General features: G+C 58.8%; 3 protein-coding genes across 4 annotated transcripts; 2 read left to right on the plus strand and 1 right to left on the minus strand.

Moving 5' to 3' along the window:
* Window positions 1–25,861: 25,861 nt before the first annotated feature.
* Tacc3 (transforming acidic coiled-coil containing protein 3) lies at window positions 25,862–37,042 on the minus strand. Its single transcript, XM_090343932.1, has 16 exons — window positions 36,938–37,042; window positions 35,159–35,321; window positions 34,919–35,058; window positions 32,720–33,709; window positions 31,909–31,984; window positions 31,524–31,662; window positions 31,054–31,106; window positions 30,585–30,688; window positions 29,441–29,528; window positions 29,256–29,354; window positions 28,390–28,466; window positions 28,276–28,319; window positions 27,622–27,782; window positions 26,482–26,588; window positions 26,254–26,374; window positions 25,862–26,154 (listed from the first exon to the last, which is right to left on the minus strand). The coding sequence occupies exons 2-16, from the start codon at window positions 35,318–35,320 to the stop codon at window positions 26,089–26,091; spliced, it is 2,427 nt and encodes an 808-aa protein (XP_090200058.1). The 5' UTR covers window position 35,321; window positions 36,938–37,042; the 3' UTR covers window positions 25,862–26,088.
* Window positions 37,043–37,349: 307 nt separating this feature from the next.
* Window positions 37,350–44,493, plus strand: Tmem129 (transmembrane protein 129, E3 ubiquitin ligase). Its single transcript, XM_090343931.1, has 4 exons — window positions 37,350–37,971; window positions 43,009–43,483; window positions 43,895–44,054; window positions 44,125–44,493. The coding sequence occupies exons 1-4, from the start codon at window positions 37,767–37,769 to the stop codon at window positions 44,371–44,373; spliced, it is 1,089 nt and encodes a 362-aa protein (XP_090200057.1). The 5' UTR covers window positions 37,350–37,766; the 3' UTR covers window positions 44,374–44,493.
* Window positions 44,494–46,007: 1,514 nt separating this feature from the next.
* Slbp (stem-loop histone mRNA binding protein) lies at window positions 46,008–57,939 on the plus strand. Of its 2 annotated transcripts, none has more exons than XM_090343933.1 (8): window positions 46,008–46,131; window positions 46,272–46,388; window positions 48,614–48,718; window positions 50,034–50,093; window positions 50,233–50,370; window positions 51,942–52,091; window positions 54,145–54,226; window positions 57,048–57,939. In XM_090343933.1, exons 1-8 carry the CDS (start codon window positions 46,073–46,075, stop codon window positions 57,162–57,164), a joined length of 828 nt encoding a protein of 275 aa, XP_090200059.1. In that variant the 5' UTR covers window positions 46,008–46,072; the 3' UTR covers window positions 57,165–57,939. The 2 variants fall into 2 exon arrangements, with proteins under 2 accessions (XP_090200059.1, XP_090200060.1); XM_090343934.1 differs by having other exon boundaries at window positions 46,058–46,101.
* Window positions 57,940–67,298: the final 9,359 nt, after the last annotated feature.

Raw genomic sequence — 67,298 nt, forward strand, 5'->3', positions numbered from 1 at the left:
CCTGACCTGCCCTAGATCGCTGCCATCTGAGCTGGAAGGCCCCTCGCTGGCGGACGGCAGGCGTGGGCCCGCCCTCAGACCGAGCCCTCTGCAGGTGGCTCCAGGCCCCTGCCCGGATCTGGGGCCAATCGGCTTGGGGAGGGCTGGGACCAGGCTCGGGCTAATCTCTGCCTCTGGGGACGGCTCTCCGGGTTTGCAGTGAGCCGGTTGGGTTTCCAGTTGGCCCCTTCCCAGGCGCCGACACCTGCTTTGGGAGAGACACATCCTTTCTACTGCTGTCAGAGATAACACCTCCAGCGCTCACCGGCTGTCCAGGGAACAAGGGCTGGCCTGGCTCCCGCCGGACAGGTAGGCAGCAGGCACAGAGGGCTGGGCCCTGGGGAGCAAAGCGGGGCTGGAAGTGAGAAGCCCAGCTCCCTTCCTGTCTCCCATAAGCTTCTCAGCATCCCAGACTGCTCCTGTCTCTGGAGGGTCCCGCACCCCTCCCCTGTGCTCCACGTCCAGGGGGAGAGAAGGCAGCTGAATGAGGTGCCTGTCTTGGGGCCTAGAGGAGAGCTGCCTGTCCTCTCCAGGGCACAGCACACCCTGCGCCAGCAGCTTTCCTTCTTAGTCACACACAGTGGTCGGAGAAGAGACGACAGAGCGTGGCAGAGGCCTGCACCAAGCCCTTAATCCCTCTTGTCTCCCAGCCGTGGTTCTGGGCCGGGGAGGAGGGGACCCGGGCATCTGTGGTGACCGTGACATCTTCTGTGCTCCTGGTTCCCTGGCCTCTGAGGGCAGTGGTGGAGAGGCAGCGGGTTCCCTGTGCCCCCAGGGTCTTGGGCATGCAGGTCCAGCATTGGCTCTGGCTCTGGTCTGGAGCTGGCTTTGGCCAACTTTGCCTCTGCGTCTCTGCTCTGAGACTCTTAAATATCCAGGTCACCCTGAGGCCTCCAGTGCGCAGACTCGGCCTCCTCACCACACGCCACAAATATCTACAGAGCGGGAGGGCGGCTGCTTGCTCAGGGGCTGTGTTCGTGCCGGGCCCTTGGGCCCCCACTCGCGGTGTGTGTGTGAGCCCAGCCCTCCCCTCCACACTCCGCAGATTCCTCTAGGTGGGCACAAGGGCAAGGCCCAGGCAGGGGCAGTGGCCTGGTCAGACCCAAGCCCCAAGTGTGCCCTGAGCTGGCCTGGGCCTCTCAGCCTTCCTCCTGCCTGCCCTGTGGCTCCTCTTGGGGCCTCTGCCAAGGCTGTCCAGAGCTGCAGTTCATAACGAGGGTTGGGGAGATGACTCCACAATACAAATGGCACAGGCAGGCCCAGGGAGGAGGGGGGCAAGGACTCCTGGCCACAGTGCTCCCCCACCCCCACCCCTGCCGCTGGCCGGGAGCCCAGAGCAGGTCTAGTGTCAGGACACGCCAGGCTAGGAGCCGAGTGGAAGCCTCCTGTGGCTGTGCCCAGGCCTCACGTGCCTTCCCCCGGCAGCCCAGCTGGCCAGGGCCGGGCCCCAAGCTCCGTGAGCCCTGAGTGCTGTGAGGGGGCCCCTCCCGAGGACTCGCCCAGCCTGCCCCTGCACCCCGGCCCCGTCTCAGTAACCCAGAGGCTTGGCTTCTTTGGTGAAAGTCTCCAGAGCCTGCAGAGTTCCCAGGGGCCTTTCAGACTCAGGCTGGGCACCTAGGTGGGCTGAAGACCTGGCAGGGTCCCCAGGTCCTGCCCCCGCCCCTGTGGACACGCAGCATAGAGCCGTGGCCCTCCAGTCTAGCCTTCTACCTCTGGGGGAAGCGGCATCTCTGGGTGAGATCCAGGGCAGCCTGGATCTCCCCTCTCTCCCATTCCCAGGCCACTGGACAGGTCCTGCTGGCTCGATGAGAGGCTGCAGCCATGAGCAGTGACCTTGCCCTGGCTCCCAGCACCGCGCCAGGCCAGGCCCCGCCACAGGTCCTGAGAAGTCCAAGGCTCCTGGGACTCCGGAGCTTGTGGGAGATGGAACTGGTGCGGGGGGGGGGGGGGCAACGGGGAGCCTGGGCTGGCAGGTGGGTAAAGTGGGGGGGTCCCTTGGGCCTCTCTCCCGGGGAACGGACCCAAGTCACCCTTCCTGGCCCACTCCACCCCCCCCCCCGCGCCCCCTCTGGCGCCAAGCCCAGCAACCCACAGAGCTCATTAGCACCACGGCAGCCCTGCAGAGCTCGCTTTAATTGGGGCCGGCGGGACGTGAGAACCTGGGGACCCCGTGCCCGCTGCAGGGGGAGGGAGCGCCCGCCGGAGCTGCCCGTGGCAGCGGGCCCCAGATTAGCAAGAGGCTCAATGGGCCCAGCGAGTGGTAATTAAAACTGCCCGCCCGGCTGAGGCGGCTGACGGGGGCTCTGGCACCGGCCCAGTCCCACCCCAGACCCACTTGGCCCAACCGCCATTGTGTGTCTCCTGTGCCCACAGGCCCTGGGAAGCCCCAGCAGGCCCCCCCCCCCGGGCGGCCTCCCCCTCGCCAGGGCGCTGAGCTATGGCTGTTGCTGACGCTTCCCCCACCGTCTCTTCCCAAAGTCCACTCCCGTGGTCCGGGCACAGGGCAGGCGGGGCGTGTGAGCGTGAGGGCAGGTGCCCGAGGCCACACTCCTTCTGGGGTTGTTCTGAAGGGCAGGTTCTGGATGGGTAGTGGACTGGCCAGGCCGGGGGGCGGGGGCTGAGGGGGAGCTGGGAGGACCTGATGCTCCAGCTCTGGGGTACCAGCCCTCGTGGGCAGGCCTCTCCACCATGCCCCACGCCAGCCTCCACTGGATTTCTTTCTTTTCTTTTTTCTTTTTTCTTTTTCTTTTTTTTTTTTTTTGCCAGTCCTGGGCTTGAGCTCAGGGCCTGAGCACTGTCCTTGGACTTTCTCAAGGCTAGAGCTCTACCACTTGAGCCTCAGCACCACTTCCGGCTTTTTTCTATGTATGTGGTACCGAGGAATCGAACCTGGGTCTTCATGCATGCTAGGCAAGCACTTTAACCACTAGGCCAAACTCCCGGCCTCTTTTTTCTTTTTTTTTTTGCCAGTCCTGGGGCCTTGAACTCAGGGCCTGGGCACTGTCCCTGAGCTTCTTGTGCTCAAGGCCTGCACTCGGCCACTTGAGCCACAGCCCCACGTCGGGCTGCTTCTGTGTCTGTGGCCCTGAGGAATCAAACCCAGGACTTCGTGCACGCGAGGCAAACACGATCACAAGGCCGCGTTGGCTGCCCTTGATCAGATTTCTTCAGGCGGACCCCAGGCTCCCTGTAGTTTCTCAAGTCCTAGGCTCCGGCCAGGCCTGTCCTCACCCTGGGCAGAAGCCAGGCCCAGGACCACCCAGCTCCAGCCTCCCCGAGGCAGAGGGGTCAGAGCTGCTCAGAGCCCCCTTCAGTCTCCGATCCAGGGTCACGCAGTGGGACTCAGGTCCCACGGGGGCTTGGCTGCGGGGACCGGTGACTCGTGCTGGTGGCACGGGCGGGGGCCCTTAGTCCCACACCTGCTTTGGCCTGGCCCTGGACAGTCTGACCCTGTACAGATTGAGGTACACGGGGAGGTGGGGCCGCCCACGTCACCCTTCTGCTCTAGAACCTGCAGAAGGCCACTGCGTGCGGGCCGGAGTGTTGGGCCAGGGCAGAGGTGTTTCACCACCACCACCCTTGAGAGGCCAGCGTGACTCTGGGGTGGTGGCACGAGGGGGCCTCCGGGGGCTGCCAGTCCCTGGGTCAGGTTTGGCCACATTTTTTCCCTCAGAGCCTCCGGCTTCCTCTGGGGAAGATGTTTACTCTTCTGGGGTGGGGACTTGCACGGTGAGTGTGCGTGCAGGGGCTTGCGTGTGCATGCGTGCACGTGTTCATGACCACAGGTAGCTGCAGGCAGGTCCTGGGGGGCAGGCGGGGGTGTGGCTTGAGGCGGCCCCCAACTCCCCTCGCTGGCACAGAGCAGGGGCAGGATGGAGGCTCAGGGAGGGGCTGCCCAGGCCAACTGGGGTCTGAGGGGCACAGGACCAACCGCGAATGCACCCGGAATCCCAACTCCCAGTCTCTGGGGACCGGTGGGGAGCGTTCCGGAGGCCGGGGGGCTGGGGGAGGTTCAGGCCCACTGCAGACCAGCCCTGCAAGGGGCATCCCAGGGTCTCCGCCCTTTGTGCCGCGGGTTTCTTTTCTGTACAAGAGGAGTGATAACATCACCCCTTTTCTGTAACTTGGTCTGAGGAGGAGTCTGGGTTGGGGTCCTGCAAAGTGACCCTTCCTCTGGGCCCGTGGGTGCCACCAGCCCCAGAATCCAGACAGTCCTGGAGAGGAAAGAGGGAGGCCAGTGTCAGGGGCGGGGGGCACCCATGTTCCCATGGAGCACGGGACACCCAGGACGGAGGAGGGCTCTGGGAGGGAGGGAGGGCGGCAAGGGCTGCCCGGCGTCCGGCTGGCTGCCGCCCAGGAGGGCTGCAGGGTGGAGGCGGCCTGGGTGGTTTTCAGGGCCCCACTGGGACTGTGTTCAGGGAAGCTTGGTGGGCAGCGGCCACCTCTACCACCCCACCTGTGGGGGCCAGAGCCGCGCTGTGGAGTGGCCGGGCCACTGGGGGCGGCGTCTGGAACCGGCCGAGCTGGCGGGGCGGGCGTGGCCGGGCAGGGGCGCCCGGGCGCGGCTCAAAGGCCGCTAATGTTCGCTAATCCCGGCCTTTCAGGCGGCCGCGGCCCGGGCTGTTGGGCCAACAACAGGCGGCTGAAAGGGGAGCTCAGGGCGTGGGGGGCCGGGGCCCCGAAGGCCACCCTGCCCGCGGCCTCTCCATGCCCGGGGCTCGGGGCTCGGGGACGGGGCAGGGCGGCCGTCCGCGAGCACCCAGGGGCCGGGGCTCTGGGAGGCCGGGCGTCCAGGCCCATCCGCGTGGCTCCGGCCGGGCGGACGCAGACGGCGCCCCCACCGCGGCCCCTGCGCGCCTGACCCCGGCTTTCAGCGCCGCCCCTGGCCGGGCCCCAGCGCCTCGTTAGGGATTTAATTGAGGAGCGGCAGGGATTTGCATAATCTCCCCGGGGCTGGGAAACCCTGGTGGGGTGGGCGCCGAGGAGCGGCGGCCGGGCGGGAGCAGGGGGGAGGCTGCACACCCTGGGAGCCAGGGTTCCAGGCGCGGGTCCCTCCCTCTGCTGCAGAGGCAGACCCAGTGGGCCGGAGCACCCGAGAGGGGTGGGGCTCCCGCTCCCGCTCACACACGCTCACACGTACACTCACACACACACTCACACATACACACACACACACACTCACACACACACCTGCGGCACCCCCCACTCCCGCAAACACGCGGGCCCCTGTCCAGCCTGGTCTGCAGGTCTCTGAGAACCCTTCCCTGCAAAGGGGCCAGGCCCTCAGGTGACCCAGCCAGGGCTGAACCAGAAGCAGAGGACTCCATACACAGTACTCCTGTGGGGGGGGGGGGGAGGACCAGGCAGGCGAGGGACTCTGCTTCTGTGTCCACCCCTGGCAGGGACCCAGGCTCCAGGGGAGGTTGTGGGGCGTCTGGGCCTGCTCCCCTCCCCCCCGGGGCTCTACTGTGGTGGTGACTGTTCCAGGCTTTTCACCCACCTTGGAGCTGGGGAAGAGGGGGTGCCAGGTCAAAGAGGGGGTACTCGCTCCTCCCCCCTGCTGGCACCTCACTCAGCCCCAGCGGCTCCCCTCCCACAGCCTTCAAAGGGCACTGTGAGGCCCCAGGGGGCAGGGACCTTTTCATCTCCTGGGTGGCGGCCTGGTGATCCTCGGGGGCACAGCCACCTCCTAGGCCCTGCCCTCTCGCACACACACACCCACGCACGAGCACACGCGCCTGTATAGACACACGCACACACCCATCCACCTGCCCAGGGGCCAGGGGGGACCGAGGGCAGAAACTTGCCTTGCTCCAGCCCAGGGTTGAGGTACAGAAGCCTGGAGTCTTCCGGTGTCTGGCCTTAAGCCACTCCTCTGGGGCACCCTGGTGGCTCCCTCTGTGACCGGGGAGGCCTTCTCATCCCACCCATGCTTCTGGGGGCTCTGTGGCCCTGGGTCAGAACCCACTCCCTGTGGCACACATGGCACACCACCTGAGGGCCCCTGCCCGCCTCCTCCCTGGGGCTGGAATGGCCCCAGTGTGGCAGGCCCAGCTCTATGCTACCCTCAGGTCTCATACTGTCCTCTCAAACCCCTGCCTGGACCCTCGCACCCTCTACACCCTCCATCGGACGCCTCTGTCCTCTGGTTGTTGTAGCTTACACTCTGGGGTCCGTTCTTGACAGGGGCCTGGCCTGGCTCTGCAGCCCAGGACCGAGACCTCCACTCCAGCACCAGGGCAGAAGTGGCTCAAGCTGGCCTGGCCTGGGAACTGGAGCTCAGGCCCTCTCTAGGGCGCCATGCTTACCCTGAGTCTCGGCACTTACAGGGGTGCGAGCCGCGGGCAGGCCGAGGGCCTCGTGCTGTCCGGCTAGCTCCTGGACAGTCTGGGGAGAGTGGGAACCTAGTGGGGCCACATCTGGTCCCTGTGGGGTTCACTGGCAGACAGGCCCACTCTACCATCGCGAGGGAGGGAAAGGGACTAGCCCGAGGGGAACTGGGGCAGCAAGGGCTGTGGTGCCCCGCAGCCTGGCCAAGTGAGGAGCTCTTCTCTGCCTGGGCTTGAGGGGAGTGGAGCTGGCTAGAGCCACTGGAAGGGTGGAGGGGAGAAGGGGGCATGGAGGGGAGTAGGGCAGATGGGGGGTGGATGGAGGGGAGAAGGTCAGATGGGGGGTGGATGGAGGGGAGAAGGGCAGATGGGGGGTGGATGGAGGGGAGAAGGGCAGATGGGGGGGTGGATGGAGGAGGAAGCAGGCTGGTGAGGAAGCAGTGCAGTCCAGGTCAGTCGGGAGGCTGGGCTCTGGACTCCAGGCTGACGGTGGGGCCTTACTGGCACAGAGACCCCCGGAAGAGAAGCTGCCTGGGCGCTGGTCACTGGCTCTGGGCAGACCTTCCTTCCACCAGGCCCAGGTCCAGCCTGGGAGCCTCCACGTACTCAAGAGCCAAGCCACAGCTGGATGGGGTGCAGGAGGCCAGGTGCCACCAAGCACACGCTGCAGTCTGTGGGGCCACAGGCAGCCTGGCAGAGGGACTTCCGAGAGAGAAGGGCTCAGCCAGGGAAGCCAGGTCCTGGGCCAGGCGCTGGCTGGCGGTGGAGGAGCACGGAGGGCTGAGCTACCCCTTATCAGAGAAGCAGGAAGACCTCTGCCCCCACACAAGTGCCACCTCCCTGTGTGGCCGGCACCCACGCGCCAGTACACAGGGTGGGTGAGCACTGACCCCGGGGGTGCAGACTCATTCCCATTCATTTCCAGTTAAATTCTCCACATGGTCCCTCCCCCCCCCCCCCGCCTCCTGCCGCCCCTGCTCCCCACTGTGTGTGTGTGTGTGTGTGTGTGTGTGTGTGTGTGTGTGTGTGTGTGTGTGTGAGTTCCAGGCAGGGCCACACCCAGGCTTGAGGACCCCACAGCCCAACGCTGCTCCACTGGACAGGACCAAGCCCACCAGGCTAACGCTTGGTCGGGGGGGCCTCGGCCCTCTGGGCTGAATGGGAGCCTGGGCTCTCATGGTGAGGTGGTCCTGCCAGGACCCCACCCCCAGGCTGGCTCAGACACCCGAGGGCCCACATGAAGGCCCATTGTGGGGAGAGGGGGAGTCTGTGGGTTTGGGGCCCTGGGTGGGGGGGGGCAGCCGCAGGACCCCGCCTGCCCTGGCGCCTGGATCCAGCTGCTCCTGAAGGGACCTTTCTGTGAGGCCGGGGTGCGGCGGGAGCCCCGCCTGCCCGGTGCCCCTCTGTCGGTGGCGCCTCCCAGCCGGGACGGCCACAACCCTGATGTTGCTTTAATAAAACAAAGTTTTTCTTTGGTGCGAGGCCTCCAGCAGTGAAAGGGCCGATTTACGGAGCCCGCGCCCCCTCCCGGCCTCCCGCCGCCCTGCGGTGGCGCTGGCCACGGCCTCGGGTAATTTATAGCTTCAACCTAGCACACTCGCGCTGGGCCAGCCTGGCTGCATGACTGGGCCCTTTATCCCGGCCCCCACCGCCCCGCGTCACAGGCCCCATTCACCCGGCACGCTCCCTCCAGGCCACCTTCCCGCTCAGGAGCCCCGGGCGCAAACAAACCTCCACGCTCTCTGAGCCTTGGCAGCAGGCAGCTTCTCCCTTCACCCACCAGGCCTGTTACCCCTTCCTGGCCCCAGGGCCATCAGAGCCTCAGGGGAGACCGGTCCGGCCCTCAGAGGGGCTGGTGGCCTGAAGCCCAGTGTGGGGTGCGCTCCATCCACTCCCACTGACACAGAGGCCCCAGTGCCAGGCCCCCTCCTTGCAGAGCGGGGGCCCCATAGGACTCACAGGCTGGGTGCTGTGTGGCAGGAAGCGAAGGCTCTTGGGCCCCCCCCCCCGCTCCTATCTGTCAGAGTGGGTGCTCATGAAGTAGGGACGGGAGATGTGCCTGAATGTCCCTTCCCGGTGACCGTGCAGCTGCAGGCCCAGCTGTGCGGGGATGCAGGGCAAGCGGAGAGGCCACACAGGCGCAGGCAGGCACACAGGTGTCCTGCCAGAACACGCAGCAGGCCGGCAGCCCCTGCCTGCCGTGTGCTTCCCAAGGCCTTCTCGCCGCTCACGCCTGCAATCCCAGTTCAAAGCCAGCCTGGGCAGGAGAGTCCATAAAACTCTTATCAACTATTAGCTGCCAAAAAGCTGTTAGTGGAGCCGTGGTTCACATGGTGGAGTGCTGCCCTTGAGAGAATGAACAAACAAGCACACCTTAAGGACAGCACGCAGGCCCTGGGTTCAAAGTTTGAGCCCCAGGGGTGGCGCACACACACACACACGCACACACACACACGCACACACACACATGCACACACGCACACGCACGCACACACACACGCATACGCACACACGCACACACATATACACACGCACACACACACATACACAAACGCACACACACATGCGCACGCACACACACATACACACACGCGCACACACACACGCACACACACGCACACGCACACACGCACATGCACGCACACACACACATGCATGCACCCCTCTATGCTGTCTATTGTGCCTCTCTGCCCTGGGATCTAAGGTGTCCCATTCCTTTCCTCTGTGCTCAGAAGTCTTGAGAAAACTACGTATTCTCACCTGCGCACCTGTCTTAGAGAGGGGAAACTGAGGCAGAGAAACGAACTTAGCTGTCTTGTCCTTTTTTCACTCCCAGTTCTGGGGTCCACAAAGGTCTTCAAGTTCCTTCCACCTTGGAGGCAGACCTTTTGAGTGAGAGTGTGGAGCTCCCAGAGGCCCTGGCCCCGTGGGAGGAGGGGGTGCAGAGCCCCGCTCGATGGGCCCTGGCCCCGTGGGAGGAGGGGGTGCAGAGCCCCCCTCGATGGGCCCTGGCCCTGTGGGAGGAGGGGGTGCAGAGCCCCCCCCAGCAGGCACCAGGGCATCCAGCCTGGGAGGAGGCAGATTCTCACCCAGCCATCCACGCCCTGTCCAATTCCAGCGTCAGGAAACGGGAAGGCAGAACGCGGGAGGGGAAGTGATTACAAGGGTGTGGACAGGTGTTCCACATGGATGCCAGCCACCACCCCACCCAGCCCTTCAGAGCGCCAGGGCCTCTGCCCGAGCCTGGGACAGGCTGTGGGACCCTCGGTCCTGTCCTTTGGAGACGAGCTTTGCGCCTTGTTTGGCGGGTGGTGGGGCGGTGGGAGGGCGGGGAAGAGACAGGCAGGCATGGGCGGGACTGCTGCCTCTGCTCCCCATTCCAGCAGTCATTAAAACGCCATCTCCCGCCTGCATCCCGGCCCTCCGGCCTCCCGGGCCTTTGTCTCTCTTTCTAAGGCTCTGACGGGATCAGCAGTGGGGGCCCAGGAAGAGAGGAGGGCCAAAGCACACAAAGTCCCCGACCCCTGTGCCCGAGCCTGGCACCCCTCTGCCAGGATGCCAGCCGAGCCACTCCCAGGATGCTGTGTTCAGGGGCCGGGCCAGGCGGGGCGGGAGTCCCCAGCCCAGCTGAGGACAGATCCTCCCAGCCACACCTCTCCCCACCCCGCCGTTCCCAGGCCCCGAGGCCAGAGCCCCCAGCCCTCACATTTACCATGCTCGGCTGCAGGTTGCTACGAGCCGGGTGGGTGGGGCGGCCTGGGGCCCAGCCAGGCAGAGGATCGGGCAGGGGGCCAGTGCCTCAGGACAAAGCCCGCCTGTGATTAAGTCATCTGCCCGACGACTGTGCCACGCACACCGCCCGGCCAACCCAAGGCCAGGCCTGCCCACACCTTTGGCCAGTGCAGCCTCCTGCCCCCCATCCCCACCCCCAGGGTCAATCTGCCTCAACTCGGCCCTGTAGCCTCCAGTGCCTGGCCGGGGCTGGCCACCTTTCCGCCTCTGCAGCTCTGCTGTGGACCCCCGGCAGCTGCCAGAGCCCAGGCCGGCTGCTCCTGGGGCTGCCTCTGGCTGTGAGCCCAGGACCTGCGCTCTCCTGTGCCAGTCCCTGAGCTGTGGAGCAGCTCAGAGCAGGGACTGATAGGGTGGTGGCCAAGCTGCTGACCAGAGTGCTCAGGAGTCCTCTCCACCCCACCGCCTTTCCTCTGCCCCAGTGGTGTCCTGTCCACTCCATGGGGGTGGCTCTGTCCACTTCCCGAGAGCTGTGGCCTCTCCCCAACAAGGCCAGATAAAGCTGATCCCTGCAGCTGCACAGGGCCCAGCGCCGTGGGTGGGACGGGGTGGTGGCTCAGGGGTCTTTGGGAAATGCTCCACCAATGGTGGTGCTGCCCTGGTCCTGGTGTCGTGCCCCCTCGGGGCAGTCTGGGACCGAGGCAGAGGGCTTAGAGGGCTGCCCTGAGGAGATGGGGTTTCGGGCGGGGCGGGGTGGGAGCTTCCTGGGACCTGCAGCTAATCGGGGTGCGGGATGACAGGCTTCCCTTTCCCTCTCGGTCAGAACTTATCTGAGTCTGTCTTCTGGCCCGAGTCCTAAGGGGGGCCTGGCCTGGCCTGGGCAGGGGCTAAGGAGGCTCTCTAGGCCTCCAGGCCTGGGTGGTGAGAGCGGGCCTTTGTGACCGACCTCCTGTGACCTCTGAGGGAGAGTGGTGGGTCCGGAAGACCCCCCACTGTCCTCTCTAAAATCCCATTCCTGTAGCTCCTTCCTAGAGGGCAGGGCCCAGCCAGAGGAAGGCTGATCTTGAGCGGTCCTTGGTTTAAGCTTCTCTTCCCAGCTCTGTCTAGGCTGGCCCTGGGGCCCCATGGGGTTGCCAGAAGGAGACCCTCCGCCTCACACCCGGCAGGGATCCCTCCATACTCAAGCTTCCAGTCCCGTCCCCAGTCGTGGATGCTCTGACCACCCACCACCTCCAGTGCCAGGTCTCTGCCCTGGGGTGGTCTCCAGCCTTCTCTCCAAGTCCTACCCGCCTCCAGCCCCTCCTCCCCACAGCCTCGACTGATACCCAGGCCCAGGCCCATCAGTGCCCCAAGACCACACTGGCACAGGCCACCTCTCAGCTGTGAGATGTGCCAGCCTCCCCCCGCAGGTGCCAGGCTCCAGTCTGTGGCCTCTCCCACCACCAGAGGGCACAGACTGGCTTGCTGATGGACCAGTGGGCAGCTGGCAGTGCCTCCCAGCTTGGCCTTTCTTGGCCTCCACAGCCTCCCTGCTCTGTGAGCTGCTCTGTTGGCAGGTGCTGACGTTCTGGGAGGACACAGCCAGCAGTGGTGGCTTGGCCCCAAAGGGAGGAGCCTTGTGAACAGGGCCCTGAGACAACGCACTCCTCGCCACCAGGCCAGAGAAGCCACCAATGGCAGACTTCAGTGAGCTATTGGCAGAGAAAGTGGCAAGGACCTTGCAGGTCCTCGCTGAACAGAGTGCCGAGCTGAAGATGGGCAGGGGTGAGGGCAGGGGTGAGGGCGATGAAGGTGTCAGGCTGCCACTCACTGGCTGAGCACGTGTGAGCTTGCCAAGGCTTCTCCAGGCCTCTAGTGGGACGAGCAGGCAGCCCCTCTGTCCAGGATGGTGGCTGACCTGGGTTGCCGGCCTGGAGTCTGCCTGAGGCTTCTTCCTTAAGCCCCAGGACCCCCTCAGGACCCCAGACTCAGAGTGCAGCAGGTTCTCCTGAGGTCTGCCCGGACCTCTCCCTTTGCGGGTCTGCTTGTGCTGACACCTGTAGCTCGCTTGTCACAGCTACAGTGGTCACCAGGATGTTATCACTGCCAGTTGGTGATGATTGAACTTGGTTTATTTACAGAGTCTCTCCTGACAGAGTGGAAGCTTGGTGAAACCCCCAAAAGTGCTAGGAGTGCACAGAGTTGGCAATGTCTCCTGGTGGGCAGATGGGCCAAGAGCACACAGTCTCAGTAATGCTTCCTGGTGGATGGATGGATTGGTGGGTTGGTGGGGGGATAGGGGGATGAGGGATGGGGGGATGGGGTGGACAGATGGATGGATGGATGGATGGATGGGTGGGTGGGTTGGTGGGGGTTGGGGTGGACGGTTGGATGGATGGATGGATAGATAGATGGATGGATGGATGGATGGATGGATGGATGGATGGATGGGGGGTGAGTGGACAGTTGGATGGGGTGGACAGATGGACGGGTGGATGTATGGGTGGGTAGGTAGGTAGATGGATGAATAAGGGGATGGATGGGTGTGTGGGTGGATGGGGTGGACAGATGGAGGAAGGATAGATGGGTTGATGGGTGAATGGATGGATGGATGAGTGGTTGGATGGGTGGGTGGATGGAGGATGGATGAGTGGGCAGTGGATGGGTGGGTGGGTAGATGACTGGCTGGCTGGCTGGCTGGGTGGATAGATGGATGAGTGGGTGGGTGGGAGGGTGGATGGATGGATGGGTGGGTGGATAGAGGAATGAGTGGGTGGGTGGGAGGGTGATTGGATGGATGGATGGAGGGATGGATGGGTGGGTGGGTGGGTGGATAGATGGATGAGTGGGTGGGTGGGAGGGTGGGTGGATAGATGGGTGGGTGGGTGGATGGAGGGATGGATGGATAGAGGATGCATGAGTGGGCAGTGGATGGGTGAGTGGGTGGATAGATGGATGGGTGGGTGGGTGGGAGGGTGGGTGGATAGATGGGTGGGTGGGTGGATGGAGGGATGGATAGATAAAGGATGCATGAGTGGGCGGTGGATGGGTGGGTGGGTGGATAGATGGATGAGTGGGTGGGTGGGAGGGTGGGTGGATAGATGGGTGGGTGGGTGGATGGAGGGATGGATGGATAAAGGATGCATGAGTGGGCGGTGGATGGGTGGGTGGGTGGATAGATGGATGAGTGGGTGGGTGGGAGGGTGGGTGGATAGATGGGTGGGTGGATGGAGGGATGGATGGATAGAGGATGCATGAGTGGGCGGTGGATGGGTGAGTGGGTGGATAGATGGATGGGTGGATGGGTGGGTGGATGGAAGGATGGATGGATAGAGGGTGCATGAGTGGGTGGTGGATGGGTGGGTGGGTGGATAGATGGATGGGTGGGTGGGTGGATGGAGGGATGGATGGATAAAGGATGCATGAGTGGGCGGTGGATGGGTGGGTGGGTGGATAGATGGATGAGTGGGTGGGTGGGAGGGTGGGTGGATAGATGGGTGGGTGGATGGAGGGATGGATGGATAGAGGATGCATGAGTGGGCGGTGGATGGGTGAGTGGGTGGATAGATGGATGGGTGGATGGGTGGGTGGATGGAAGGATGGATGGATAGAGGGTGCATGAGTGGGTGGTGGATGGGTGGGTGGGTGGATAGATGGATGGGTGGGTGGGTGGGAAGGTGGGTGGATAGATGGGTGGGAGGGTGGGTGGAGGGATGGATGGATAGAGGATGCATGAATGGGCGGTAGATGGGTGGGTGGGTGGGTGGATAGATGGATGGGTGGGTGGGAGGGTGGGTGGATAGATGGGTGGGTGGGTGGGAGGGTGGGTGGATAGATGGATGGGTGGGTGGGTGGATGGAGGGATGGATGGATAGAGGATGCATGAGTGGGCAGTGGATGGGTGGGTGGGTGGATAGATGGATGGGTGGGTGGATAGATGGATGGATGGACAATAGGGAAGACTGGGGCAGGGTGGATGGTGGTTGTGGGCAAGGGGATGGCCGAGAGGAGTCTCGAAAGGAAGACTTGGGGTGTGGAGGCTAAGATCTTGGGGTGGGGTGTCCAGGGTAGGACACAGGGCACATCGAGGACTATAGACCTGGTGGCAAGGGGAGGTAGTGGTGGGCGGTCTCCATGGTGAGCCTGGAGTCCTGCCAGAGGCCCAGAGGAGCCCGCAGGGGTGGGTGTGTGTGCGCATGCGTGCACGCCCACGAGCGCGTGATGCCCTGGGGGCTCATGGGAACTCAGATAACCAGGGGATGGAGAGGGGAGGGCGGGTTGTGGGTGTCAGGATGGGCATGCGGCTGGAGGGTCAGGAGGGCAGAGTAGAGGTGCAAGAGAGAGTGGTAGGGATGCAGCGTCTCCTGGGTCCTGGAGCCGGCACTGGGATGTGTGTGGTTTCTGAGCTGGCTGCCAGGGTACGCCAAACCCCGGGGGCAGGCAAGCTGGCTGCGTGGTCCAGGGCAGCCTGACCTGCTCTCCTGTGCCTTGGTATTGTAGGATGGGCCCCAGAGAAGGCCCGGGAGTGGGGGTCCGGCCGGGGGATCCTGGCCCCCCTACCTGGAGCAGAGAGCCGGGCTGTCGGGGGCAGGAAGGGGTGAGTCATTTGCTGGGAGAGCTGTGAAGCAGCACCCACGCCTTTCTCGGTGGGCCCAGTGGGCATGAGGCCGAAGGATGAGGTCACGTCTGCTGTGGGTGCTGTGGGTCTGGCACAGGAGGGTGGGCTGGCCTGCAGCCGAGCACTCTGAACCCTGACAGCCTCCACCAGGCCATCCTGGGGTCAGGAGGCCGGCGAGGCCCCCTGAGGAGGGGAGAATAGAGCCCCTCGCCAGCCACTAATCCGGCCTACGAGCTTTGCCCTGCTGCCTGGCAGCCTGGCTCTCCCTGAGCCCGCAGTGACCCTGTGCCCATTACTGAGCTCTCCAGCCCATCAGGCTCCTCTAGGCGAGGAGTGGGGCAGGGCCCGAGTGCTGGATTGGCACAGGCTGGAGGGGCTCCCAGCAGACCAGGCGGGCACACCACAGTGGGAGCGTCAGAAGGGAGAGTGGGCGCACGTAGTCAGTTGGCAGACCGCTGCAGTCGTGGCTGCTGCCAGCCCCGTGGCCTTCCTCCTCTGGGACAGCTGCTGTGGCGTGGAGGACGCCCGCAGGGTGCAGGAGCCCACGCCAGGGCCTCCTGAGCCAGCTCCGGGCAGGTGGAGCTGCCTTCATCCCGGCCTGGCTGTGTCCACTGGGACTGCCTGGGGGAGGCCTGTCCAGGGCAGGGGTCAGCCAGGAGCCCAGCAGGGGCTCCGGAGCCCGCTGCCCTGCCTCGGCCACATGCTCAGTAGCCCGAAGTTTCTGTTACCTGCACTGCCCTGGGGCTCCCGGGAGCGGCAGGCCTGGCCCATGCCAGGAGACAGCCTCTGAGTAGCGCGGTGCTGGCATGTTCAGGGCCCTCTCCCACACGCTCAGGACTTGCAGCCCATCCCTGCCGTGGGCTCCAGCTCAGTCATGTGGGGGATCTCTGGTCCCCAACAGGCCCGTTTCCCTGAGCCTCTGTCAAACGGAAAGCATAGCTTAGTTATATTTCTTATAATAGCCTCTGCCTGGTGCCAACACCGCAGCAAATGCTAGGCGGCCAGTCCTGTGCCAAGCGGCCATGGTCAGCCTGGAGTGGGGCCGTGGTCTGTGCTCCCCACGTCCCCCCCAGGCCCTGCAGGCAGGATGCCCGACCAGAGCCCCATCTGGAAACAATCGTGTTCATGGCCCTCAAAGACATCATTAAAATGCACGGGGTGTACGCACTCGGCTCGGCTGAGGCAGAATCCAAACTGGTTATGAAATCGGATTGTGCTGACGTCGGGCACTGGACCCGGAGCGTCCTCTCCTCCAGAGAGCCTCGGGGCCTGCGCCTTCAGGGAGGACGGACAGGCCTGTGTGCCCGCCGTGTGTCTGTGAGCCGGGAAGGGGAGAGAGATGTGTGCTGTGCCCCCTGAGCCCCCAGCTCTGCCCTCCCGCCGCCCTGGGCCCTTTTCTCTCCCGGTTCTTCTGGGAACTGGCTCCTGCTGTGCAGAAGCAGAGGAGCCCAGCCAGGTGTGGAGATGCACCGTGGCTCTCTCTCCCCGGCCTGCCCCGGCCTCCGCTGCCCGCCCCTACATCCACCCCAGGGCTGCTCAGAGGACCGTCCCCGCTCGGGGCCCCTGTGGCTCTTGCCTAAGCAGGCGCCACCCCAGGTCATCTCAGCTCAGTTCCAGGGTGCCATGGCCTCTCAAAACATTGAGCAGAAGCCCTGTCTTGAGGGCCCTTTCACCTGACTTCTGGCTGGGCGTCTCGGTCAGCACCGTCGAGGCACGGCTCAGGCCCACGGCTGGGCTCCCGCGGTGACCAGGAGAAGGCCCGTGTGTCCAGCCCCAGTAAATCACACAGCTGAGTGCCCGCTAGAAGCCCCGCCCAGTGCTCTCAGCTGACCTCCCAGCACCCCGGAGGGGCCCCAGGTGTCCACGCAGGGCGCTCACCTCCTGGGAACGGCGCAGGCCGAGGCTGTGGCTGTCTGCTGCGTGACCAGGGCTGGGCTCTGCCCGGTGTGGGGCTCAGAGCCCGGCCGTCTGGCTCTGTGGACTCTGCTAGTTGCCGCCTCTGGCTCCCACCAGTGTTGTCTTAAGCCGGCTCCAGAGATTCTGTCCCAGCCCCGAGAACTAGGCCCCAAGCCAGACATGCCTGGCACTTACCGAGGCCCACTACTTCCCTGGACACGGGTCCCCAAGCTATACTGACCACAAGGGCCTGGGAGCCAGTCGGTCTGAAGGGACTCTAAGGACCCCTGGAAGTGAGGCCTGGGGATGGGGGCTTTCAGGCTTGGATCTGGGGACTTCACTGAGATGATGGGGTTCAGAACCTGACCATGAAGGATGGAATAAGTAGAGAAAACCAGGTGCTAGCCCCAGACTAGGCCCCACAGCCACCTCTGCTGGAAAGCTCTCGGATGGCCCCGTCTTCCGCCTCCTGCCCCCTCCAGGAAGCCCGTCTGGGTACAGCTGCTGCAGCCTCACCCAGTTGTTCCAGCTGAGGAAGGGGCACGGTAGCTGGGCTTGGTGGGGTGCCTGGAGCCAGACAAGCCCAGGCTGGGGCAAGGGTGCATTCCTGCTTTCTGGGAGTGGTGGGGGGTTCCCAGAAACACCAAGGAGACCTGGCCGGTGGCCTGCAGGGAGAACCCCCGGCACTTCCTGCTTGGCCAGCAGAACCTGGAAGGAAGATGTCAACAACCGAAGCCCTCACCTCTGCTCTTACACAGCCCTGCCATGCCACGCGGGCCCTGGGCTCCCTGTGATGGACCCTGGGGCCTCCTGTTCTCGACGATGTCCCCTGTGCCCTGGGCCTCTGCTGGGCCTCTGCTTACTTGCCGGACACAGCCCCGCAAGACCCTGCCCCTGGGCTGGAGCGGGCGGGGGTGTCCTGGGAGGGCCAGCAGGAGCCTGGGGTTGGGTAGGAAGCTGCAGAGGGAAGAGGCCCGGCAGGGTGAGGAGCCACGGGGTGGCTTTGTGACCTGAGGCTGGCTGTCCCTGAAGGTGAGGACGGCCTCGCGGGGCAGCTGGGAGGGTGAGCTCATGCTCCTTCCTGGCAGAGGCGCTGGTACAGAGTGCGCTGCACCTTGGGCAGGTCGGGGCGGCACAGATCCTGCCCGACCTGCCTGCCGCGGGCAAGCCTAGGGCCAGGCTGGGCCCCCAGGGGCACCGTGGCCCTCCTGGCAGCTGAGTGGTTGGCGGGCTGCGTGCAGACTAGGATTCAAGTCCACACCCAGGAGCAGGGTCGCAGCTTGTCAAACCTGCGCCACGCCGCACAGGCCCTGCTCAGGAGCAGGGAAGGTCTGCATGACGGGCCGGCGGGAGGGCCCGTCCCACACCGTGTCCCCACGGACAGGACCAGTCATCCCCTGTGGGCTGGGTCTCATCTGCAGCCCAGAGGTGGCCGGGCCAGGCAGGCAGGCGACAGACATGGCAGCTGCAGGACGGGGAGCGTGGGCTATTCGTGAGGCTGGAGGACTGGACCCCGCCAGCCACAGCAGTGAGCTTGCCTGGCTGCAGGGCGGAGGTGTGTTCAGTGCCTGGCGGGCAGCTCTGTGCCCAGGCCCCATGCTGGTGTGGCTCTGTGGGTGAGCGCCTGAGGGCCTGTGTGGGGACCGTGGCCCGGCCATGTGTTTCTGATTCCTCCTGTGTCAGAGCTGCTTTGCCTGCGCCCACCCAGGGCTGTGCTGCCCAGCTGGCACCGGAGGAGCCGCTCAGAGGCCCATCTGGGGTGGGGTGGTGGGTGGATCCTGGTCCACAAATTGGGTCAGTCCAGGCATGTTTGGGAGCCACTTTTCAGGGTCAGCGGAGCCTGAGGCCCAGAGAGCCCAGAACCTCCCTCTGGGACAGAGACAAGGGACCAACCTGGAGTCCCTGACCAGTCCGCCAGCCTCCGGGCCCATGGTTTCTGGGTGGGCTGGGGATGGGGCTATCTGGCCCTCACGAGAAGCTGGGTCTAAGCTCTTCCTGGGGGCAGGCCCTCTGCCACGCCGGCCTGCTGCTCCCGCCTTGACCATGCCAGGGGCCTAGCCCAGCATCTCAGAGGAAGGGAGTCCCCCAGCCAGAGTGGAGTGGGGACAGGGGACATGGTGGGGAGAGCAGTGGTCACAGAGGGACACCTGGAACCTACTGGAGATGTCCACACCCCGTCCTTCCCACTCCCTGCCCTTCTGGGTCATCCAGTGGGTGACACAGCTGCTTACTTCTCAGTCTGTTCCCTCCACACCCACTCTGGTCCGAGCAGGGACTGAGCAGAGGACACAGGACGCGGGACTCAGCCCATGGGACCCAGGATTCAGTATATGGGACATGGGACTTGGGACACAGCACACAAGATAGCACACAGGACATGGGACTTGGGATAGAGACACAGGGCATGGGTCCAGCCCACGGGACACGGGACTCAGCCCAGGGACACGGGACCCAGTCCACGGACGTGGGACCCAGCCCACAGACACGGGACCCAGTCCACAGACACGGGACTCAGCCCACGGGACTCAGTCCTGGACAGGGGAGTGATGAGCGGGGCAGGCATCTCTGATGAGGGGCCCTGTTCCACTGAATGTGGCCTATGCCCCAGCAGTCCTGGCTGCGGGCACAGCATGCCCTGCCACTAGAGCCAGCATTGCTGTTTGCACGTGCAGCACCAGCGCTGGAGGCTCGGCCTGGGCCAGGGGCAGAGGTCCTGGTCAGGCCCCCGGGAGGCCTCAAGGGGGAGGCACGGGGCCTCTGCTGTGCCTGGTGACTGGCCTTGAGCTTTCCAGTTCTCCTGCGCAGGCCTCACCGGGACAGCCTGGAATCACCTTGCCAGGCTGGGACACTGGGAGCGCCCTCTGGGAGCCGCCAGGCTCTCCGGCCCCAAGCTGCCCACCCCTCCTGTTCTAGAGGCTTCAGGAGACACTGTCCGATGTCCTCTCCTGGCTGAACACCCCACAAGTCCCTGGTTCCTTAGGAATCGAGAGACGCAGGGTCTGGGAGAGGGAGGCCGCAGGCCACCCCTGCTACAGGCCCACGTCCGCACACGCAGGACCCTTCCTGGTGAGGGGCTGCCCTCCTCGACAGTCTCAGCTGTGCCCCTCTCCCCAGCATGGAGCCCCACTCGGGTCTGCTGTTGCCAGTGGGTGTGGGGAGTGGGCAGTGGGCCTGGTCCTGTGAAAGGGCCCAGAACTAGGAGCTGGCTTTCCGCTGGCGTGGCCTGTGGGGCCCTCATGGTCTCGACTCCCCCTCCTGGCCTGGAGGAGGAGGCTGGGCGATGGAGGTTCTGGGTACATGTCATCCATCCATCTGCCCCCCCAACGCTCACCCACCCGTCCACACACTTACTCCACACCCCTCCACAAAGCCCGTCTCTGCGGCCAGCGGAGGCACTTTCTGGACCCTGAAGAACTGCAGAGATGTAGTGGGGTGGGGCTGGCAAACTCCAGGGGACACAGCGTGGAGGAGGGGCCTGAGGCTCAGTCAGGGGCCCCCACGCGTGTCTGCTCATCACGGAGGGCGCTCTGCTGTGGACACCTGCTCTACTGCCCCAGCCGCTTACCTGAGTCCAGGGCCCTCTAGACAGAGGTAGGTGCGGGCAGGCAGGGTCGCTCTGGAACCTGAGACGTGGCCAGGGTCTGACGGGAGGGCCCGAGGCCCTTCAGTGCCCTGGGTGCTCGTTTGGAGACCCTGGTGCAAGGGCTGGGCTTGGTCCAGAAGTAGACTTGAAGTGGCCCTCCGGGTTTGCTCAGGTGGCCCCATGGCACCCCCTGCAGGCAGCTACCATCACCATCACCACAGAGACGGGGCCTGCAGGGAGGAACGGGGCAGAGCCAGGAGCTCTGGGAGGAGACTGGGGAGCAGCTCGTGAGATGCTCTCCTGCAGGGCACACTGGACACTGCCTGCCCTGAGGACCAGCTCAAGTCCTCTTCTGTCCCCTCCTTGTGGGGTGGCCCTGCCCACTGCCAAGTGTGTTCCTGCCGAAGCACAGAGGGCCCGGGGCCTCCCTGTAGGCCTGTAGCCCTCCCTGCTGGAGCTGCAGCAATGGGGCCGCGAGGGGCACTGAAGGCCGACGGCTCTGCTGAGGGGCTGTCAGAGCAAAACCCCACCGGCTAGGTGGGCAGGAGGGAAACAGCGGGGCAGCGGGCATTCCTGGCATGCCAACAGCCAGCTTTGTGGTGTGTCTTCAGGTGGCAGAGGGCTCTGGTCTCCTCTTTTTGTCAGGACGCTAACCCCGCCCAGGGCCCCACCCCATGACTGGAAGTCACCATCACCTCCTCCACCGCCCATGTCCCTGTGGAGGGGCGGCCGCTGCCACAGCGTGGGCAGTTTCTGTGCCTTCACCTCCCTGACCTGCTCTCCTCCAGCCTGGGCTCAGCACGGGGCCCCCTCACCGGCCTGGGCCTCTCCCTGCTCTACTGGCCCTGCCCCGGCAGGAAGCTGACTGTGTAATGTCAGGAGACACTGAACTGCACACGTCCAGCCTCACTGCTGTGTGCCCAGCTGGGGTCATGTTTACCCACAGAGGGCGGCTGCCAGGACCCCCGCCTGGCCTCGCCACCCCGTGAACGCAAGCTCCAGGAGAAATGCCCATTCAGCCACATAAGGCCCCTTTGTTCCGGGGAGGCCCCGCCAGGACACTGCCCTGCAGCCGGTGTGCTGGGCACGGCCCCAGGCCAACACGGCTGCCCCAGCATGTCCAGTGGCCCCACAGGGCCTTTTTGGACAGACTGCTCTTGGCTTGGAGAGGCTCCAGGGTGGGGACAAGGGCCCTGGGCGCCTCCTGGAGGGGCCGGGAGCAGCCAGGCTGGTGAGGAAGAGGTTCGGCTACAGGCTTCCGCTTCTTGCAGCTCTTCTGAACAGAGCGGCCCTGGTCCTCAAGGCCGCCTTGCCCACCAGCGGAGGAGGAAGAGCTGGGCAGCCTGCCTGCCTTCATGCCAGGGGATGGATGTACAGCCCACGCCATCTGGCCAGGCTCCCCTACCCAGGGCTGCGCTCCAGCGGCTGTGTGTCCCTGGGGCGCCGGCAGGAGGGTGTGACTGATGGCACAGAGGGAGCAGGGCTGGGCGGGATGGCACAGGGAGGCCAGGCAGCCGGCGTGGGGGTCCGGGGCACTGGGGCCGGGGAGAAGGGCATGAGGTCCGGGGCCGCATGCCCCAGGACCCTCGTGAGGCTTGTCACCATGTGCCTGTCATGCCTGGCTCAGACACTGGGCTTCTGCTCCCAGACAGGCACTGTTGGCACGTTGGGCTGTGTAGAAACACGTACTCCTCGGGACCCCAGGAGTCCAGGGACTGCTTAGGCTGAGGGCCCCAGCCTCCATGCCAGTCCCTCTGGATGCCCCACAGTGGACAGCACAACACCCCTGGGTCTTCTGGTGCTGTGGTCCAGGCTGGCACTGCCCCCTGGTGGCAGGGTGCTGTATAGCCAGGCCCCCCCCCCACAAGCACAGACCCGCAAGACCCATCTTGGTAGGTGGTCCACTGGCCTGGCTGGGAGCATGGCAGGCTACAAGACCCCCCAGGGCCCTGCGAGCTGGCAACCGTCTCTACTGGGAGGAAGCCACTGGGCTCCGGTCCTGTGAGTCCATACGCTGCCCCCTGTCTGTTTCTGGTCACTGTGTTCTGAGGCCTGCAGTACCAACTCCACTCCTGCCCCCACGCAGGGACACGGGACCAGGTGGGTGGGATGCCAAGCCCTGGCTCTGGGAAGCAGGCAGGTCAGAGTCCAGAAGCAGGGGTCGCAGGTGCACAGCCAGGCCAAGTTCTACCTGTCCAGAAGGCCCCCCCACCTGTGCCATGGGGCTGGCCCAGCACCACCTGGGGGCTGGGTGACTTCAGAGAGGATTACCTTCTGCCTTAGACCGTCAGGTGGCTGTTTTCTGGGGCTGGTTCTGGGGCTTGAACTCAGGGTCTGAACCCTGTCCCTGTGCTTTAATGATCGATTCCTCTATCACTCTGAGCCACAGCTCCATTCCTAGCCCTTTGCTAACTGGTGATGAGTCACATCGACTTTCCCGCCTGGTGCTGGCTTTGACCCTGAGGTCTCAGCCTCCCGAGTAGCTAGGGTTACAGGCACCCAGACTCAGGCCCAACACGGATGGCAAACCTCGTGCAGGCCAGGTGTGGCAGGTCACGCCTGTAACCCCATCTATTTAGGACACAAGATTGAGAAGCTCATGGTTTGAGGCCAGGCTTGGCAAAAAAGTTAGCGAGACCCCACCTCAACCAGCATGCCAGGAGTGTGATGTGTACCAGGATCTCAGCTATGTGGGGGGTGAAGGTAGAAATGTGCTCCAAGAACACCCGGCAAATACAGGAGACTACCAGAAAGACATACCCAAGGGCTGGCACGTGGCCTAGTGGTAGAGTGCCTGCCTAGCACACATGAAGACCCGGGTTCAGTCCTCAGTACCACTGCAGCAGAAAAAGCTGGAAGTGGCACTGTGGCTCAGGGTAGAATGCTAGCCTTGAGCGCGGAGAGCCTCAGAGACAGAGCCCAGACCCTAAATTCAAGTGCTCCCCCACCAAAAAAAGAAAAGAAAAGGCATTAGTGGCGGGTGTTTATGATTCTTGCTACCCAAGTGGCTCAGATTTGAGGATCACGGTTCAAAGCCAGCCTGAGCAGGAGACTGAGACTATTATCTTCAATTAACCACCAAAAAGATGGAAGTACTGGTGCCAAGGAATGATGTATACTGTTACACTCCGCTTAATATTTTTTTTTTTTGCCAGTCCTGGGGCTTGAGCTCAGGGCCTGGGCACTGTCCTTGAGCTTCTTTTGCTCAAGGCTGGTGCTCTTCCACTTAAGACATAATGCCACTTTCTGCTTTTTTCTGAGTAATTAGAGCTAAGAGTCTCACACACCTTCCTACTGGGGCCGGCTTCAAACTGCCAGCCTCAGATCTCGGCCTCCTGGATAGCTAGGATTACAGGTGGGCCCAGTTAATAAAAATTAACTTAACATGGAAGCAAGCAATTCCCTTAAAACCTTTTAGATCAGAAGAGTCTTAGGTATCTTCTTACTATATATATCGCCCCCCTCCACAAAAGAGCTAGTGAGACAAGTTTCACAGATAATCTTAGACACTAAGATTGTGTGTGGGGGGGGGTTGACCTCATGCGTGCCAGGTGAGTACTCTACCACTGAGCCATGCTCGAGCTTGGCCAGTTACTGACTCATCACATATGCGAGTGAATCACGCAGAAAAATGTCTTCTTGGGGTGTTTGGCTGGGGTTTGTTTTGGGGGGTGGTACTGGGTTTCGAGCCTACGGCCTTGTGCTTGCTAAGCAGGCTCTCTGCCCTTGAGTCACAGCAAACTTCCCGCCCTTTTAGTGCTGCTGTTTTAGACAGGGCCTCACTTTCTACCTGAAGGCACATTGGATCATAATCCACCTATTTTTATAAAGGCTCCCTACTGGGCGGGGATGCCAGGCACTTGGCATGCTCAGTTTCCTCCACCCTGATAGAGTCCCTTGGGCTTTTCTGCCCAGATGGGCCTTGAACTGTGCTCCTTACAGTCCCAGCCTCCCACGCGATCTAAGAGCAGAGCACTGCATTCCGCCGTGGGTTGAGGGGCTACAGAACTCCCAGGCTTGCCTGGATCCAGTGCCACCTCCAGGCCTGGCTCCTTCCTTCTGCTGCTCTTTCTCTACACTGCGTCATTTATCCACTGTACAAGCCTTTACTTGCATAAGCTGCTACATGTAGTTACCCACCTGTGGGGTGGTTCAGTTGTATATTTAGGCCCCACTGCTGCGACCAACTGGACCAACAGACCCAGTTTACTTTTGTTAAGTTGTGGGGCTTGAACTTGGGGCCTGGGCTGGGTGCTGTCCTGAGCCTCTTCGTGTTCAAGGCTAGTACTCTACCACCTGAGCCACAGTACCATTTCCAGGTTTCTAGTGTTTAATTGGAAATAAGTCTTATGGAGTTATGGAGGATTTTCTTCCCTGGCTGGCTTTTTTTTTTTTTTTTTTTTTTTTTTGTGGGTCCTGGTGCTTGAACTCTGGGCTTGGGCGCTGTCCCAGAGCTTTTCAGCTCAAGGCTACTGCCCTATCCTGGGAGCCATAGCTCCACTTCCCGTTTTCTGGTGAGAGTGGAGATAAGAGTGGCTTTTGTGCCCAGGCTGGCTTTGATCCTCAGATCTCAGCCTCCTGAGTAGCTGGGATTACAGGCGTGAGCCACCCACACCCGGTCAGACCCAAATTTTTAATTCCAAGTTCCACAAAGGTATATTTCAATGTTGCATAAGTAGGTGGCAACTTAAATGTACAAAAGTTATCATCTTAGCCTCCTATGGGCATAGAAATAAAGGATTAAAAACTATCAAGAGGGTTGGGAGTTTGGTCTAGTGGTAGAGTGCTTGCCTAGCATGCACCAAGACCCGGGTTCAATTCCTCAGTACCACATACATAGAAAAAAGCCAGAAGCCGGGAGTGGTGGCTCACTCCTGTAATCCTAGCTACTCAGGAGGCTGAGAGCTGAGGACCAAGGTTCAAAGCCAGCTCGGGCACAAAAGGACCTGAGATTCTTATCTCCAATTAACCTCTAGAAAATGAGAAGTTGGAGGGCCTGGAGTTTGGCCTAGTGGTAAAGTGCTTGCCTACCATGCACAAAGACCTGGGGTTTGATTCCTAGGTGCCACATACATAGAAAAAGCTGGAAGTGGTGCTGTGGCTCAAGTGGTAGAGCTCTAGCCTTGAGAAAGCCCAAGGACAGTACTCAGGCCCTGAGCCCAAGCCCAGGACTGGCAAAAAAATGAAACAAAAACAAGAAAACAAAACCTATCAAGAAGCTGGAAGTGGAGCTGTGGCCCCAGTGGTAGAGAGCGGGCCTTGAGCACAAAAGCGAAGTTCATGCCCCAGGAGCAGCACACGCACAGAGCCAGAGTGGATGTGTGGCTCCAGTGGGGAACCGCGTGTCAGCAAGCCATCGGTGGCTCACACCTGTGGTGGATGGAGGCTGACATCCAGGGGATCATGGTTTGAAGAAAGTGCAGGCAAAACCTCCAAAATAGCAAAGAGCTAGACTGGAGACGTCTCTCAAGTGACCCACCAGCCAGGCAAGCAGAGCAAGTACAAGACCAGGTTCAAACCGCAGTACTGCCTGCCAAACAATAACAAAAGCAAAGCAAATGAGAGCACAAGCCTACAATCCCAGGCAGGAGTGTGGGAAGGAGGGCTGTGGCCCAGGACAGCTCCTGGGGACAGGGGAATTCTAGCAGCTACTGAAAAGTAAAGCCCAACAAGCCCAGGGTGGTGAGCTCAGCTTGAATACAGAGAAACTTTATTTAGACTTTTGTTAAAATTAATCTACTTTAAAAGAAAGTTGAGGTGACAAGAGAAAAATTCAAAACTAAGACAAATCAGACAGACAAGAGAAATGACAGGCAGACAGAGAGGAGGGCAGGCTGTGGTCAGATCTTGTCCTATCTTGGAGATGAGACAGAAGAATGGACAGATGGACGGACAGGTGGGAGGGCGGACTGAGCTCAGATCTTCTCCATCTTGGAGATGAGGTCATCACAGATCTTGGACAGCTCCTCGTTCTCTTTAGTCTGAAGGGGACAAGGGCACTGTGTCTGTCTGTCTGCAGATGCTCAGAGGCAGCCCCGAGGCTGGCTCTGGATGGCAGGGCCCAAGGTCCCATGCCCTACCTTTTGTTCCACGGTCTTCTCTAGAGACTGAATCTGCATCTGTGCCTTTCGTAGGCTGGCCTGGAAGGCCAAGGCCTCTGCTTGGGCCTTGCTTCGGACCTGAGCGATCTCCTCATTCGCTCTGTGGGGGTGGGAGTGGAGACAAAGGCGGGCCAGTTCAGAGCCCTGCCTGCCCAGACCCCCTCCCCCCTCCCCGCCCTGCAGTCCAAGGTCAGCTCAGGCACTCACAGCTTGAGCTTCTCCTCTGCGTGGACCTTCAGCAACTGGTACCTCTGGCTCTCCTTCTCGATCCTTACTATGTACTCCTCCACGCACTTCTTCAGGGAGTCCTCGTTCTTTAGGAGTGAGCACATACAGTTGTTGGAGTCTGCTGTCCTAGACCACTCGGGAGCCCCGGGCCAGGTGCAGGTCCCACGCCTGACCTGAGCACCTGTGCTGCTGTGCACCCACCTCTACCACTCCATGTGCTGAGGACAGGCCTGTCTCCCCCTGCACCCACAAACACCTCATTATCAGCACTGAAAAGCTTGGAGCTGCCGGGCGCTGGGGGCTCACGCCTGGAACCCTAGCTACTTAGGAGACTGAGATCTGAAGATCATGGTTCAAAACCAGACCAGGCAGGAAAGTTGGTGAGACTTTTTGTTGTGGGGTTTGAACTCTGGGCCTGGGTGTTGTTGTCGCTGAAGTCTTCAGCTCAAGGCTAGCACTTTACCACTTGAGCCACAGCACTATTTCCAGTTTGCTGGTGGTTAACTGTAGATAGAGTCTCATGGACTTTTGTGCGCAGGCTGGCTTTGAACCTTGGTCTTCAGATTTCAGCCTCCCGAGGAACTAGTATCACAGGGATGAGCCGCGGGCGCCTGCTGAGTCTCATGCTTGCTAAGCAGGAACTCTTATGCTCAGGAGATTCCTATCTCTAGTTAATTATCAAAAAGCTGGGAATGAATTTGTGGCTTAAATGGTGGAGTGCTGCCTTGAACCCAAAGAGGCTTAGTGACAGTGCCCAAGCCCCAAGTTTAAACCACAAGACCAACACTGACACTCCGAGCCCCAGCCAAGTGCCAAAGGACAAACGACCAAGTGGGGCTGGAGCCCACTAGCTCACCCTCTCCTGCAAAGTGCTCCTAAGACAGGCTCCCGGGCTGCCAGTTGGGGTTTTGTTTTGTGTGGCACTGGGGGTCAAATTCAGAGCCATACGCATTCGAGACAAGTGCTTTGCCAAGTCCTGGCTCCTCTCCAGGAAGCCGTCCCGGCCCGTCTTCCCAGTCCAGTGCCCGTGGCGTGGGGGCGAGGGCTGGCAGACCACACAGAGGGGACCCAGCCTGGTGGAGTGCATGCACAATGACCAGGAGAGGCGGCGGCACCCACCTTACGGTAGCCTTCAATCACCTCCTTCTGCTTCTCAAATCGCTTGAAGAGCTCAGAGAATGACTTCTCCATGGAGTTCAGGTCTGCAGTAAGTTGGTCTCTCTCTTTTAGAACCTTCTGGATTTTGGCTTGGGCAAGTTCCTTTTGTTTCTGGGTCTCCTCTTAAAGAAAAGCAACCAGTAGATTAGGAGCAGCTGCCATGCAAGGTGCCACAAACAGCCCAGAAAACAAGGGCAGGAGGGCAGCAGAGAGCAAGGTGGCTCTCAAGGTAGGAATCTCAAGGCGTGAACCCCTCCAGGTGTCCCCTGAGGTGACATGCCTCCTCCCTGTCTGCCCTCCAGGGAGCTGGCTGGGGACTAGACATGCCAGTGAGACACGCCAGGAGTCACCTGCTTTGCTCGCTGCCCCGTGTAACTAGACCCTGGCACAGACACCTCCACCTCCACGGGGCTGGGTCCAAGTGCTCCATCCCTGCCCGGTGCCTGCAGCAGCCACTGGATAAGGCCTTTAGTGTGGGCAGGGGTCCAGTGAGTCCCCCCAAGCCACGTGGCCAGCCCACCCGGCCCTTAGCCGTGCTCTGTTAGGGTCCTCAGGAAGGGCCTGGGGGCAGGGCTGACCACAGCCGCAGACATGCCAAGAGCAGTTGGTGGTTACCCATTGAGTGGTGCGCGATCTCTTCAAACCCGTCCACGACCTTCCTGTGGGGAGAGGCTAGTGAGGCCTGAGCCGTGGCGTGGCCAGGGCCAGGGCCAGGGCAGGCGGTCTTACCCCATCTCCAGGTATTTCATATGGAGCTCCTCACACTTGCTTTTCAGCTCCAGGTTCTCCTGCCGTACTGTGTCCACCTGCCAAAGCCATGTCTGTCAGCACTCACAGCCACAGCGCTGAGGGCCTCCCTCACCCGTCTACTGTCTAAGGTGTCCGGAGCCATATCATGGAGCCACAGGGCCCAGGTCACCAGGGGACGGGGCTGACACTGGCCACCTTCCATGGGACCCTCAAGGCCCCAGAGTACCACTGAGTGTCTTGCAGTCAGAGATCTAGGTTACATGTGAGGCCTCTAGGCAGCAGAAGGCTGGCAGTGAAGGGAAAAGTCACACTTGAAATCCAGAGGGTGGCCCTGGAGTAACTTGTGAGGTCTCTGAGACAGGGGGTGGGGTGGGCCCAGACCACAGGTCCTTGGGGACCACTACTGGCTTGTGGCTCTTTTCCGGGTTCACCTGCCCCATCAGTGTGCACCAGATTCCCACGAAGGGCTCTGGAGCCTCTCAAAACAGGCGGGGCCTCTGTGCCTAAGGGGGACCAGCTAAAAGTGTGGGGAGTTCCAGACCTGAGCACTGTGGAGAGAACTTATCCACTGATGCACCCAGATTTAGGAAGCAGTGAGGCCAGAACATGGGCACTGCCTAGGTTTGTAGCTCCATCTCATGCTGCGAGACAGGTATGCCCAGATGCTGCTAAGGCCACCTATCAGACCGCCCCAGAGACCACACTGCCACCATTTCTCCTGTGGGATGGTTGGATTCAGGTTGTCAGACAGCATGCGCAGAGCTGCTAGGGGCAGCTGGGATCGATGCCCCCACCAGGCTGTGCTTAAACTTCTCAGCTACTCCCCAGGCAGCCTATGTCCTTACCGCTGCATCCAGGTCCTTCTGGCTGTACTGCAGCACCTCCACAATGGGCCCACTGGACAGCTCTCCAGGCCCAAGGGCACATGTGGCTGGGCCAGGTACCTGTTGGAGTAAAACAGGGGCTCTCAAGATCACGGTTCTTTCCTCAGGCCACAGAAAGATTGCTCCAAAGAGATTGAAGTGCTCACAGGAACATCCAGAGAGCCCAAAAGGTCCAACTCCACAAGCTTGGCATCCAGTGGGTTTCCGAAGGCAGGCCTGTCTGCGTCCTGCGGGCTGAGGACAGATAGGCAGCCAGCTTACCTCATGCCCTGCGTAGGGAGCAGGGCATAAGGGGCAGATGCGCCCAGTCTGGATGAGGTCTGTGTCTGGGTTTTTATGTATTTATGTAGTAGTCTAGACTGGCCACAAACCTGTGCTTCCTGAGAGCTGTGATTGGACAAGCACTACCATACCCACTAGTGGCTGGAAACGGAAAATGCAGAACTGCATCTGTCAGGCCCGACACCTCCACTGCCCCAGCCCCTTCCTCGCGCCTCACTGCCATTCCCATGAACAATGGCCTTGCTTCGTGGCTTGTGGCAGTCTGCACCGAGTGGCAGAAGCCTTACCTAAAAAACCCTCACAGCACAGCCTGAGTCCTCAGTGGGGGTAGCAAACCTCTCCCTTCCTTGGCTCCATGAGTTTCATGTCATGCTTAGCATGTCATTGTCTTGTGTCACATAAATACGCCCATTTTCTTGTGGAGCAGGGCTGGCTTGGCATCCTCACACCACACAGTGTTGTCAGGTGCCTGAAGGTCACAGAGCCTCTGGCTTTGTGAAGGACTGGCACGTGCGGGCCCTTGTGCACACCTGGCGGTTAGTATGCCACCCCTCCATGTGTGTGGAGGTTTGCCCACCAGCCTGGTGTGCAGATCAAGCACAGGGTCTCTTATGGGAAGGCTAATTACATGGCAGGTTCCAGCCTTGTTCTGTCCTGCTTGCTTGTCAGTCACTTGTTTCTACTTTAGATCAGTCCATAAGTCCCTAATTTTTTTTTCTTCAGTTGGTTGTGGGGCTTGAACTCTGGCCCTAGGCACTGTCCCTGAGCTCTTCAGCTCAAGGCTAGAGCTCTACCACCTGAGCCATTACACCACTTCAGGCTTTTTCTTTGTAAGTAGTAGTGAGGAATTAAACCCAGGGCTTCGTGCATGCTAGGCAAGCACTCTACCACTAGCCCATACTCCTGTCCTCATGCCCCATATTTCCTAGAAGGCCCTGGCCAATCATGGCACCTGCTAACAACTGATTCCCCTACTGAGCCAATAGTTTCACAGAGGAGGGAACACACCTGTTTACTGCTGGGACCACAGACACCGGCCGAAGAGGGCTGTCTTTCAGGAGAGGGTCAAACTTCAGATACAAGGACTGCTTCCTCCACGCTGAGTCTTTGAACTAGGAGTGAGGGGATGGGTGATCGGGAATGGACAGTTGGCTTAAGCGAGGGATGAAGGGGTGGGACAGGGAATGGGCAGCTCCAGAAGCTGGAGGAACTTGTGGGGAAAAGGGTCCAGGAGACAATACATTGTGCCACTGGCACCAGAGTGCCCACTCTTGTCTCCCAGGTGGGCATCTGGGTCAGAACTCTGCTGGGATAAAAGAGTGCCACTGAGACAAGCCGTGGGAAGGATTTCCGCAGATACTCCAAGCCACCGTTCACCGCGCAGGCTCTGCGGCTGTTCTAAGCCGTCCAGGGTGGCGGAGGCCTGGCCCCCGTGGGATACACACTTCCCGAGGCTGGGTGGGGTGCTGGCACCTACCGAGGAAGTTCCAAACTGCTCCAGATAGTCCACCTCAGCACAGGTACCTAGAACTGAACGGGTGGGTCACTGGGTAGCTGCTGCTGCCCACCCTGAGCCCGATGCGGGGCCAAGGGCTTCGCGGGACAGGCCCAGCGCTCCTTCATAACGAGTGTCGAGGCTCACGTGACCAGCAGCACCCTGCCGCTGTCCACCATGCTTTTGTCTTGCATCTCCTATCCACATCTTTTGCCTGCCTGCTTTTCTAATGGACTCTCCACGTTTCCATGTTCTCCTCTGCAGTAAAGGTGCCGGTTCTGTTCTACCAGTTACTCATTTTTTGACGGGCTAGCTCATGCTAACTCATTTAGCAGGACAGAGTAGTGTGGAGAATGAGGACCTGCAAACAACAGCTGACTCGAGAACAGAACCCAAGTGCTCACGGGAGTTTTCACGTACACCGCCACCAGGGACACCTCAGGGTCCCTTACCTTCTGCTGGGTCTCTGAAGCTCTCGTCCTTCAGCTCCTGTGGAGGAGATGCAGGGACTGGCTCAGCACGGTGCACAATCAGCTCGCCGTCCACGCAGTTTGTGGGAGCCAGAGTGTGTGAGGCAGCCATGGGTCCCTCCTGAAAGAAGGCGACAGCAGAGAACTGCAGGGCAGGGTTCTGCCTTCCCCAGCTGGCTCAAGCCCAGAGGAAAAAGTAACCCTGAGAGGAGAAGGCAGCCTGCCCTGGTACCTCCCGCCTGCCCCCACCACGCCGGGTCACCAGAAAATGGCTGGTAGCCTTTTCTACACTAAACAGTATTACAAAATGCTGCCTCTGCGCATGCACACAGGTACGTGTGTGCACACACAGACACCCCTTCCATACCTCGCCTGGTGCTCTTGGAGTCTCAAGAGCCATCCGTGGCCCCGGTGTATCCTCCGCACAGGGTAAACACAGCGGCCTAGAGAGATCCAGTCATCAGGGGGCTGTGTCACCCCCATGTTTGCAGCTGCTAAGCTGCCACGTACTCCCTCTGTGCTGGTTCACCCGAGATGGCCACACTAAAACTGGAGGTTACCCAATGGTGACACGCTAAGCTTGGCTTCTGGAATGACAGTCCCTGGCTTGGGCTACCACTTGGTCCTGGAAGGGCATGCACGGGCTACTACCTTGCCACAGCAGCAGCCACGTTTGTTTCCACCCAAGTGGAGGCTTATGCTTATTAGTATGATTTCTTTGGGATGGGGTCTATTTGCCTAAGTTGGCCTTGCATTTGTGATCCTTCCGCCTTAGCCTTCAGAGTGCTAGGAATACAGCTCTGCCATACACCTGGCCATTATGATCATTATTTTGCCAGTCCTGGGCTTGCACTCAGGCCTGGGCACTGTCTGAGCTTCTTTTGCTTAAAGCTAGCCACAGTCCATTTCTAGCCTGTTCTGTGTATGTGGTACTGGGGAACTGAACCCAGGGCTTCCTGCACACTAGGCAAGCACATTGCCAGCTTTGTGTCACCTTCTTTAACTGGCACTGATGCTGTAGCTCCACAGCCAAGGCCACGGTCCCAGGCTGGGAGCCTGCAGCTATGCCTCCTACTACGGTCCTGTCTGCTCAGGTGGTGGGAATTCTGGCTGCCTACAGGGGATAAATGGCACCTCTGGATCCTGGGTCATGCCATGAGAGAGCTGTCCCCACTTACTGGCTTGGCGCTGGGTTCTCAGTAGCCGCAGGCCCCGTGCCCAGTGGCTGGGCCACTGGATGTACCAGTCTCGTCTCGGGGGTTCCTGGGGGGTGGGTCTGTTGGAAGCCAGTCCTGGAGTCACTGCCACGTGCACTGGAGTTTGGATCATCCAGCCTGTCCCAGTCAACACTGTCAAAGCTCAAGGGAGCAGGTGTGGGGCACTCGCCCTCCACTCTCACTCTGCCTCTCTCTCCTGGCTCCTTGGGGACCTGCTCTGGGCCCATCTCTGACGTCTTCAGGGGAGGCTGGAGGCCAGGTCTTTTGGCTAATCTCCTTGATGGAGGAATCCATTCAGTGCTGGCACCATCTAAGAAGTCAAACTCTAGCCTCAAGGACTCACACCCGGAAGGAACACCTGTTTGGCTGGCAGCCTCTTCCCTCAAGCCTGGATCTGGGGCTGAGTTCTCAGGACCAGATGAGCACAGCCGGGGTGGGGGGCAGGCGCTGGTGATTAGTTCAGGGGTGTCCACAGCCTCGGGGCAGGCGGGGACCTCACTAGCTGGGTCTATGGGGGGTGCTCCTCTATGCAAGCCTTCAGAGCTTGTATCAGTAGATGAAGCAGTCACGACGGACACAGCACAGTGTACTCTTTCTTCTGAGGCTTGGGGCTGGTGTGCTGTCTCTCTGGGAGTGTCTTCCAGGACCTCTGAGGCAGATGGCAAGCTTTTATCTGGCGAGCAAGAGCTAGCATTTCCCGTGGTGGCTTGTGCAGGGTACACGCCTTCCCCCACCTTTGTGGGTGACAATGGGCTCATGGTAGGACTTCCTGGACTCTGGGAAGAGCCCAGGGAACTTGTGTTAGCCACAGGGGCTGGGCCAGGATCGTTGGAGCCACCATCTACAAAAGCCGAGTTTGTGTTCCTTGGAGGAGAGTTAGCACTGGCCACTGCTTCTTTCTGGAGAAATCCATTGGTAGCTCTGTTGTCCGCTTCTTTGGTGAGCTGTTGGCTTTTTAGAAACAAGCAGAGATACCATTAAGGAATCTATGAAGTTTCCCTGGAAACATGAGGTAAAGATGGAAAGCAAGACTTTTTTTTTTTTTTGCCAGTCCTGGGCTTGAGCTCAGGGCCTGAGCACTGTCCTTGGACTTTCTCAAGGCTAGAGCTCTACCACTTGAGCCTCAGCACCTCTTCTGACTTTTTTTTTCTATGTATGTGGTACCGAGGAATTGAACCCAGGTCTTCACGCATGCTAGGCAAGCACTTTAACCACTAGGCCAAACTCCCGGTCCCGAAAGCAAGACTTTTTAGTGAGCCCTATCTTCTGGATTAAATCCTTCTAAATATAGGTCAGCACTCTTGGTGGCATGGGGGCCATGCGGGCTGAGAGACAAACAAAGCAGACCGGTGCTCCACAAAATCAGTTGCCCCAGTGCAGAAGTACCCCCTAACCTATTTTCTTTCCCTCTTTAGCCCAGAGACCACAGCTTCAGGGTTGGGGCAGTCATGGGCTCTAAGACTGAGCCTGGCTGCTATGCAGGGTGCGAGGTGCACAGCACACATTCCTAAGAAGACTCTGCCCCTGTTGTGCCTCACCCTGGCAGTGCAGGGTAGCAAGAGGCACAGACCCTGACAAATAAGAAACCTACAGGGACAGCAGGAGGGTAGACCACACGTAAGACAGCACATGCTGCTTTCTTATTCCATCTCCAGATTGCTGAAACAGGCCAGTGTTGCACACCTAAGCTTGCCATTTCAGCCACTCAGATGAAGGGGACCCCATGTTCACAGCTTGCTCACAACTTTTGTCCTAGTTTAGAATTAAAAAAAAAAAAAAAATCAAAGAAGTTGGGATAAGGAATTCCCTGCTCACTCCAGACTGTTCCCAGCTGCCTCCTCCCTCCCAGAGGACACAGGCAGTGCTGAGCTTGAAGGCTACCACCCTGGACACACCAGAGAACAGTACTCAACATTTTTGTCAAGTTACAGAAACAAAGACTGTGTGGCCAGAGCACAGAAAAGGAGTGTAAATGTGCAGTTAAAATGAAGTTCAAACAGCTGGTGATGATGAACTCTCCTCGAACTAACAGAACCAGGAACCTCCTAATCCCAAGACAAAGATTAAGAGAAAGCCAGTCCACCCGGGATAGCCTTGTGAGTTCTTGCTAGGACTCTCACAGGGTAGAATTGCAGGATGTTAGGTGGTACCAATACTTACTTGTCTTTCTGTGTCCAGACGTAGTAGTTATCTAGTCCAACACCGTCATCCAGACAGAAAGGAGCCTCAAGTTTGCTGTTCATACTAGGACTTAGGATCTTGTGTGTCTGTGGATCCCGCAGAGGTGTCTGAAAAGTCACCTGTGGGAGGAGGCCAGGAGAGACACAAGTGCTCGTACGCACACCACGGTGACAAGCAGTCAGAGGTGCTCAGTAGGCAGTCTTTACCGCTCCCATTTACCTTTGTGGCTTTTGCCTGGTTCCTCGGTGGCACATTGTCTTTCTGTGACAGACGAAGAACAGGCGATCTTCCGGTAAGTTCTGGTGGTGAAAACAGGAAGCCACAGTTTTCTGCATTTTTTTCCCTGGTGATATTTTCGTCATTGAAGATCTGCAGACTCATTCTGGAAAAGCAGAACATGCTTGTGTCAGTGTGAGGACAATTATATGGTGTCAGAAATGCCACTATCACTAGAGCTGATCCACAGGACAGGGGTGCTAGTCTTGCACAGGATATCTCCTAGGCGGTCAGCACTCTGAAGGACATTTCTCATGTAGGCAGCCTCTGTGAGGCAAAGCAGAGAAAGCCTTAGGATGCTTGCCCTGCTTCAGCCTGCACTGCTACCTCTTGAATCAAGAGCTAAACAGGTTTGGGCTGGGCACTGTCCTTGGGCTTTTTCAAGGCTAATAATGCTCTACCACCTGAGCCACAGCACCACTTGACTCTGTGTATGTGGTACCACGGAATCGAACCCAGGACTCTGTGCCTACATAATAGGCAAGCCCTCTACCACTAGGCCACACTCCTGGCCCAGAATCACCCTTAACTGCTACATTACATATGGAAGGCAAAAAAATTCTGGCTGTCAGAACATAAAGAGCCAGAGAAAGCTACATATGGGTTAAGTGAGTCCACATGGCCCCTTCTATGTAGTATAATGCACAAGAGGCAGCTGAGGCCAAGTTCATTGAATAGGAATGGAAGACTGTGACTGTAGTCTGCACCCCTCCTACTGAGTGAAGGGGTGGGGGGACCGGCCAGGGTGTTTGCAGGGTGGAAGCCCAGAGGAGCCCGTAGAGGTAAGCTATGAAGATACTCCCCAGTTACTCAGCAGGTATCCTGAAGAGTGTTGGCAAGCTCAGGATCTGGAGTGACACCTTCCTCACTCACCCGGACCTCATGCAGGTCAACACCAGCACACAGACCTGATTGCTTTCCCACCCCCAGCACCACCAATCTGTGCACTAGAGCACTGACTTGCTCAAAGGGACCCTGGGGTACTTGGTGAAGCCCAAGGAGCTCAGGTGGGGGTGGGGGTCCGGGGAAGAAGTCAGCACAGAGGCTGCTGACTCCACCTGAGAAATCCACTGTGGTGCACACAGTGGCTCACACTTTACCATTCCAGCTTTGGGAGGCAGAAGTAGGAGGATCCTAAGCCAAGAGCAAAAGATCTTAACTGAAAAATAAAGCAAAAGTGTGTGTGTGGGGGCAACTGAGTGCTAGGCTCTCTGAGCTTTCTACCACACCAGCTTGGCACGCGGGAAGGTGTCCGGTGTTCCTGGTAGTGGTAAGATGGAGTTATAGTAGGCCTTCAGGGGGTAGAGAGAGGCAAAGCAGCCACTGCGGCTCAAGACAGGGTCCACCTGGGAGGCGCGCTGGGCTTCAGGTGTCTGAGGTCAGGCGCCCCTTACTGCGCGGGGGGTTGCCGTCCCCGGTGGTATTTACGGCAGGTAAGGTCACCCGGGTGGCGGAACCGAGGACGAGGGCCGGCCTGGGCCCTGAGGGACCAGGAACCCCACGTTTCCGGGCAGACCCGAAGCTGTTCCCAAGGGGAGCCATGCGGAAGCCGACCCGAAGGCGTCCGAAGGGCGGCGGAGGGACGCAGGGGACCGCGGGGAGGCGTCCCGGCCCGCAGACGGGCGGGCGGGCGAGGCCACCTGCGCGCGGGACGCCGGCGGGGCCCCGGCAAGGCGGGAGCGGGGCCGGTCCTCCCCAGGGCCGCAGACCCCCGCCGCTTACCTGCCGGCTTCTGCGGGGCACTGGGCCCGCGCCACGGCCCACCGCAGGGGAGGAGGGAGCGCCGGCTGCGCGCCAGCCGAGCCCGAGCAGCGGACGAGGGACGAGGGACGAGGGACGACCGCGGCTGGCTCCGGCTGCAACCGCCCGCCGGCCGCCGCGCCCGCAGATTCAAATGCCGACGCCTGGCGCCACGCGGCCAATCAGCGCGCGGCACGGGGCGGGCCTCCGGGCGCCGCGGCCAGTGGAAGCCGCCCGCCCCGCCCCCACGCGCCCGCAGTTCCGCTTCCGGGACCGAGGGCAGCTGGGCGTGGCCGGCGCGGAGCTGAGCCGGCTCGGGAACGCCTCCCGTAGTGGGCGGGTGGGCAGTGACCGCGGGGCGCCGAGGCCCGGGCCGGGTCAGGTTCTGCCGCAGACCCCAGAGTGCTGTGTGACACGATCCTGTCTCCGCGACTGTGAAGCCAGACCCGGTGCGGCGCCAACTTAATGAGGACCGGCCGCACCCTCGCGGGTTCTCTCGGCTTTTAGCTGTGTCCGCGGGCCGCCAGACTAGAGATCAGCTCCCAGAGCGCTCCGCGGCCGGCCAGACGGGAGCTCTGCCTCCCAGGGTGCCCCGCGGCCAGCCCGAGAGGACTCCACTTCCCAGAAGGCCTTGCGGTGGCCTGACAAAGGACTCCGTCTCCCAGAGCGCCCCGCGAGCCCTGCGGCCAGGGACTCAGTTTCCCAGAGGGCCTCGCGGGGGGCCCGGCTCCCTCCGTCCGCTCCTCCCCAGCCGCCCCGGGTGGCGACGCCGCTCGCGCGGGCGTCTTCCTCGCGCCTGGGCTGCGGCGCGATGGACAGCCCCGAAGTGACCTTCACGCTGGCCTACCTGGTCTTCACCGTGTGCTTCGTGTTCACGCCCAATGAGTTCCACTCGGCCGGGCTCACGGTGCAGAACCTGCTGTCGGGCTGGCTGGGCAGCGAGGACGCCGCCTTCGTGCCCTACCACCTGCGCCGCACGGCCGCCACGCTGCTGTGCCACTCGCTGCTGCCGCTGGGTGAGCCCGGCGGGGAGGCCGGGGCTGAGGGCGCACAGGTCCGGGAGGCCGGGGCTGAGGGCTCACAGGTCCGGGAGGGCGGCCTGGGCTGAGGGCTCACAGGTCCGGGAGGGCGGCCTGGGCGCACAGGTCCGGGAGGGCGGCCTGGGCTGAGGGCGCACAGGTCCGGGAGGGCGGCCTGGGCTGAGGGCGCACAGGTCCGGGAGGGCGGCCTGGGCTGAGGGCTCACAGGTCCGGGAGGGCAGCCTGGGCTGAGGGCGCACAGGTCCGGGAGGGCGGCCTGGGCTGAGGGCGCACAGGTCCGGGAGGGCGGCCTGGGCTGAGGGCGCACAGGTCCGGGAGGGCGGCCTGGGCTGAGGGCGCACAGGTCCGGGAGGGCGGCCTGGGCTGAGGGCGCACAGGTCCGGGAGGGCGGCCTGGGCTGAGGGCGCACAGGTCCGGAGGGCGGCCTGGGCTGAGGGCTCACAGGTCCGGAGGGCAGCCTGGGCTGAGGGCTCACAGGTCCGGAGGGCAGCCTGGGCTGAGGGCTCACAGGCCCGGAGGGCAGCCTGGGCTGAGGGCTCACAGGTCCGGAGGGCAGCCTGGGCTGAGGGCTCACAGGTCCGGAGGGCAGCCTGGGCTGAGGGCTCACAGGTCCGGGAGGGCAGCCTGGGCTGAGGGCTCACAGGCCCGGAGGGCAGCCTGGGCTGAGGGCTCACAGGTCCGGAGGGCAGCCTGGGCTGAGGGCTCACAGGTCCGGAGGGCAGCCTGGGCTGAGGGCTCACAGGTCCGGGAGGGCGGCCTGGGCTGAGGGCGCACAGGTGCGGGAGGGCGGCCTGGGCTGAGGGCGCACAGGTCCGGGAGGGCGGAGGGCGGCCTGGGCTGAGGGCGCACAGGTCCGGGAGGGCGGAGGGCGGCCTGGGCTGAGGGCTCACAGGTCCGGGAGGGCGGCCTGGGCTGAGGGCTCACAGGTCCGGGAGGGCGGCCTGGGCTGAGGGCGCACAGGCCCGGAGGGCGGCCTGGGCTGAGGGCTCACAGGTCCGGAGGGCAGCCTGGGCTGAGGGCTCACAGGTCCGGGAGGGCAGCCTGGGCTGAGGGCTCACAGGTCCGGGAGGGCGGCCTGGGCTGAGGGCGCACAGGTGCGGGAGGGCGGCCTGGGCTGAGGGCTCACAGGCCCGGAGGGCAGCCTGGGCTGAGGGCTCACAGGTCCGGGAGGGCAGCCTGGGCTGAGGGCTCACAGGCCCGGAGGGCAGCCTGGGCTGAGGGCTCACAGGTCCGGAGGGCAGCCTGGGCTGAGGGCTCACAGGTCCGGAGGGCAGCCTGGGCTGAGGGCTCACAGGTCCGGGAGGGCGGCCTGGGCTGAGGGCTCACAGGCCCGGAGGGCGGCCTGGGCTGAGGGCTCACAGGTCCGGAGGGCAGCCTGGGCTGAGGGCTCACAGGTCCGGAGGGCAGCCTGGGCTGAGGGCTCACAGGTCCGGAGGGCAGCCTGGGCTGAGGGCTCACAGGTCCGGAGGGCAGCCTGGGCTGAGGGCTCACAGGTCCGGGAGGGCGGCCTGGGCTGAGGGCTCACAGGCCCGGAGGGCGGCCTGGGCTGAGGGCTCACAGGTCCGGAGGGCAGCCTGGGCTGAGGGCTCACAGGTCCGGAGGGCAGCCTGGGCTGAGGGCTCACAGGCCCGGAGGGCAGCCTGGGCTGAGGGCTCACAGGTCCGGAGGGCAGCCTGGGCTGAGGGCTCACAGGTCCGGAGGGCAGCCTGGGCTGAGGGCTCACAGGTCCGGGAGGGCGGCCTGGGCTGAGGGCTCACAGGCCCGGAGGGCAGCCTGGGCTGAGGGCTCACAGGTCCGGGAGGGCGGCCTGGGCTGAGGGCGCACAGGTGCGGGAGGGCGGCCTGGGCTGAGGGCGCACAGGTCCGGGAGGGCGGAGGGCGGCCTGGGCTGAGGGCGCACAGGTCCGGGAGGGCGGAGGGCGGCCTGGGCTGAGGGCTCACAGGTCCGGGAGGGCGGCCTGGGCTGAGGGCTCACAGGTCCGGGAGGGCGGCCTGGGCTGAGGGCGCACAGGCCCGGAGGGCGGCCTGGGCTGAGGGCTCACAGGTCCGGAGGGCAGCCTGGGCTGAGGGCTCACAGGTCCGGGAGGGCAGCCTGGGCTGAGGGCTCACAGGTCCGGGAGGGCGGCCTGGGCTGAGGGCGCACAGGTGCGGGAGGGCGGCCTGGGCTGAGGGCGCACAGGTCCGGGAGGGCGGAGGGCGGCCTGGGCTGAGGGCGCACAGGTCCGGGAGGGCGGAGGGCGGCCTGGGCTGAGGGCTCACAGGTCCGGGAGGGCGGCCTGGGCTGAGGGCGCACAGGTGCGGGAGGGCGGCCTGGGCTGAGGGCGCACAGGTCCGGGAGGGCGGCCTGGGCTGAGGGTGCACAGGTCCGGGAGGGCGGCCTGGGCTGAGGGCGCACAGGCCCGGAGGGCGGCCTGGGCTGAGGGCTCACAGGTCCGGAGGGCAGCCTGGGCTGAGGGCTCACAGGTCCGGGAGGGCAGCCTGGGCTGAGGGCTCACAGGTCCGGGAGGGCGGCCTGGGCTGAGGGCGCACAGGTGCGGGAGGGCGGCCTGGGCTGAGGGCTCACAGGTCCGGGAGGGCGGCCTGGGCTGAGGGCGCACAGGCCCGGAGGGCAGCCTGGGCTGAGGGCTCACAGGTCCGGAGGGCAGCCTGGGCTGAGGGCTCACAGGTCCGGAGGGCAGCCTGGGCTGAGGGCTCACAGGTCCGGGAGGGCGGCCTGGGCTGAGGGCGCACAGGTGCGGGAGGGCGGCCTGGGCTGAGGGCGCACAGGTCCGGGAGGGCGGAGGGCGGCCTGGGCTGAGGGCGCACAGGTCCGGGAGGGCGGAGGGCGGCCTGGGCTGAGGGCTCACAGGTCCGGGAGGGCGGCCTGGGCTGAGGGCTCACAGGTCCGGGAGGGCGGCCTGGGCTGAGGGCGCACAGGCCCGGAGGGCGGCCTGGGCTGAGGGCTCACAGGTCCGGAGGGCAGCCTGGGCTGAGGGCTCACAGGTCCGGAGGGCAGCCTGGGCTGAGGGCTCACAGGTCCGGGAGGGCAGCCTGGGCTGAGGGCTCACAGGTCCGGGAGGGCGGCCTGGGCTGAGGGCTCACAGGCCCGGAGGGCAGCCTGGGCTGAGGGCTCACAGGTCCGGAGGGCGGCCTGGGCTGAGGGCTCACAGGTCCGGGAGGGCGGCCTGGGCTGAGGGCGCACAGGTGCGGGAGGGCGGCCTGGGCTGAGGGCTCACAGGTCCGGGAGGGCGGCCTGGGCTGAGGGCGCACAGGTGCGGGAGGGCGGCCTGGGCTGAGGGCTCACAGGTCCGGGAGGGCGGCCTGGGCTCACAGGTCTGGGAGGGCAGCCCAGGCTTGGGGATCATAGGTCCAGGAGGGCAGCCTGGGCTTGGGCGAGCTGGAGGCCGGCGTCGGGTGGAGGCGCCCACGCCTGCCTGGACGGGAAGCAGCCCTAAAGGTCCCCGGGGAGCCGTGGGGCTGGCAGAGCCATCTGCGGGGTTGGCTTGACGACTCCGTGTCCTGGGAGGCACTTGAGGAGAGTAGGGGTCAGGCCGGCCCCCGGCCAGCGAGCTCCCACGAGAGCAGTGTGGTAGGGGTCTAGAGCCTCTGGAGGTGCCCCCTTCCCACAGGGGGAAACGCACCAGCCATTCACCGAGGGAAGAGTTGACCTTGCACGAGCTCAGTGTCTTGAACTCAGGGCCTGAACACTGTCTCTGGGCTTTCTCCAGATCAGAGCTCTACCACTTGAGCCTCAGCACCACTTCTGGCTTTTTTCTATGTATGTGGTACCAAGGAATGGAACCCAGGTCTTCATGCACACTAGGCAGGCACTCTACCACTAGGCTGAACTTCCGGCCCACTTTTTTTTTCCTTGTCAGTCATGGGATTTGAACTCTGGGCCTGGATATTGTCCCCGAGCTGAAGAGCTCAAGGCTACCACCCTACTCCTTGAGCCACAGAGCCATTTCTGGTTTTCTGGTGGTTAACTGGAGATGAGAGTTTCATGTTCTTTAGTGCCCGGGTGCGGCGCCCGGCACCCCTGACCAGCAGGGAAGAACGGACACCACCCGAGGATCCTTCTCGTATCCCGCTTTTAATGAAGAGCCACTTGGTTAAAGGGAGAGCTGAAGCAGAGGGGCGAGGGGCAGGGAAATGCAGCTGCTTATAAACAATCAAAGAACGCGGGACTTTTTCCATTGGCTGCTGTGTTGCTAGGATCATTTTAAAACTCGGGATTGGTCAGGCCTCTGACGTCATACGCGCAGACTCAGCGGAGCGAGCAAAGGCTCTGCACTCACACACCAACTAAGGGGAACTAAGAAATTTGTATACAATGAGCGAGGCAGGGGACAGGCGCCGTCTTGTCGGCCACTCTGGCTCCCCACACCCGGGCTGGCTTTGAACCTTGATCCTCAGATCTCAGCCTTCTGAGTAGCTAGGATGACAGGCGTGAGCCACTGCACCTGGCTGCTTTTGATTTTTTTTTTAAAGCCTTTCATTTATTTTTTATTTATTTATTTTTGCCAGTCCTGGGCTTGAGCTCAGGGCTTGAGCACTGTCCTTGGGCTTTCCTCAAGGCTAGTGTTGTACCCTGAGCCACCGCACTATTTCTGGCTTTTTCTATGTATGTGGTACTGAGGAATCGAACCCCGGTCTTCGTGCATGCTAGGCAGGCATTCTACCACTAGGCCAAACTCTCAGCCCCCTTTCATTTATTTTTTTAAAAAATTTTCAGTATTCATGTGCTACTTGGGTAAAAATAAAGTAGTAAATTGAAGTTATTTTCTTTTAAGTATGTAATACAACTGCCATGGCCAAGATCTGAGCCAAGAGATGGAGCTGTGTGGCTCATCTGTTCTGGGAGCTGACCAGACTCCAGGTGACCCGGGCTGAAGGCCAGGCCTCATGGCTAGTAGCTAGAGAAGTGGCTTCTCTCTTCCTCCAGCACCCTGGTATATAGATAGCTTACTGTGGGAGAAACGTAGCAGGGAGCAGCCCCAGCATCCCTGAGGGCCCTTCTTCTTTTGCCTTGCAGGCTACTACGTGGGCATGTGTTTTGCGGCCTCGGAAAAGCAGCTCTACTTTCCCAGCCAGGCCCCAGAGACCTGGCAGTTCTTCCTTCTCCTGGCTTTAATTCTCCCTACTGTGGCCTGTGCCCTGATTTACTATTGGTCCCAGAACCAGTGGGCCCGACACCCCCTGGCCCAAACCCTGGCCCTTTATTCTCTCCCGCAGTCTGGCTGGCAGGCCGTTGCTTCTTCTATCAACACAGAGTTCAGGCGGATTGACAAATTTGCTACTGGGGTGCCAGGTGCGCGTGTGGTGGTGACAGACACCTGGGTGATGAAGGTGACCACATACCATGTGCACGTGGCCCAGCAACAAGATGTGCATCTGACGGTGACGGAGTCTCGGCAGCACGAACTGTCCCCCGACTCAAACCTGCCTGTGCAGCTCCTCACCATCCGAGTGGCCAGCTCCAGCCCTGCTGTGCAGCCCTTTGACATCAGGTGAGTCCTGCGTGTGGACGTGCTAGGGGGGGTGTCTGCCTGACGACAGTCAACTGGCGTGTGGATGGCTGGGGGGGGGGGTGTGTCTGCCTGACAGTCAACTGGACTTTCTGCACAGGCTGCGCCTTCTCCCTGTTGCCCCGTTGCCCCCCCAGTTTTGTAGGCCATGCTGGGACGGCCAGGACCTTGGCTGGTGGTGCCTGAGCCCCGGCCTTTCACTCTTCTCTCCCTCAGGGTGGGTTACCACTGCGTTTGCCGGCTTTGCTCTTAAGGCTTCTCTGCTGGCCACTGCTCTGGGGACGCTCTGAGGGTGCCAGGCTTCTGTGGTCCTGCCTGCCTCTGGGTTTTGCTGGCTCTGGGTTGAGACCCTGGGGTGGGGGAGCCCAGCCCAGCAGGTCATGCCTCTTGCAGGCTGAACTCGTCAGAGTATGGCGAACTGTGCGAGAAGCTCCAGGCCCCTATCCGCAGTGCAGCCAACGTGGTCATCCGCCAGAGTTTGGGTGACCTGTTTTTGGAGACGTTTGCCTCCCTGGTGGAGGTCAACCCAGCCTACTCAATGCCCAGAAGCCAGGTAGGAGCCAGCCCCAGGGGATGGATGGGTGCCCCCTCCCCCCCTGCACTACCCGCCTATCTTTCTGCAGGAGCTTGAGGCCTGCATTGGCTGCATGCAAACGCATGCCAGTGTGAAGCTGGTGAAGACTTGCCAAGAGCCTGCAGTGGGCGAGTGCCAGCAGTGCTACTGCCGCCCCATGTGGTGTCTAACCTGCATGGGCAAGTGGTTTGCCAGCCGCCAGGACCCCCAGCGCCCTGACACCTGGCTGGCCAGCCGTGTGCCCTGCCCTACCTGTCGTGCCCGCTTCTGCATCCTTGACGTGTGCACTGTGCGCTGAGCATCCTGGCAGATCCATGCCTCCACTAGCCACTTTCAGGGAGTGGCTAGACCGCTGGGCCTGGTCAAAGAGCTCTACTCAAAGCACATAACCTACAGCCATTCTGCCCTGAGCCTGTGATAGGTTGAGGACTTTTGTTCAAAAGAAAACCTTACTGAAATACCCTGTCTTGGGGCCTTCAGCACTTTCTCCTTTTGCCACCTTCCTCTGAGTGGGGGCAGGTACTCCACGTGAAGAATGCCAGGGCCCCTGGGAGCCTTCACCCCATCATGTTGCCTTAACTTTGTGGAGCACCTCCTGCCTCTTTCATAAACCAGGCCTACATCTGTCCTCAAGCTCACATTCTGTCTCCTGTCCTGACCTTCTCAGTGCTGGGTAGGCAGCAGAGGAGAGGATGGGGTGGCCAGGGTAGTGTTACATCCAGGCATGGGGCTCCCTGTGGCTGTTGTCAACCGGCTCTAGTGCAGATGGGGAGGAAGGATGACTCCTCTTCCTCACAGTGGCTGTGGCCTTAGCACCTTCTCTTACTCCCGAGGTCCGGGGACCCGGGACCCGGGAAGAGGCTTGTTGGGGGAGTCTGGACCAGAGTGGCAGTGATAGCCAGGATGCACACCAGCCCCTGGGTGTGCCTGGCTCAGGGGAGGACGCCAGTATCCAGGCTCTCACCGACTCTCACGGGCAGGCTGCCAATGGCATGGGGTGTGGGTGGGGTCTGGGGCCCCCACGCCGCCCCTCTACCTGCACTTACCCAGGGTGGGGAGTGGGTGGGTCCTTCCAGGGCTACCCAGAGGGAACTTGGGAGTCATTCTTACCTTGAAGGAAAACTAATTTTTATAAAGACGAGTGTAGTTACTTAATAAAATGTCAGTTTACAGTACGATACTTTGTTTTCCCTGAAGTGAAAGGCAGGGTCAGGTGGCCTTGGGGCGGCCAGGGCTGGAGGGCCAGGGCTGCAGGGCGCTGGGAAAGCCCTGAAGGCAGGGTCGGGGCTGGGAGGGGAGGACCGGGCGTGGGGGGGGGGAGGCCTCTAAGATCAGGTTAGGGCTGCGGGCGGCTGGAGGGCGGCCTGGGCGCTGGTGGCCCCGGGGAGGGAGGGGGCCCGGCGGGGAGGGCAGCCCCGGGGAGGGTGGCCCGGGCGGTGGTGGCCCTGGGGAGGGGCCCCGGGGAGGGCGGCCCGGGCGGTGGTGGCCCCGGGGAGGGCGGCTCGGGCAGTGGCGATCCGGGCGGCGCCAGGCGCGGCCTCCCGCGCACAAACTCCCGCCAACACCCCCTGCCTGCGAGCCGGCAGCCAATCAGCCCCCGCCCCCCCCCACTCCCACACCCCCCTCCCCACCCCCCCCCGCCCGCGCTGCCGGGGTTCCTGCGCCCGCGCCTCTGCGCTCGGACGGAATCGGCGGCGTCCACCGGTCCCCGCGGCAGCGCGGGCGGCGGGGCGAGGCCCCGAGGCGCGCGCGGCGGGCGCTGTCCGCCCTCCCCCGCCCCCGCGCCGTCCCTCCCCCGCGCCGTCCCGCGCGCGGGAGCGCCGGGGGCGGGGCTTCCGCCTCCCGGGGCGGGGCTTCCGCCTCCCGGGGCGGTTGGGGGCGGGGCCTCCGCCCGCTTAAGAGCGGTTGGGGGCGGGGCGCGCGCAGAGCCGTCTGCGCCGCGCCTGGACGCCCGCCGCGCCGCCCCGCTCCCGCTCGCCCTCCGCCCGGACGCCGCCATGGCCTGCCGGCCGCGAAGCCCGCCCCGGTACGGGAGCCGCCGCGAAGGCGCTGTCAGGTGAGCCGGCCGCGCGGCCCACGTCGGTGCGGCCCGGCCTCCGCGGCCAGGTTCGCGGGCGGGCGTGGGAGGGGCGGGCCCGGGCCTGGCGCGGGGCCTCGCGCCCGGCCGCCCCGCCGCTCACCGCCCTCTGCCCGCAGCCCGCAGCCCTCCGGGAGATGGAGCCTGGGACGGAAACGCAGGGCTGACGGGAGGCGCCCGAGGCCCGAAGATGCCGAGGAGGGCGCGTTCCAGGCCGCGGACAGCAGACCCGAGAGGTGGGCCCGGGGCTCGGGCGGGAACGCGGGGAGCGGGAGGGGAGGAGCGGGGGGGGGGGGAGGCGAGGCGGTCCCGGACCCGGGCAGGGGGGGAGCGGGGGGGGGGCGAGGCGGGCCGGGACCCGGGCAGGGGGGGAGCGGGGCGAGGCGGGCCTGGACCTGGGCAGGGGGGAGCGGGGGAGCGGGGCGAGGCGGGCCTGGACCTGGGCATGGGGGAGCGGGGCGAGGCGGGCCTGGACCCGGGCAGGGGGGAGCGGGGCGAAGCGGACCCGGGCGGGGGGGGCGGGGGGGGCGAGGCGGACCCGGGCAGCGGGGGGAGCGGGGGGGGGGCGAGGCGGGCCCGGACCTGGGCAGGGGGGGAGCGAGGGGGGGGGGCGAGGCGGGGCGAGGCGGACCCGGACCTGGGCAGGGGGGAGCGGGGGAGCGGGGCGAGAGGGCCCGGACCCGGGCAGGGGGGAGCGGGTGGGGGGCGAGGCGGGCCCGGACCCGGACAGGGGGGGAGGGGGGGAGGCGGGGCGAGGCGGGCCCGGACCCGGGCAGGGGGGGAGCGAGGGGGGGGGCGAGGCGGGGCGAGGCGGACCCGGGCAGGGGGGGAGCGGGGGGGGGGGGAAGCGGGGCGAGGCGGGCTCAGACCTGGGCAGGGAGGGAGCGGGAGCGGGCGCGGGCGCAGCGGGTGGTGAGGACCCCGGGGGATATGGGGCCACCTTAGTGCGGTGAGGCTCGCAGAGCGTGGCCGCGGCGTGGCCGCGGCGTGGCGGTCGAGGCCTGTGCAGGAGACTGGGGTGACAGCTCCGTGTCTGGTCCCCCGTGGGGACCTCGTGGTCTCTGAAGGGCTGCCCAGAGGATGGGCTCGAGCTTGTTGGCAGGAGGGGCGGGCCTCGAGGACGGGAGACTTAGTGGGGCAGGGGTCTCTCACAGCTCAGGGCACACTCCCGCCGCCCCGTTCTCGTGTGTTTTGTTTTGCCGGTTCTGGGCTTGCACTGAGAGCCTGGGCACTGTCCTTGTGCTTTTCTCAAGGCTAGAGCTCTATCCTGAGCCACAGCACCACTTCTGGCTTTTTGTATGTAAATGGTACTGAGGAACCGAACTGGGGTTTTCATGCATGCTAGGCGAGCATTCTGCCACTAGGCCAAACTCCCAGCCCTGACTCTTATATCCAATTAACCACAAGAAGACTGGAAGTGGAGCTGTGGCTCAAAGTGGTAGACAGTGCTCAGGCTGAGTTCAAGCCCAGACCTACCAAAAAAAGAAAGATGTCCTTGAGTTGAAGGAGAAGCGACTGTCTGGACTAGCTTGAATCTTAACCTGGTTGTGTCTGTGTACTGTGCTTTGTAACACAGCAAGCCTACTTGACTCATACTCTCCTCTCCTCCCCTTCCCCCCTAGTCCTGGGGTTTTAACTCAGGGAGGGTCTGGGCACTATCCTTGGGCTTTCTCAAGGCTAGCACTGGAGTCACAGTACCACTTCCGCCTTTTCAGTGTATGGAGTATGGAGGAATCAAACCCAGATCTTCGTGCATGCTAGGCAGGCACTCTTACACTAGGCCAAATTCCTGGCCAGTACTCATAGTTTTGTACTTATTAGTTATGGTGCATACAGCCTGTGTGTTAAATCTTAAGCATCTAAGAATTAAACTAGCTACTGTATGTTGGTCACTGTGCTTCACACTAAGCCTAACACAGGCTTAGTGAAATCTTATAATCCTGAAAAAAAACAGCTAGAAGAACTAGTTATAGTTGATTCCTTGGTGACTTTGCTTGGTTTCCCCAGTGGGCTGTGTTCCTGTTTTAGCCAGACTGACTCAGGGCAGGTGAGTACTTTGATGAAGCCAAAAAGATTTTTTTTTTTCCTTTTTGGTAGGTCATGGGACTTGAACTTGGCCTGGGCACTGTCCCTGAGCTCTTCAGCTCAAGGCTACCACCCTGCCCTTGAGCCATTTTCTAGAGGTTAATTGAAGATAAGGGTTGCAGGTTCTTTTGTGCCGGGCTTGCTTTGAACCTTGATCCTCAGATCTCAGCCTCTTGAGCAGCTGGGATGACAGGCGTTGAGCTACCTTGCCCTGCCCTGAAAGGTTTCAAGACTGCCCAAACTCAGTGAACTAAAACGGATGCAGAGCCCATTTCCTTGCCACTTGCCTAAACAGTTAATGACTATTTCCTGAAAGATTTGCAAGGATACTGAGAGTACTCGGATGGTTCAGATGTGCATGTTCACTTTATTGTAGCTTTACTACTCCTGAAGGCCCTAAGCCCCGTGCTAGATGTTCGGACTGGGCGGGTGCAGTCGAAGAGGATGAAATGAGGACCAGAGTTAACAAAGAAATTGCAAGGTACCCATTTTGGACCACCTTGAAATGTTTTCTGTTGTTTTTGTTTTTACTTGTCCAATTCCCCAATTAAATACTAAATCCAAGCTTTGTCTTTGGATTAGTGATTTTAAAAAAATTGCTGTCTAGGATAAGAGGTTGCATTTCAGTGGTAGAGCAGTTGTTTAGAGTGCATTGGGGCTTGAACTCAGGGCCTGGGCACTGTCCCGGAGCTATTTTGTTTAAGGCTAGTGCTCTACCACTTGAGCCACAGTGCTACTTCAAGCTTTTTCTGTGTATGGGGTAGTGAGGAATCAAAACCCAGGGCCTTCTACATGCTAGTCAAGCACTCTACCACTAAGCCACATTCCTAGCCCCTGCTTGCTTAATACTGTCTTCTCTCTCTTCCTTTCCTCTCTCCCTCCTTTCCTCTTTTTCCTCTCTCCACCCATTTGCTAGATTGGAACTTATCTGTAACTGCAGTCATGTGGCTAGAAAAATGGCCCCAGGATTTCTTATCAGTTTCTGTTTCTCCCTGCATCATGGGAGGCAGGACTGGCTGTCCTCTTAGATGAAGGTCTCATAGTATTCTTAGGATTTCTTTGTCCTTGGGGAAGCTTTCCAGGGCTTCCAATGGTGTCTGAAGGCACAAAAGCAATTGGCTATTAACTGGTTTGGTTTAAACACACTGTATGATCTTGGCAAATAATTTTTATCTTAAAAAAATATAATATAGCTTAACCAGGCAGTAGTGACCTGTAATCCTAGCTACTCAGGAGGCTGAAATCTTGAGAGTCACAGTTCAAAGCCAGCCTGGGAACTAAAGTCAGAGAGACTCTTACCTCCAGTTAACCACCAGAAACCCGAAGTGGGGCTGGGACTCAAGGGATGGGGTGGTAGCCTTGAGCTGAGGAGCTCAGAGACACTGCCCAGGACCAGAGTCAAGCCCCATGAACAACAAAAAAGGGAGTTGTTAAAAATAACCCAATCACACTGCTCAAAAAGACTTCATTCCCGTGGGCTCTTTACCTCTTGGAAACACTGCACTTTCTTGGACGGTGGAGGGGCTTGAACTAGGCTTGGGCTCTGACATTGTACTTTTTTGGTCCATCATGGGGCTTGAACTCTGGGTCTGGGCACTGTCTCTGAGCTCTTTAGCTCAAGGCTATCACCCTACCTCTTGAGTCCCAGCCCCACTTGGGGTTTCTGGTGGTTAATGGGTGTCGAGATTGACTTTGAACCTTGATCCTCAGACCTCTGCCTCCTGAGTAGCTAGGATTAGAGGCACATCGCCTGGCTTTTTTTATATACAAACAGCCATTATTCATTTTGATTTCAGATATAAAAGGAAACTCCTCATCAATGACTTTGCAAGAGAGAGAAAATCATCATCGGGAAGGTATCTGTTGTGCAAATATTTCTTTGTAATTGGCTAGTGAGATAAACTGTGATGGTCAGATTTGATTATCCCAATAGTATTTGTTAGCCTTTTTCCTTGACTTGAAATAATTGTATTTGTTACATACTGGATTTTTCAGTTCTGATTCAAAGGAGTCCACATCTGCAGTGCCGGCTGACGTGGAGACAGATGAATGTGTCTTGATGAGAAGACAGAAGCAGATCAACTATGGAAAGAACACCATTGCTTATGACCGCTATATTAAAGAGGTTCCCAGGTAAAGGCTCATTGGCCTGCTTTGAACCAGCCCTGTGGCATTGTGCTTGTGAGGAGCATAAAACAATATATTTTGCCTGCAAATATCAGATGTGAAGATTAATAAAAGATTGCTGGCCGAGAATGGCTTACTGGTAGAGTGATTGCCTACCATGCACAAAGCCCTGGGTTTTGATTGCTCAGTACCACAGAAAAAGCCGGAAGTGGTGCTGTGGCTCAAGTGGTAGAGTGCTAGCCTTAAACATAAAAGGAGCTCAGGGCCAGTGCCCAGGCCCTGAGTTCAAGCCGCAGGACTGGTAAGAAGAAAAGGAAATAGTGTTGTCATGTGTGGTGGCTCATGCCTGTAATCCTAGCTACTCAGGAGACTCAGACCTGAGCATCACGGTTCAAAGCCAGCCTGGCACTAAAGACTATGAGACTCCTCCACTGAATCACTAGAAAATGGGAAGTGGAATGTGGCTCAGAGGTGGGTAGGGTGGTAGCCTAGTAACGTTGAGCGGAAGAGCTCAGGGACCATTCAAGCCTCAATCAATAAAAGAAAAAAAAAGTGTATGTGTGTGCGCGCGGGCGCGTGGTATGCCAGTCTCAGGTCTTGAACTTGGCCTGTGTGCTGTCCCTGAGCTCTTCTGCTCCAGGCTACTGCCCTACCCTTTGAGCTACAGCACCACTTAAGGTTTTCTAGTAGTTAATTGGAGAGAAGGGTCTCAGGTCCTTCTGTGCCCAGACTGGCTTTGAACCTTGATCCTCAGATCTCAGCCTTTTTATTTTCTTTTAGAGCATGTTTTTGTCTCCTTTGTCAAACTCCAAGGACACAGATTTTGAGTTTTCAAGTTCTTACTCTTGCAAGATTGAGAGCCTAGATTGTAAGAATAGTAATATTCAAACAGCTTTCTTAAATTGGGGTCTTAACTCAGGCTGGCCTCAAGGTGCAGTCCTCTAGAATGCTGGGCTTGTAGACATGTTCCATCACTGGCGGAAGTAGTAATGGTTTTATTTCTTTTTAGTGGGCCAGTTTTGGACCTGGTCTTGGCACCTGCCTTATCAAGGCCTCCAGCCCTGAAGTAGTGCTTTTCAATGTATCACTTTATTTTTTTCTTTTAAGCTTTTATTATACAGGTGATACACAGAGGAGTTACAATTACATGTCAGGTGAAGAGTGCAATCTCTGTGTGTGTGTGTGTGTGTGTGTGTGTGTGTGTGTGTGTCTCGGTTGTGGGGCTTGAACTCTGGGCCTGGGCGCTGTCTCTGAGCTCTTCAGCTCAAGGCTACTGCCCTACCCCTTGAGCCACAGCACCACTTCTGGTTTTCTGGTCGTTAATTGGAGATAAGAGCTCATGGACTTTACTGCCCAGGCTTGAGCCTTTATCCTCAGATCTCAGCCTCCTGAGTAGCTAGGGTTGCAGGTGTGAGCCACTGTGCCCGGCAAGAGTACATTTTTGGGAGGACATGTCACTCCTTTTCATGGCAGTACTGGGCTTGAATTCAGGGTCTGAGCTTTTTCACTTTAGGCCGGCATTTTACCACTTAACATTTTAGTCCCTACTCCTACTGATCCTACTCTTTCCTTACCAGGCACCTTCGACAGCCTGGCGTCCATCCCAAGACCCCCAATAAATTTAAGAAATATTCCCGACGGTCTTGGGACCAGCAGATCAAGCTCTGGAAGGTGGCTCTGCATTTTTGGGACCCTCCAGCTGAAGAAGGATGTGATTTGCAAGACATGTATGGCTTTTATTTTCATTCTACTGGTTGACATAAACCTGTGTCTCTTGTAGCAGATCACCCTAGAAGCTATCAGAAACAGCAGCCAGTTCTTAGTGTGTGTGTGTGTGTGCGCGCGTGCGTGCACGTGTGCATGTGTGCATATGCGCATATGCACGAGCGTGTATGCACATGCAGGTACACCTGCGCAGGTGTGGGTGCACATACATAGAGTGGTGGTGGAATTCTGGGTTAGATTTACCTTCAGTAAGCCTAGGATTGAGTAGAGAACTGCCATGATGGCTTTGTTTAGATAGTATTGGCGTTGACTTTGGGGTTTCTTGTAGGGCAAGTGATCTACCACCTGAGCTAGTCTGCCAGTCCTGGTTTATATTTTTTTTTTTCTTTTCTCTTATGCCAGTATTGGGCCTTGGCACTTAGGGCCTGAGTAGTGCCCTTAGATTTGAAGCTCAAGGCTGGTGCTGTACCATGTCTGGCTTTTTTGGCTCTTACGGAGATAAGAATCTCACAGACTATGCTAGGCCTTTCAAACGACAGTCCCCCCACACCACTGGGATGACAAAAGTGAATTACCAGCCAGCCTGGGCTGCACTTGAGGCTTGCTCTCTGTTCTGTCTCCTTAGGGTAGATAGGGTTACAAGCTTTTGTATATGTGTGTGTGGTGCTGGGGGCGGGGGCAGGTAATACCAGGGGATTGAACTCACAGCTTTGCTTTGCAGTGGCTAAGCTGCTGTGACACTGCTGAACTATGCCTCCAGCCCTGTTTTTCATAGGCAATTTGAGGCATAATCTACCTGCTTTACAGCTTGGATCACACACACCTTGTCTAGCTATGAGTTGAGAAAAGGGGTCTTGAACTTTTCTGCCGAGACTGACCTTGCAGGGAAGTCTTTCCCATCTCAGCTTCCCAAGTATGTAGATTTAAATGCAGCTATCCCAAGACAGGTGTTGCTCACCCTGTCATCCTAGGGACTCAGGAGGCTGAGGTCCCAGGATCATGGTTCCAAGCCAGCCTGGGCAGGAAAGTAAGGTTCCTGTCTCCAGTTAACCATCAAAAAGCTGGAAGTGGACAGCATCTAGGCCCTAAGTTAAAGTCCCAGGACTGTTCTCCCCCTCCCTCCCCCCCCCCCCTCCGGTCCTGGGGTTTGACTTCAGGTCCTGGTTGTTTCCCCTGAGGTTTTTGCTCAAGGCTAGCACTCAACTATTTAAGCCACAGCTCCACTTAAGGCTTTTTTTTTTTTTTTTTGGTGTTTAATTGTAGATTAAGAGTCTCACGGACTTGACTGCTTGAGCTGGCTTAGAGTCATGTTCTTTAGATCCCAGCCTCCTGAGTCCCTAGGATTACAGGTGTGAGCCACTAACTTTCCCTCTGGACTTTATACATGTGTCTGGCTGAAAGTATTCTAGGTCTGAACTTCGGTTACATATTCAGAATTTGTTCTCAACAGGAAGTGGGACTGGTATGGTTCTCTGCTCTTCTTGTTTTTCTTCTCTTCCCAGCAACTTCTGGTCTAGAACCTTTTGCTTCCTCAGACACATTCACTGAGCACATAATTTACGTACCTTTTTTTGTATGTGTATGCTGGGAATTTTATTAGAAACTGATATACTGGAATTGGTGTTTTTAACATGGCCTTCCAAGTTTGGCCTCACAGATGTTTGCCCGCCCCCCCCCCCCAATGTGGACACTCTTGTACCATTATCTGTAAGGAAAACCAGGAAAGTATATGGAATAAGGTTTGTGGAATGTTTTATTTTCCCTCAGAAACTGGGCTTGTGCTATCGATATTGCTTGTGAATATATGCATTCCATCACTGTTGAGAATGGCAGATGCTGGTATACTGTAACAGGCAAAGCTTTATCTTTAATTGCTGTCTGCTTTCTGTGCTGGATTGGTTGGTTGAGGATGGAGGTGGGGAGCACTGAAAACTGACTGAGCCTGGGGCCTTAGAGGACTGCCCAGTACCAGGTAGATGAGGTTGTTTTAGTGAGAAGGTTTTCTTGGCTTTCTCAAATTAGTGACTTTCACGCCTATTGGATTTCATTTCACAGACACCCTGTAGACCTTGGAGAAATGGAGACCGAATCCATAGAAAGCAGCTCTGAATCCCAAACAAGCTCACAGGATAATTTTGTAAGTAGTTTCTTTGGTTACATTTCTCAGCCTGGATGTTTTAGGTGAATTGTTGGGAATATATGCTGATGTTGGATTAACAGACTGATACTGGATTATGATGCATATGAAAAAAGGGTGATGTCAGGTTGATCCTAAGATGAATTCTGAGGAAGTGACCTTAATTTAGTTAGGCATGTGATTCAGCCCAACTAGTTAGTACTCAGTATTTTCATTTGGTAGTAAAAAGCCTTTTCCCTAAATCTAGCACCTCTGTGTACTCTTACTAGTGTTCACTTATAAGCCATACATGGTTTGTTCTGGTGGGCTGGTAGTGCAGGAACCATTTGCTTTTTTTTTCCATATATTTTTTATTGTAATTAATAGAAGGGTTACATGATATTTGCCAGATAGATGGTGCATTAATTCCCATACATTGATACTCTTTCACATGTCTTGGTACCATTTGCTTTTAAATTTTTCGTTTATTCTTTTTTTGTTTGTTTGTTTGCCAGTCCTGGGCATGAACTCAGGTCCTGAGCACTGTCCTTGGGCTTTTTCCTCAAGGCTGGCACTCTACCACTTGAGCCTCAGCACCACTTCTGGCTTTTTTCTACATATGTGGTCCTGAGGAATTGAACCTAGGTCTTTGTGCATGTGAGGCAAGCACTCTAGGCCAAACTCCTGGCCCTTGTTTATTCTATTTTTGTACCAGTCTTGGGGCCTGGCACTGCCCTGAGCTTTCTGTGCTCAAGGCTAGTGCTGCACTACTTGGGCCACGCAGCTCTACTTCCAGCTGTTTTGGTTATTAGTTGGAGAGGACACTGACTTTCCTTCCTGGGCTGGCTTTGAACTATGAGCGGTATGTGCATGCAACAGTTCCTGTCTCATCACCTTTGGACCTGTAATCCTAGCTACTTAGGAAGCCGAGATAGGTAGTTGGCAAATTTTTTGTTGTTTTACTTTTTTTTTTTTTTGCCAGTCCTGGGCTTGAGCTCAGGGCCTGAGCACTGTCCTTGGACTTTCTCAAGGCTAGAGCTCTACCACTTGAGCCTCAGCTTTTTTTCTATGTATGTGGTACCGAGGAATCGAGCCCGGGTCTTCGTGCATGCTAGGCAAGCACTTTAACCAGTAGGCCAAACTCCCGGCCCCTGTTGTTTTACTTTTTTAATGTTGGTTGTGGACTTGAACTTGGCCTGGGCACTGTCCCTGACCTCTTCAGCTCAAGGCTAGTGCTCTACCACTTGAGCCACTGTGCCACTTGTGGTTTTCTGGTGGTTAGTTGGAGATGAGTCTCAAGTTCTTTAATGTCTTGGCTGGCTTTGAACCTCGATCCTCACATCTCAGCCTCCTGAGTAACTAGGGTTATAGGTGTGAGCCACTGTGCCCGGCTAGTTGGCAAGTTTTGAGGCCTAGGAGGCAACTTGTTAAGACCCTATCTGAATATGCCTAGCATAAGCAAGCTCTGGGGTCAGCCTTCACCATTGGATGGGAAAAAGATGCCAGGATCTGGAGGCTTTTTCCTGGAATCCTGGTTACTCAGGAGGCTGAGATGCGATCAACTTTGGAGCCAGTCCAGATAGACACATCTGAGACTCAGTTTTAGTTAACCAGCAAAAGCCAGGAGTAGAAATGTGGCTTTAAGTAGCAGCGTGCCAGCCTTGGACAGAAAAGGCTGAGTGCAAGGTTCTGAGTTCAAGCCCTAGTATCAGTGTGCTTGTGCATACATGCTGGTTCTCTGATTTTTACACCTTAGCAGGTGATTATCCTTAGTGTGAAACATGGTTTTTACAACTTTAAAAATGTAACTCAGGTCCTAGTTCAAGAAACAGTATATATGCCAGACTTCCCTCTGGGATGAGACTCTACAGATGAGACTGTAGGGCCAGTCTGCGGAGAGACTTGGGGCCTTTCAAGAGAGGTGTGTCAAGTGACTGGATATGGGCAAGGGAGGAGAGAAGGCTGGACTGTACTTACAAAACCGCTCTGAAGCTAAGTTCAATCTTCAGTCTGCCAACACTGTATTGATCACCATTGGTGTTCCTGCTCTGTATCTTTTTTGCTGTTGTTGAGCTAGTATTGGAGATTGACTCTAGGCCTGGTGTTGTCCTTTATTTAGCCTTTGCCACGTAGGGCTAGTGCTCTGCCGTTTGAGCCGCAGCTCCATTTCTGGCTTTTGTCTTTGGTGGTTAATTGGAGAGGAGTCTCATTAATTGGAGATGAGAATTTCCTGCCTGGGCTGGCTTTAGAACCTTGATTTTCAGATCTCAGCCTCTCCTAAGGATCTAGGATTATAGATTTGAGCCATCTAGTCCTGCTAGTTTATAACAGACAGGGTAGTTAAGCAAGCAGGAATTTGAAACCTCCGGCTAGAATAGTTTGACTTTTATCCAATATCCATGAGTGTCAATTGGCTAAAGACTTTGACTTGGTTGGTTGTGTTCTGTGTTCACGTGCCTATTGCTGGTCACGCAGTTTGTTTTGGTCTTGCCATGTTCTTGGGTACCCAAACATGCACTGAAGCCTTTCAGTAAAAAGTCATCCTGGGCTTTAAAAGCATTAAAAGCAAACCTGTAAACTGAGTGCTGGTGGCTCTCACACCTGTAACATTAGCTACTCAGGAGGCTGCCAGCTGAGGATCCTGATTTGAAGCCAGCTGAGGCAGAAAAATCCATGAAACTCTCTCCAGAACCACCAAGAAAAGCAGGCAGTGTATCTGTGGCTCAAGTGGGATAGTGTCCAGGGAGCCTGTATTCAAACCCCAGAACTGGTACATGCACACACACAGAACAGACCTGTGTATCTGGTGGATTTAAACATGACCCATGCTTCTGTTTTCTAGGATGTGTACTCTGGCACACCCACCAAAGTTAGACATCTCGACTGCCAAGTGGAGGATGAATTTGATTTGGAAGCTTGTTTAACCGAACCCTTGAAAGAACTGTCAGCCATGAGCTAACTGCCATCTGGCAGCAACCATGAGAAAGTTTCCTCCCCCTGGCCGGGTCAAGGCTGGAGAAGCATGTGCTGGGCATTTGTACTTGATGGTCTGTTAATAGTTCATTATCTCATGATCACTTGTTATATTTGCTTTATTTTCTTAAGAAATGTTAATTTTATTTATAGTGTGTTTTGCATGTTTTAAATTGTAAATGGAGTTAAAGCCAAGTTAAATCGAACCAGGAAGCAATATTGCAACAAACATAATTGCTAATGTCATCCAGGTCAGACTGCTGAGTGTATCTCAGCTGGTTTCCTTAAGTGTCTTAGACTTTCCGTTGCCACTGTTGGATGGATTAGTTATTGATTTAACCATGTATTTGTGGGACCAGTCTGGAGTCAGTGACAAAGAATTCTGATTCACACCATTATAGTGATTTTTGAAAACTATTTCCTAGCCTTTTATCAGTATGTCAAAGTAGGATATTTTTTCCCCCTCATACAGAGCTCTGAAAATTCAGTTAAAAGTGAATTGTTTAATTAGTAGGTTTTATGTTGGCTATGCAGTCTTAATTTGGAACTTGTAAATAGTGCAGGATCTTAATGCTCAAGATTGAAGGCACAGATTTGAACATTTCTTAAGACCAGTTAATTTACCATGTAAAATTGCTGTAAATGATAATGTGTACAGATTTTCTGTTCAGGTATTCAATTGTAAACTTGTCAAGACTTGCATTTCTATTGCTTTTGTATGGAATGATGTTGCAAAAATAAAAAGCACCTTCTATAACTGATTTGTAACGTTGGTAGGTGGGCGGACTGCCCTGCAGTGATGCTCCAGTAAGTCTCTCTCTCTTGCTCGGGATACACACATGGCCCTGGGGGGGCACAGGCACCCTTTGGTGGCAGCTGTGTCTAGATGTTAAGTGGTGGCCAAGGACAGACACTATTAGTCTTAGTTCTTTTTTTTTTTTTTTTTTGCCAGTCCTGGGCTTGGGCTCAGGGCCTGAGCACTGTCCTTGGACTTTCTCAAGGCCAGAGCTCTTCCGCTTGAGCCTCAGCACCACTTCCGGCTTTTTTCTATATATGTGGTACCGAGGAACCGAACCTGGGTCTTCATGCATGCTAGGCAAGCACTTTAACCACTAGGCCAAACTCCCGGCCCCTAGACTTAGTTCTTGCCCACTACATCTTGTGAGGGCCCTTAACAGGGGATCCTGGTTATGTGTCACTGTACACACAGCCTGGCTGCTTTAGGTGCCCAGCAGTCTGGCAGCACAGCATGCCAGCAGTTGGACTTCTTCATCTGCAGTTGGGGTGAAAGGGAACGGGAACTCAGCAATGGGCCTGAGCCTTGAAGGACATTCTGTCCATAGCTTGCTTTCCATAGCTAGGCCCTTGGACAGCTCAGTCTGCAGACATGCTGTAACTCATAGTATACGACCTCCTGTCCTTCCTTAGTGGAAAGCAGTGCTGGACTTGTTTTATGCCAGGGGTGGACTGGTGGCTATCTTGAAGTTTTCAAAGGCAAATTCCTTGGCTGGTGTTCCTGCCACAGTTATAGGTTGTAGCACTGGGCCCCAGCAGGAAGCAGGGCTAGGCCCGCTGTATCCTTGAAAAGGTACAGGCTGAGAAAGGGGTGGGAGGTGTGGGCAGTGTCAGCTTTCCAGTGCTAGAGATGGCTGCCAGGGTGGCGTTGGAACTGAGCTTGGCACTCTGTGAGCCTAGGGTAGAGCCAGAAACCCTAGATAGTTATCTGGCAGGGCTAACCCCTGTTGGACCTACCCGTAAGGCAGTCACACACAGGGCAGCAAGTTGAAAGAAGGTGCTAAGTGATGAAATGATGACCTTGACACTAATGTGGAAGAGGCTGGGAGAACTTGGGGAGTAGTTTGTGAATGCTTGAGGAGCTGGGTGATACAGCTGAGGGTTTTCTGGCTAGGCTCTGGTTCTTGTGCTCTCTCTAGAATGCTGGTACTGATAAGCTAGGAGAGCAGCTATTGAACAGGCTGGCGCAGAGTGGGCTCGAATGTTATTAAGTGAATCTAAAAGGCTTCTAAGCAAAGATCAAATCTGGAGGTCCACTGGAAAGCTAGGAGCCCTATGGATGCTAAGTGTGTGTGTGGCTGGCAGATATCCCTTCCCTTCAGGCCTGAGAAGGTTGGGAATCCTGTAAACCGGGTGCCTGAGGAGCTTACGAGACAGAAGGGTAGGCCCCACAGTTATGGCTCTGTCTGAGCATCAGGAAAGCTGAGAAACACAAAGCTTTGAGAACAGTTGCACTGGCAGAAACACTCGAGGGCCTGAGGGGTGGGCAGTGGGAGATAATCCTTGCCAGCTGCCCTTTCAGGGGGCCGTCTGATCTCTTTCCTGGTGGTTAATTGGATTTTCATGCTGGTCTGGCCTTGACCTTGATCCTCAGATCTCCGCCTCCTGAAGTAGTTAGGATTACAGGTGTGAGCCACCATGCCCAGCAAGAAGGATGGTGTCTGAGGGTGAGCTGGTGGGGGCCGGCTGCAGAGCTGCCTGGACGGTGGGGCCAACCACATGCATGCGCTGGCAGGTTCTAGGGCTGCGTGGACCAGAGAGCAACTCAGTCTGCAGGACATGCCAGCTGTGCTTGTGGCACGGCGGATGTGGAGGACGTAGGCTGTGGGATCTTCACTTGAGGAATTCAGGAACGGACGGACTGCAGGTCCTGGCGGGGCAGAGCTCGAGGGGGAGGGCAGCTTGGGAGGCTGGTGGGAAGGGTGGCCGGGGATCCTGGAGCAAGAGGCTCGATAGGTTGCTAACATCTACTCACACAGCCAGAGGGCTAGTTGCGCTTATTTTTTTGCTTGGACACTGTCCCCGAGCTGCTCCTCCTCAAGACTGGCTCTACCACTCGTGGTGCGGAGCCATCGAACCCAGGGGCTTCCTGCGTGCTAGGCCAGCGCTCCACCTCCAAGCCGCTTCCGGGGTGGGGGATGACGTCAGACCTGCGCGTCATACACGGGGCGGGGCTTCGGTGGAGGGCGGGGTTCGGCAGGCCCTTCCCGCGTGCCCCGCCCACCCGCCGGCCTCGCGTGCGTGATGCCCCGCCTACCGACGTCGCCCCTCCCTCCGAGGCACGCAGGCCGCTCGGGGCGGCGGCGGCGGTCGCGGCAGCCAATGAGGGAGGCCGGGGTGGGCGGGGCGTCGGCCGCGGTTTTGTTCCGCCGCGGCTGAGGCGCGTCGTCCCCACGCGCGGAGCGCGGCCTGCGCGGCCGGCGCTCCCGCCCCGCTCGGCCTCAGCCCGCCGCGCGGCCGCAGGTACCCAGCCCGGCGTCCGCCCGCTCCACTCGCCGAGGGCCGCGAGCGGCCGAGGGCCGGCCGGGGCGGGGGCGCGGGGCCGACGCCCTGCGCGTGACCTCTGCGGCCCGCGCGCCCCGCGCCGCGATTCCGGCCCCGGCCGTCACCCCGGCCCCGGCCGCCCCGCCGCCCCGCCGCCCCTGGTTGGATCCCCCTTGCGAATCCCCGCGGAGAGCGGCGTGGCGGCGCAGTCCCGCCCGGGCCTCCCGCGCCTCCTGCGCCGTGGCGGCCCCTCCCGCGCGGACCGCGGGGACCGCGGTGGTGTAGGTCCCGGGGGCCGCGGCCCGCCCTCCGGGTCGGTCCTCCGGCTCGTCCCCCGCCCGCCTCTCCCTGCCGGGCCCGCCTCTTGGCGGCGGTGACTCACTTTGGATTTGGGACCACAGTAAGGACAGGTTTTGTGCTGCTCAAAGCATGGAAATGGAGGAGATGCCCGAGCAGGATTTAAAAATAGTGGAGAAGGCCTACATTGAAAACCGGACACGGGCTCTGGTGCGTGCGCGTGGTGTGCAGACCCCCTTCTGAGAGAAAACGCGACTGCGCTGGAGATAGAGCCAAGGAAACCTTGCGAGGGACTCTTCTTTCCCTCTTCCCTCCCCACTCTCTCCGCCTTTTCTTGTCTGTCTCTGTCTACTGGGGCTTGAACTCAGGGCCTGGGCTCTGTCCCTGAGCTGCTTTTGCTCAAGGCTAGCACGCTACCACTTGAGCCACAACCACAATTTCCAACTTTTTCTGTGTATGTGGCACTGAGGAGTCTGAACCCAGAGTTTCATGCATGCTAGGCAAGCACTCCACCACTAAGCCACGTTCCCAGCTCCACAGTTTTCTTTCTGAAACTGAAAACCTTAAGTTAAAACGCAGTAGAGTTCTTGTCTAGCAAGTATGGCCTCAAGTTCAAACTCTAGTACTGCCAAAAAGAAAACAACAAAAGATGGGGGCATTAATTTTTGAGACAGGATCCCATTATGTCGCCCAGATCAGTTTCAAACTTGTGGTCCTCCTCTCAACCTCCCAAGTGCTGGTATTGCCCACCTCACTTTATTTCCTTTCCTCCCCCCTCCCCTCTCTCTCTCTCTCTTTTTTTTTTTTCCAGTCCTGGGCTTGAGCTCAGGGCCTGAGCACTGTCCTTGGATTTTCTCAAGGCTAGAGCTCTACCACTTGATCCACAGCACTACTTCCAGCTTTTTTCTATGTACGTGGTACCGAGGAATCAAACCTGGGTCGTTGTGCATGCTAGGCAAGCACTCTACCACTAGGCTGAACTCCCGACCCCAGCACTTTATTTTTCAAAGCAGTTTTAATGCTGCAACAAATTGAACAGAAAATTCAGGAGCCGGGAGTATGGCCTAGTGGTAGAGTGCTTGCCTAGCATGCATGAAGCCCGAGGTTCAATTCCCTGGTACCACATACACAGAGAAAGGCAGAAGTGGTGCTGTGGCTCAAGTGGTAGAGCTTTAGCCTTGAGAAAGTCCAAGGGCAGTGCTCAGGCTCTGAGTTCAAGCCCAGGATTAGCCAAAAAAAGTTCCATATTCCTTTTTCCCCTACTCTTGCACACCCCATAGTTAAGCATAACCACCAGAGTGGTTCAGTTGTATGGCTGAGAATCTGCTAACACATTATCATCAAAGTTCATAGTTGACAGTAGAGTTTACTCTTGACATATGTATAAATAAAATCTTTTATTGTTTTTTTCCCCATATGTTATGCTGGATGGGGCTCGAACACAGAGCTTTACACTCACTTTTTCTGTCGCAGCTGGCATCTACCCCTTGAGCCTCCAGTTGGTTTTCCCCCAGCTAGTTAACTAGAGATAAGTGTCTTTCCTGTTCGGTTTTCTGAGGCGTGTGCTGTCCTCCTGCAGTGGCAGGAGTGCTTCCTTCTTGGGCGGGTACCGCTGGCCTTCCCGTTACCTCCAAGAATGGTAGTTGGAGCGAGCAGCATCATTTTTGGTTTTGTTTTTCCAAAGAGTAATAATTATTATTGTTTATGGTTCCTAGGGTCTAGTTCTGAAGCATCTCAGCCTAGAGGTCCATTTCATGTCTGGTCCTTAGCTTTGCAGATACATCGGGCCTGGCACATTTGGGATGTGTCCCAGAAGAGCCCTGCAGTTGTAGTATTGTTTCTTCAGGAGTCCCTGCCACCCAGCTTGCTTCGTTTCCCGGGCAAGCTGGGAACTAGAGTGTGTGTTTCTGTGAGGGCAGAGTCATGGCCTCTTCAAGTGTGTTCTGAGAACACAGGCTGACAATCCATAGCTGATAACTGATGTACAACCAGCATGAGTCATTGTTTAGTGACTTATTGAAGATCCCACTATGCCAAACTCCCAGCCCTATAAATTCCTTATGTTGTGGGTACTACTCATCCCTTGTAACATGTATGATTTGCAAGACTTTCTCCCATTAAGTATGTTAAATTTTCAAATCCTGGAATTGTATCTTCTGAGACACAAAATTTTTTAAAGTCCAGTTAATTTTTTTTTTTTTGTGGGTCATGGGGCTTGAACTCAGCCTGGGCACTGTCCCTGAGCTCTTTAGCTCAAGGCTACCCCCTACCCCTGGGCCTGGATGTTGTCCCTGAGCTCTTCAGCTCAAGGCTACCTCCCTACCCTTGAGCCAAGCCTCACTTCTTACTCATGAGCCTCATGCCTGTAATTCTAGCTACTCAGAGGCTGAGATCTGAGGATCCAGGTTCAAAGCCAGCCCTGGCACTAAAAAAGTCCGTGAAACTCTTACCTCCAGTTAAGCACCAGAAAACCAAAAGTGGTGCTGTGGCTCCAGGCTAGGGTGGTAGCCTTGAGTTAAAGAGCTTAGGGATAAGGCCCAGGTCCAGAGTTCAAGTCCCATGGCTGCCCCCCCCCCCCAAAAAAAAAAAAAAAGATCTGATGGACCTGGGTTGACACGAAGCTGTGATCCTCAGATCTGAGCCTCCTGAGTAGCTAGGATTACAGGTGTGAGATACCACACTGGCTTTTTTTTTTTTTTTTTTTTTTTGTGGTTCATACTGTGCTGTCCCTGAGCTCTTCAGCTCAAGTCTATGGCCCTACCCTTGAGCCAAGCCCCATTTCCCCTTTTCTAGAAGTTGATTGGAGATAAGAGTCTCAGGTCCTTTTGTGCCTAGGCTGGCTTTGAACCTTGATCCTCAGATCTCAGCCTCCTGAGTAGTTACTATTACAGATGTGAGCCACCAGCATCTGGCTTCAAGGAATTTATTTTATTTACTTATTTTTTGTCGGTCATGGGAGTTGAACTCTGGGCCTGGGCACTGTCCCTAAGCTCTTACGGTCAAGGATACCACCCTATCCTTAGAGCCACAGGGCCACTTCTGGTTTTCTGGTCCAGCCCAGGCTTGCTTTGAACCTCAGTCCTCAGATCTCAGCCTTCTGAGTAGCAGGCATGACCCACTGCCCTTGGCTTTTTTTTTTTTTTTGCCAGTCCTGGGGCTTGAACTCAGGGCTTGGGCACTGTTGGATACTCTTTGCCCAAAAAATTGAACCCAGGGCTTCAGGCATGCCAGCCTAGCACTCTTACCACTAGGCTACACTCCTGGCCCCCACTTCCAGTTTTCTAGGGGTTAATTGGAGATGAAAGTCTCATGAACTTTTGTGTACAAGCTTTTGTGTCCAGGCTGGCTTTGAACCGTGATCCTCAGATCTCAGCCTCCTGAGTAGGATTATAGGCATGAGCCACTGGTGCCTGGCAATATTTAACTTTAAACAAAACTAAAAGTCATGAAACATTTAGTGCCCCCATTACTGTAGCCACAATGCCTGCCAGCCTGTGTCATTTGTGCATTTGTGTAGCCCCCTTCCCTTCACCCGCCCCCATCCACGGCTGTGTGCTGGGTGGACTGCCAGGGGGTCCTGTCACCTGGGGCCATCATCGGAGTTCAGGGGTAGCAGAATGGATGGAAGTGTTGAGCCCCCGGGCTGGGGCTCTGTCAGGGTGGCATTTGATGCTTCGTGTGCCTGATGAGGCTGCCAGCACCTTCTGCTCCACATCCTCTACAAGGCCCCTCCCCGGCCTCACCCTCCCCTCTTCACTTTCTCCAGCCTCACGACCCCTCCCCTACAGGCCCTGGCTTTGCCCTTTGTGTCTGAGTCACATCCAGCCCTGCCTGCTCTGCCTCCAGTACTTGCCACGTGGGGGAAGGTCCTCTGCCGATGCCCACACCGGGCCTGCCATGGCTGTGTGTTTTCCAGTTCTGCCCTGTGCTGTCCGGGTGCAGCCACGTCCAGAGCATGGTTTGTCTGACACCTGTCTGTTGACGAGCATCTTTCTAAAGATCGCAAACCCCAACTTTCAACTTTCTCCATTCATGGATTTTCTTGTTTTGTTCCTTTTCCTGGGCTGGCCCCAGAACCCAGCTTTCCTGAGTATTGTGACCACAGTGTGGCCTCTGTCCGGCCTCTCCTTTATGGAGAGGCACAGCTCCTGAGACTTTATGGCATGTACCAGTGTTTCCATGCCACGCTCTAATCTGGCCTCTGTGTCCACTGGTAGTTCCACTTTCCAAGACCAGGGCCACTCTCTGACCTGAGGCTCCTTCCAGTGGTGAAACTGTCACTGTGGAAAGGGATCGCGGGGCCTGGCTCAGAACCTTCTTGCTGAAAAGCAAGGAAGTGGTGAGGCTGAGGGATGACTGCAGATCAGAGCTGCAGGAGCACTCTATGAATGAAGCAGTGGCTTGGAATAACATGCACATTCATCTAGATACCTGCACTCCTCCCTTGAATTCTCAAGAAGTTAGCATCAGAGAGAAGGCGCCTTCATTGTACTGATAGAAGCACAGGACTGTTTCTCCTTCCTGTCCTCCGGGTGGGAGCTGCAGTACTGAAGCCTCTGTCTTACCACTTTCAGTACTCTGCCGAGAAACTGATCAGAAGCAGCCATTTGTTCCCCTTGGAGGCCTTTGGGCTGGAATGGGCATGAGCAGGTGGGACCTGGCCAGGCTGGGTCTCAGAGCTGAAGTAAGTCAGATCTTCAGGGTAGGCCCAGGAGAGGCTTCTGTGCCAGACGTGATTGCCTCTGTCCCTGCCCTGTCACTGGGCTTCCCGCCCTCTCTCCTCTGTCCCCACTGACCCTGACCTACCTGCTTGCTGGCCCTTGCACCTGGCGTCTTGCACAGACCCCTGAGCCCCCAGTCCCTCTTGGGCAGTAAATGAGATGGAAATCCAGTCAGGAGGACACAGAGAAGCCACATTTTGAGAGTTTGACACTGGAGTCTTTGGAGGCTGGCAACTGCAAATGGACTCCTGTCTCTAGGATCTTCCGCCTCGAACAGAGCTTACAAGAGCTTTTCAAGACGAAGACCACATACCTGGGTCGGGGCTAAGCAAAAGCAGACCTTGTTAGGACAGACTCAGGTACAAGCTCAGGCGCCCACAGAACCTTTCCATCTAGGGAAGATTTGGCTCGACCTTCCATGTAGGGGGAATCTTAGAAGCTACTTGGAGCCAATCAGGGAGGTGATCAAGGCAGAATCAGTGCGGTGTGTACGCAGGGCTTTCCTCGGGCTGACATCGGCATCTCTGAAGCAGAGCTCTCCAGCTGACCCTGAGTTGGGCACCTGCAGTGGCCTCTCACCTCCCGGCTTTTCAGCACTGGTGGAAGAAGTCACCAACACAGCCTCCTCACGTCATTCCCCTCTGGTTTTACCTACATGAAACCAAACCATTGACTTCTCAGTGAGTGAGCTCCAGTGGCCCTTACAAGAGCCTCCTCCAGGGGGCGTGGAAAGCTCAGCTGGGTGCCAGCTAGGCTGGCAGCTGGGAGGAAGTGGGACCATAGTGAGGGTCAGCGCTTGAGCCACTGAGGCTTGTGAGCTGCTGATGGACTCAGATGCCGGAAGGGCCGCCACGTCTCCCTTCTGGGGTACAGGGAGCAGAGGGCCTCTCCATGCCGCTGCTTGTACCTGGAGCTCAGTGGCCCTCCTAACCGCCCATCAGCAGGGAGCTGTCACCAGTGTTGGAAACTAGAGAGGCCGCTGTCTGAGCTGTGATGGTGGCTGGCTGACCTCCCTGCCGGGCCTCCTGCAGCACAACTCTGCCCTGTGCCAGGCTGAGGACCTGTGCCGCCTCTCCCCGGCACTACAGAGTGAGGCTGCTGGAGGAAGTGGGCCAGTCCTGGCGGGCAGGGACAGAGGACAGCAGTCTGGGGATTCAGGGTGTCTGGGGATTCAGGGATTCAGGTCTGGTGTGTGGAGGTGTTGTGGACTGGTGGTGGAGAGGACAGGGAAGTGCGTGTGGTGGTCTGGTGTGTGGAGGTGTTGTGGACTGGTGGTGTAGAGGACAGGGAAGTGCGTGTGGTGGTCTGGTGTGGAGGTGTTGTGGACTGGTGGTGGAGAGGACAGGGAAGTGCGTGTGGTGGTCTGGTGTGTGGAGGTGTTGTGGACTGGTGGTGGAGAGGACAGGGAAGTGCGTGTGATGGTCTGGTGTGTGGAGGTGTTGTGGATTGGTGTAGAGGACAGGGAAGTGCGTGTGGTGGTCTGGTGTGTGGAGGTGTTGTGGACTGGTGGACAAAACAGGGTAGTGCGTGTGGTGGTCTGGTGTGTGGAGGTGTTGTGGACTGGTGGAGAGGACAGGGAAGTGCGTGTGGTGGTCTGGTGTGTGGAGGTGTTGTGGACTGGTGGTGGAGAGGACAGGGAAGTGCGTGTGGTGGTCTGGTGTGTGGAGGTGTTGTGGACTGGTGGTGTAGAGGACAGGGAAGTGCGTGTGGTGGTCTGGTGTGTGGAGGTGTTGTGGACTGGTGTAGAGGACAGGGAAGTGCGTGTGGTGGTCTGGTGTGTGGAGGTGTTGTGGACTGGTGGTGTAGAGGAGAGGGAAGTGCGT

Source organism: Megascapheus bottae, chromosome 13, assembly GCF_031878675.1.
Source record: "Megascapheus bottae isolate mThoBot1 chromosome 13, mThoBot2.hap1, whole genome shotgun sequence".
Taxonomy (NCBI): domain Eukaryota; kingdom Metazoa; phylum Chordata; class Mammalia; order Rodentia; family Geomyidae; genus Megascapheus; species Megascapheus bottae.

What these genes read in the sequence shown, in the direction of transcription:
- Tacc3 (XM_090343932.1), bottom strand. Translation starts at nt 35,320, where the DNA reads ATGAGTCTGCAGATCTTCAATGACGAAAATATCACCAGGGAAAAAAAT. An exon ending in GAGAACCCAGCGCCAAGCCA is followed by an intron (nt 31,985 to 32,719) that starts GTAAGTGGGGAC and finishes GGATCTCTCTAG; the next exon opens with GCCGCTGTGTTTACCCTGTG. An exon ending in GTGGTCCCAGCAGTAAACAG is followed by an intron (nt 29,529 to 30,584) that starts GTGTGTTCCCTC and finishes ATCTGTCCTCAG; the next exon opens with CCCGCAGGACGCAGACAGGC.
- Tmem129 (XM_090343931.1), top strand. Translation starts at nt 37,767, where the DNA reads ATGGACAGCCCCGAAGTGACCTTCACGCTGGCCTACCTGGTCTTCACC. An exon ending in CCACTCGCTGCTGCCGCTGG is followed by an intron (nt 37,972 to 43,008) that starts GTGAGCCCGGCG and finishes TTTGCCTTGCAG; the next exon opens with GCTACTACGTGGGCATGTGT. An exon ending in GTGCAGCCCTTTGACATCAG is followed by an intron (nt 43,484 to 43,894) that starts GTGAGTCCTGCG and finishes TGCCTCTTGCAG; the next exon opens with GCTGAACTCGTCAGAGTATG.
- Slbp (XM_090343933.1), top strand. Translation starts at nt 46,073, where the DNA reads ATGGCCTGCCGGCCGCGAAGCCCGCCCCGGTACGGGAGCCGCCGCGAA. An exon ending in CGCCGCGAAGGCGCTGTCAG is followed by an intron (nt 46,132 to 46,271) that starts GTGAGCCGGCCG and finishes CTCTGCCCGCAG; the next exon opens with CCCGCAGCCCTCCGGGAGAT. An exon ending in AGAAAATCATCATCGGGAAG is followed by an intron (nt 50,094 to 50,232) that starts GTATCTGTTGTG and finishes TGGATTTTTCAG; the next exon opens with TTCTGATTCAAAGGAGTCCA.